At 33.0% G+C, this 72,089-nt stretch overlaps 2 protein-coding genes across 3 annotated transcripts; one reads left to right on the top strand and one right to left on the bottom strand.

Annotated features, from left to right (window-relative positions):
* The first annotated feature begins 27,413 nt into the window (after window positions 1–27,413).
* Window positions 27,414–32,610, top strand: LOC126888643 (uncharacterized protein MCAP_0864-like). The gene is made up of 2 exons (XM_050657002.1): window positions 27,414–28,080; window positions 32,570–32,610. The coding sequence occupies exons 1-2, from the start codon at window positions 27,414–27,416 to the stop codon at window positions 32,608–32,610; spliced, it is 708 nt and encodes a 235-aa protein (XP_050512959.1).
* A 15,838-nt stretch (window positions 32,611–48,448) lies between these two features.
* Window positions 48,449–68,350, bottom strand: LOC126888895 (uncharacterized). 2 transcript variants are annotated; one of them, XM_050657336.1, is made up of 3 exons: window positions 67,866–68,350; window positions 64,570–64,729; window positions 48,449–48,780 (listed from the first exon to the last, which is right to left on the bottom strand). In XM_050657336.1, the coding sequence occupies exons 1-3, from the start codon at window positions 67,882–67,884 to the stop codon at window positions 48,774–48,776; spliced, it is 186 nt and encodes a 61-aa protein (XP_050513293.1). In that variant the 5' UTR covers window positions 67,885–68,350; the 3' UTR covers window positions 48,449–48,773. The 2 variants fall into 2 exon arrangements, with proteins under 2 accessions (XP_050513293.1, XP_050513292.1); XM_050657335.1 differs by having other exon boundaries at window positions 64,570–64,734; window positions 67,866–68,344.
* Window positions 68,351–72,089: the final 3,739 nt, after the last annotated feature.

The raw sequence follows: 72,089 nt of genomic DNA, 5'->3' as shown, positions 1-72,089 counted from the left end.
CACTTTAATTTTCCATTCCAAAAACCAAATTTGTACTCTGTCTAGATACGCTTGAAGGATATGCGAGGCATAAATAGGGTCTGTGTGTGAGGCTAGGATTGCAGTATCGTCGGCAAATGTTCCTAGCATCATTTCTTCTGTAAGTGGTCTCTCCTCTAGTGGTTCCTGAAGAGGTGGAGGTATATCTGCGGTAAACAAGAGATACAAGGTAGGTCCCAGCACGTTATGCTGTGGTATGGCAGTTTTGATAGAATAGAGTTTGGAAATTGCATCTTGGTATTTAATAAAGTAACACCTACCTGACAAATATGACTCAAGAAGAATGTAAAAGCTGTGCGGTAATGTCTTTTTTAGCTTGTATAGGAGGCCTTCATGCCATACCTTGTCAAATGCCTGCCTAACGTCAAGAAATGCCGCTGAACAGTACCTTTTGGCCTCAAAATCAGCATTTATATGTTTTACCACTCTGTGAACTTGTTGGATTGTTGAGTGATGGGATCGAAATCCAAACTGGTGGTCTGGAATTAGATTTTTGATCCAGGGTTCGAGTTTTTTTACCAATAGTTTTTCGAAAACTTTAGACGTGATTGGCAAGAGGCTGATTGGCCTGTACGATGTAGTTTCTTCTTGAGGTTTCCCCGGTTTTAGAATGGTTATTATCTGAGACACTTTCCATTGATCAGGAAAGTAACCTAAGTTTAATATGGCATTGAATATAAACGTTATAAGTTTTATGCATTTGATAGGTAATTCTTTCAATACTTTTCCACTGATCAAATCGTACCCTGGAGATTTTTTATCGTTTAAATTATTAATAGCCAAGATGACTTCGGACGACTTAAATTTCGGAATAGGCAAACTCATTTGATATGGACTTTGAAGAAATGAGAATACGTCTACTTCCACAGGTGAATTCACTTGATTGGGAGTAAATACTTCGGAAAAATACTCTGCAAAACAACTTGCTTTCTCTTGTGCACTACGAGCCCATTCTCTGTCCGATTTTCTAATTGGAGGTGACGGTTTCTGGGGTTGTTTCAGTTTTCTCGTAGCTTTCCATAGCGAATAATCGGTATCTTTAGTGGAATCTAAATTTTCCAAGTAGTACTGAAGTGATTGGTTTTTGAGATCTTCGAAGAGTTTTTTAATTCCCTTGATGCACTATTGAATCTACGCTTATCAGCAGGATCTCTGGTCTGTTGCCATCTTTTCCTCAGTCTTCTCTTTAGCAAAATTTTTTCTTTGACAACTTGTGGGCAGTCATTTATTATGCATTTATTTTGTATTGTTGGTGTTGCTTGCCAGGTAGCTGATTGGATATTTGTAGTTAGTTGTTCCACAGCAAGAAAAATGTCCTCTTTGGTTTTTAGTGGAATGTCTAGAGACACCTTGTTCTCCAGGATAGATCTGAATTTTGGCCAGTGTGTGCGTCTGTTATAAAGTGAGGGGGATATTTCTTTAATAAGTACCTGGGTTCCAACTGTGAATAGTATAGGCGAGTGATCAGAAGATAATTCGTAGCATGATGTAGCTTTTATATTAGACCTAGGGATGTTCTTAACTACAGCAAAATCGACCAAATCGGGGATTTTATTTCTGTCCGAGGGCCAGTATGTTGGTTCGCCGGTTGATGAATAATCCATATTATTTGACTCTATGATATTTAAGAGAACTCTACCTCTCGGAGTGATTAGTCTTGATCCCCACCTGGTATGTTTGGCATTATAGTCCCCTGCTGCTATGAAGCGGCTCCCAAGTGAATTGTAATAATCTTTAAATTGTTCGTTTGTGATAGAGTGTCGTGGGGGGCAATACAGCGCAGATACTGTAAGTGGTCCATCCCAGTCTTCAACCACAATATTGGTCGCTTGAATATGATTTGTTTGGTACTCGCCAGCATTATGATGTTTTATTGTATTTCTAACTATAATAGCAGAGCCTCCATGTGCTGATCCATCTGGATAATTAGTAGTATATACATATAGTATAGTTTGGAATTTTAAGGTAACTTTTTTGTGTAAAGTGAGTTTCGGATACTAGCAGTATATCTATTTTATGAAGGTGTAGAAAGTATTTGATTTCCTGTGTATGTTGTGATAAGCCATTGTCGTTCCATGAAGCTAGTTTTAGAAACGCCTCCATCTTAGGGTTTTTTAGCAATGAGAGCGGTTAAGAGGTTTAACATTGTGCTCATTTGTTCTACCAATTGTTTGATCATATTTTTAAGTTCGAGCATGTCAGTGGATTGTTGAAGACTGGGAGCTGTATTTGATGGTATTTGATTACCAGCGGTTGCTACCTGAGCATAGGTTACATTCGGGACTACTAAGTGTTGGTTTGATTGGACAGGCTGACTTGTTGGTTTGCTTCTCAGTTGTGGAAATGCTCTTTTTTGCAGCTCTTTGTGGACTAAGCACCCACGATAGTTTGCTGGGTGATTTCCTTCACACAGCACGCATTTCACCTGGTTGTTTCTTTCTTTGTAAGAGCACTGATCAGATCTGTGGTTACCCGCGCATTTAACACATCTTGGAGAAAGGTAGCAAAAATTTTTGGTGTGGCCGTAGCGTTGGCATTTTATGCACTGAGGTACTACACGCTTTTTATGTGGAGGTTCAAAAATTACTTTATAGTTCAACAATGAATCGATCTCATATATATCTTTGTTATTCTCGGCTTGTTTTAGTTCAACGTAGAACAGTGGTAATGGCTTTTTAGTACCTGATTGACGAATGTTATTGATATTTATGACTTCGTGCCCTACGCTTTGGATTTCCGCCTTAATTTAGTTGATATCTGTAGATGGATGTACATTTCTTAGTACAACTCTGAATGAGCGATCTTCTTTGAGTTGGTAGGTATGAAATTCAGTATTTTTGTCTTCTAGTGCTTTTGTTATGACAGAGTAGACTTCATTATTTTGAGGCATTATTTTTACTTGGTCAATATAATATATGAAAAAATATTTGTCCGACAAATATGTTGGACATTTTATAAGTCCGACACGTAGAACGTGTCTAATGACAGGAATTATGTTGGTGGTAAACACCAGTCTGCCTTTTGCATGAAAGATTAATGAAAGGGTAACCAATCAATTGAAAGTTCTGTCCGACAAAATACATGGGACGTTTTCGTAGTCTGACGTTCGAAACCTGCAATGTGTTCTAGAATTAAAACTTCCCCTGTTCCAGTGTTCCCGTACATCAAAGTTTGTCCGACTAGACACCGTTAAGCTATTAACAAATTTTCAGCTTGCTATTAATAAACTTTTTTTTGGTACGCGGGATCCAGACCTAATATGTTCGAATAAAAATGTCTAAATTACAGCCGTTTTGCGGTCGTCCACGTCCGAATTATGTTTTTATACATTTCAACAAAAAGTGATTGGAGCACTTTTTCTATCTTGTAGCTTTATATGCAGAATACAAATGACACGTTCAAACTCCTAAAGCTGTACACTTTGTCTGAAAAAACTATAAAATATACGCTGAAAACTGTAATTTATTTTGTAATCATAATAAAAACGGATTGCGTTGAATAATTAAAAATGTTATTATATTCTCAACTATTTTGAAACATTAATTTTTTAGTGAATCAAGTGCTGAGTGGAGTGTACCAGCTAATGTAATAAATGTTTCGACCAGATTATGAAATTTGTTTAAAGAAACTAGATATCATGTTTATTAACTTTATAATGGTATTTTTCTTTGTTTTTATAAATATGTGGTCTTAGCATTGCGTTAGATTACCATCAAGAAGATTATATACCTGGAAGTCCCCACAAGATAGAAAGAATAACATTGTTTGCAACCAAATTGACTTTATTCTTGTCAAAAAAAGATACCGAAACTCTTACAAAAGCGTAAAAAGTCTCCCTAGTGCTGACATTTGTTCCGATCATAATTCAGTAGTGGCGCAGATAGATGTGCGATTAAAAATCTGTAAACCACCACAACAGAAACCTATCAGATGCATATCAGAACATTACACAAAAATGAAAAAACCAGAAAGAAAACAGAAGAGCAGCTAAACAGCAAACTTAAAGCAATTGACAACAAAGAAGACACAACAAATAAGAATAACGTAACTGCAAAAAGCCAAATTTTTCAGGAGAGCGAAAAAAGATTTTTAAATATTTAAAATAGGGATTAAATGAGAAGTAATCGTCCAGGATCATCGGTATGGCGTTTATTCTTACAGTGATGACTTTTACTTTTATCCTGTTGTTGGTTCGAATTTTATTATCTTAATTTATTCCTCCCATTGATAACTCTTTTTACAGATGCGTTATTCTTCATCTAAAATTTTTAAATATTTAAAGTAGTGATTATATAAAGAGTAACCGCCCAGAGCGTAACGGTAGGACGTTTATTCTTACAATGATGGCTTTTAGTTTCATCCCTATTGGTTCGGATTTCATTATCTTAATTTTCCCCCCATACCTCTCTACAGTTATGTCAATCTTGATCTTAAAATTATTATGTACAAAAAAAATATTTTTAAATATTTAGTATGCCGTTAATTCTTACAGCAATGGCTTTATTTTCATCCCTATTGGTCCGAATTTCATTATCTTAATTTAGTCCCCCCATTTTCAACCCTAATTACAGTTGCGTCATTATTAATCTGAAACAAGGTCTAAAACGGTGCTTATTTCAATAACGACGCATCTACCCTGTAGTGGCTCAGCACATAGTTACAGTTATGTCGTTTTGTATCATCTGTATACAGTATTTTAGAAGTTAATTACGCAATAAACAGAAATTGGCAAAATTTGCAGTTACGTCATTCTTGTTTCGGACTGGCGACATATAGAACAGAACTGGGAGGGAATCAGAAACGCTCATTCAACGACAACTTAACCGATCACAGAACAACCACCGCGGAGGCAACGATGGATGGTAGAGGAAATATTAGATTTAATGGATGCTAAAAAAAATGCAAACAGCTTAAAACGATGTACAAAGAAATAACCAGAACCATGAAACAAAACATACAAACTGCAAAAGAAAAGTGGATAACAGAACAATGTGAAGAGGTTGAAGGCTTAAATACAAAACATAATGTCTTCCATCTTCTTAAGAAACCCGAGGAATGCATAGACATTCTACGACATTCTCACAAAAACCAAATAATCTAACCAACGCAGAAGAAAAACTGATTTCGAACCCTGAAGAACAAATAAACATGTGGGAAAACTATATCAAGGAACTCTTATATGCCATCACAGAACGCCTTTATTATAAAGACAACGATGAAGGTTCTCCAATACTGAAGTCCGAACTTGTTCTACCCCATGTAAAAAACGACAAATATTTAGGAAAAGATGAAATACCAGCCGAGCTATTAAAGTTAATCAACGAGGAAAACTGAGACTTTCTCCTTGGACCATTTAATAATATTTACAGTACAAAAGCGATCCCTAAATATGGCTGGAAACTATTTTCCTATCACTACCAAAAAAGTAGAACGCCAAATAATGCCAGGACTTCCGCCTTGTAAGTCTACTAAATAACATTCTAAAGGTATGCTTGTACAAGAATTCATCTGTACTTATTAGATATCTTTTAAAACACCCTTTAATTATCTACGTTAATTTCTTTCAATTATTTAAATGTTATCATAAACAAATATCTTTCGTTACATAAATATTATTGACCTAGATTGTGAGGAGTAGTTATACATACAGTCACGGTCGGTGTTTACTATAAACACCTTTCAGGGTCGCCGCTGACTCGGCGCTTTCAAATATACTTATACAATCAAAACATAGTAAGGGAATCCACATTCCACATTCCACATTCGTCATTATACTTTCTTAGACGTAAGATTATTCATATTCAAATAGTATCATCTCCACTCCGCGAGACGACGTCGCGTAGCTTGCTACCAGCTTATACTCATGCAAGTATAATAAAACAACTTAAGCAGTGATACGACTATTAATCATTCCACCCCTCGGATAAAGGTTAACCACCCTTACCGGGAGAAGATGGTCCTAGTAACCCTGGACCATTATATGGCGATCCAAGACCAGGGAAGAAAGACTGGAAAGACGTCACAGGACTGGTAAACAAGAAATGGAGAAAAACGTCAATGTTCTGGTACCTCGACCACCCTAAAATACAGAGTGGTATGTAGAAAGGATGGAGACAGCAGGCCTGACATGGAGCTAAATGGACAATGGTATGGAGATGGAACATCGTGGGATAATGGACAATGCCAGGGAACGTGGATCGAGAACTTTTGGTGATACGGACACAAACGTTTAAAAGTGGTGAGTCTATATTTTGTTCTTATGGTATTTCCACGATATTTCATAACAAATGAATAGTATAGCAGTAATGTAAGGTATATTTCTAGTATTTTTATCTATTTATTTTTAATTATCTTTATGGGTATTATTGGAATTTTTTTTATCACAAATATTAAAGTTATTCACATGGCATATTACCATTATTATTTGAGGTATATATTATTTATATTTTTCATTACGAGGGTACATTTTTGCAATTTTTTTTATGATTTTAATATTTGATATCGTAAATATACGCTATAAATATAAATATACGATATAAATATATAACAAATATACGCTATATGCATAATACATTTACATTATTATTCTAACTACTTATTTACAAGGGTTAATATAACGTTATTTATTATTGAACTTTTATTTATTATTATTGCAATTTTTTTACATATTTTTTTACCATATATTGACGTATTATTTTATCTCGTTATTTTTTTTTACTATATATCTATACACTACATATATACATACACCGTAAGACTATCGAATTTATATTTTCGCTAAGAAGTGCAGGAACTGAGGATAGAAAAATTATGTATAAATGAGTAGCAACAAAGTTACTTGGGAAGATTTTGTCAAAATAGTTGAGGAAATTGAGCAAGAAGTAGGAAGACAAAGCAGAAGGGTCTTAAAAAAAAAGTACCGAAATCTAAGGACATACAGGAAGAAGTAACGACACAGCTAATTAAATCTTATAACAAGTTCACGCACTTAACTAAGAAAAACTGGGAAGCACTTTCGGACAAACAGAGGGAAGCGTGCAACAAATATTTTGGAAAAATCAGAGACAAAGTTATACGCTCATTTCAAGCAGTAAATGTAAGAACAGTGGTTCCAAATTCAATACATCAACCAATCGACAAGGAAGTTGAAGAGGAACAAAGCGACGAGGAAGTAGAAGAAGGAAAAAGCGACGAGGAAGTAGAAGAAGAAATAATTAACGACGAAATAGAAGAGGAAAAAGGTGACATAAAACAAGATATAACAATATTAAACATGGCTCTGACAATCAATGAATTTTTGAATATCGCAAGCAAGATATTGCACAACGAGTTCGATGGAAGCGCAGGGAAATTACAACCATTTTTGGACGCATTAGAACTACTTGGAAAATTGGCAGAAGGTCATGAAGACACAGCTGTAACGCTAATAAAAACACGACTTACCAATAAGGCTAGGAACCTAATAACCACGGAAGATACGATTCCACGGATAGCTGAAGCACTGAAGAAAGAACTAAGAGGTGATAATCCGAAGAATTTAATAGACAAATTAGCCAGGAAAAGGCAAGGGCATAGAGATGCAGCAGTGTACGCATCTGAAGTGGAAGAGTTAGCAGAACAATTAAAAGTAGCATACCTAGCGGAAGGAATGCCACTGGAGTTAGCGAAGAAATATACGACGGAAACAGTAGTAACAACAATGAAACGAAACGTTAATGCAGAGAAAGCTAAGCTAATACTGGAAGCAGGTAACTTTACATCACCGCAGGAAGTAGTATCTAAATTTTTATCGATCGATACGACTGAAGAAAATGCACAAGGAAGAGTCTTAAATTATAGGACAAACTACGAGAATAGGAGAGGACAGCAGCAATACAGAAGAGGATACCATAACAAATATGACAGAGGAAGAAGAAATAACTTCGGACAACGGAACGAAGGAGAAGCAACGGACAATCAACGAAATTATTCGAACAGAGGATACATACAATTTAACAATCAAACATACACAGGAAACCGGAGAGGAGGATGTAACAGGAACGTAAGGTTACTAGAGATAGAGGACAGTCAAGAAGAACAAGAAAACCAGCAGTTGGGGTTTTGAATGAACAAGAAGTTGGAAGTACACAGTCAGAAATAAAATATAACATTTACAACTTCGACCTAAACCTAACGAACTTTGTACGAATGAAAACGGGAATCCTTGAAAACACAAGCACCTTTATCATAGACACAGGAGCTGATATTTCAATACTAAAATGTTCACAAGATTTTATGAAGGAACAGGTGAAACCAAACACAAAGGCGAAAATAAAAGGAGTCACTAAAGGAGAGTTGCAAACAATGGGAGAAGTTGAGACAACACTAGAAGTAAAAGGAACTCGATTCGAACACATCTTTCAATTGGTAGAACCTAACTTTCCAATTCCAACAGACGGAATCATTGGGAGAGACTTTATTTCTAACTTTCAATGTATACTGGACTACGCAAACTTTAAAATGCACATTAAAGAGGACAACGATTGTTACATTAGTACGAAAATTCTGGATAATATAGATAATGACACCATAATAATACCACCCCGATGTGAAATTTACAGAATAGTCAAAATTTTTCAAACGCTAAAGAACGACAGGATAGTGGAGCAACAAGAAATACAACCAGGAATATTCATAGCAAGAGCAATTATTTCAAGTAATAATCCATACATCAAAATTTTGAACACAACATACGAAACAGTAAATGTAGAGGCAAGCACAATCAGGACGTTGGACATTAAACTATTCAACATATATAGACTAGTCAACGACAGCAAGGATAGAAAAAAAGAATTACGAGAATCACTGAAATTAGACATACCAGAATACATAAGAGATAACTTAGTATCGTTATGCGAAGAATATTCAGACATATTCGCCCTAAGGCATGATATGTTAACCTGTAACAATTTCTACGAACAGAAACTAAGAGTTAAAGACCAAACTCCGGTATATATCAAGAATTATAGGACACCTCATGCGCAAACAGAAGAATTAAATCGACAAGTACAAAAACTAAGAGACCAAGGAATCATAGAACCATCTACATCCGAGTACAACAGCCCAGTAGTACTGGTACCGAAAAAAGCTATAGATGGAGGAAAAGCATGGAGATTATGCATAGATTTTAGACAATTGAACAAGAAGATAGTTACAGACAAATTCCCATTACCAAGAATAGATTCGATATTAGATCAACTAGGAAGAGCAAAATGGTTTTCAGTTATAGACTTAATGTCAGGTTTTCATCAAATACCATTAGAAAAGTCATCGAGAAAATACAAATCGTTTAGCACGGAAAACGGAGCATTTCAATTTTCCAGATTACCTTTTGGATTAAATATAAGCCCGAATAGCTTTTCAAGAATGATGTCAATAGCATTTTCAGGATTAACACCAGACAAAGCATTTCTTTACATGGATGACATAGTAGTGATAGGAATATCTGAAAAATATCACCTAGACAACCTGAAAAAGACATTTGAGACATGTCGAAAATTCAATTTGAAACTTAACCCAGGAAAATGTCAATTTTTTAGAAGGGAAGTAACATATTTAGGACATGATCTTTCTCAAGAGGGAGTATCACCCGACAAAGCGAAGTATGCAGCAATTGAACAATACCCGACACCTAAGACAGCGGAAGAAACAAAGAGATTTGTAGCATTTTGCAACTATTATAGACGTTTTATTAAAAATTTTGCGGAAATATGCAGACCACTCAACAGATTATCGAGGAAAGGAGTAGAATTTTTTTCGTCTGAGGAGTCTGAAAAAGCATTCAATAAGCTTAAATCATCTTTAATGAAGCCACCGATCTTAAAATACCCTGATTTCAACAAACAGTTTATCCTAACAACAGACGCATCCAATGAAAGTTGTTCAGCAATCCTAAGTCAAGATTACAACGGAATAGACCTACCTATAGCATATGCATCAAGAAGTTTTAATAAAGGAGAATGTAATAAACCTATAATCGTTAAGGAATTATTAGCGATCCATTGGGGAATTAATTATTTTAAATGTTATCTATATGGAGCACCAACATTCAAAGTAACAACAGACCATAAACATTTGACACACCTATTTGCAATGAAAGAACCAACCACAAAACTCACGAGGATCAGATTAGACCTAGAAGAACTACGCAGACAGCATTTCAAGAATAACATTGCATCAACTAAAGAAACTATACATAGACAACACCCATATACTAGTATGACAGCCCTGGCATTAAGGCTATCTGCTCCCGGTGAGGGTGGTTATCCCTTATCCGAGGGGTGGAATAATTGATACGCTTTTACTTGTTGAGTTGTTTTATTTACACTCGCATGAGCATAAGCTGGTAGCACCGCACCCAAAGAACGTCTCGTGAAGAAAAAGAGACACTATCTTTAATGTGGAAATATTACGTCTGATCACAAAATAGAATGACGAATGTCTAATATAATAATAAGAATTCCCTTGTTATAGTTTTGCTGTTTATATATTTAGAAATGCCTATTCAACATCGACCATGAAAAGTGTTTATAATTGACTCTGCCATTATTAGTGAATCGTGATCTAGGATAACAAAATTTATATAATCGAATGAAGGTTGTAATATTGTTATGATGACATAAATAACTGAAAGTAATTATCGTAGATAATTACAGGGTGTTTTTAAGATATATCTACTGAGTACAGATGAATTCTTGTACACCTTCCCTTTTTAGGAATTTTCCGACTACGGGGAGGGAAATTTGCAAGTCGTGCTACCAACCCATACTGTGTTGTAATCAATACAAAAAATTTATTTTATATACAAACTTCCTAAGCCTACGCAAATACATAAATAATATAAAATGTTCGTTTAACAACATTGTTTCGTAACACTTGTCACTCACTGCGTTTTCGGATTGTAAGCATATAATCTATTCTTATGTATTTCCTTGATTTTATTGTTTTCTATTCTGATTTTACAATTAACGTTATTTACTTCTGTCATCGTGAAAGGACCTACATAAAGACTATCAAACTTACCATTCTCTTCCCTTTTTACAAGGACTAGGTCTCCTATTTTAAAGTGTTGTGGTGTTGCTTTGAGCTTATTCTTTTCTTGCCGCTCTTTTTTGTGTTTTAATAAGAAGGTTCTGGCTCTCTCGTGTGCGCTTTGTAGTTTGTATCGTAACTCATTGTAGTAGGCATCTATATTGTAACATGGTTGAATCTCATGTGTAAGGTCTTCCGGTAGGTTAACCTTCCTGCCATATAACAGTTCGAACGGTGTGTATCCATGATACGCGTTAGGGGTTGTATTCTAGCAGTATGTGAACATTCTGCAACACACATCCCAATTTTCTCTGTCTTCGCCTATGAATGCTCTTACGTACTCGTTCAACGTTCTGTGCAGTTTTTCGCAACTTCCAATGGACTGTGGGTGGTATGCCGTTGAAAAGTTGTGTTCTATTTTTAATAGCTTTGTTAATTCCTGCATTACTTCGTTCTTATACTCTGTGCCTTGGTCTGTTCTTATTTGCTTCATGAGTCCGTATGTTGGTATGAAATGATCAAAGATTCCTCTTGCTATTGTCTCTGCTTCTTTATTGCACACTGGTATGCTGACCGCGTATTTTGTCAGTTCACACAACATTGTGATACAGTATTTATTACCTTCCTTACTTCTCGTGAATGGACCTATTGTATCTATGTATACTATGTCCCATGGTTTGGAAGATGTGTCCGATATCACGAACTCTTCGACATGTGTTCTTTTCGGTTTGTTAATTTGACATTTGTGGCATTGTTTTACGTATTTTCTTACGTCTTTTTCCAAATTTTTCCATTGGAATCTTGCCTTTAGCTTCTTAATTAGTCTGTTATTCCCTACGTGTCCTCCGAACATCGGGTGATTATGGTATTCTCCTATTAATCTGTGTTTTTCTTTGTCATCTTTTATTGTTTCTGGTACTTCACATATGTATATTTCTATATTCTTCAATTTTTTATTTCCTTCTTTAATAAATTCATCAATTGTGTACATTTTAAAAATAATATCATTTACGTATATTTTTACTTTACGTACTGCATTCTCTACCGCCAGCTTATCAAGCTGTACCAACGCTTGGTTTAAATCGAAACGATTCAATCCTGTGGCTATGCTTTTGCTGCATTTTATTTTGTTTTTGGCCCTAATGCTCAGTCTTGGTGAGATTAGTTCTGCTCCAAAGGACAAAATTGGTAGTATATGCGCCTCTAAATTATTTAGTACCTTCCTTACTGTCTGTTTGGTGGCTTCTGCCTGTAGTGCGAGTTCACTTTCAGCCTTTGTTTGTCTTGCTTCTTTCTCCTTTTATTTTGCTTGAGCTCTTGTTATAGCTAGTATATGGGCGTTGTCTATGTATAGGTTTTTTAGTTGATGCAATGTTATTCTTGAAAGGCTGTCTGCGTAGTTACTTTTCCCTGTTATATACTCTATTTCGAAGTCATATTCTTCTAGGTCTAATCTGATCCTCGTGAGTTTTGAGGTTGGTTCTTTCATTGCAAATAGGTGTGTCAAAGGTTTATGGTCTGTTTTTACTTTGAATGTTGGTGCTCCATATAGATAACATTTAAAATAATTAATTCCCCAATGAATCGCTAGTAATTCGTTAACGATTATAGGTTTATTACATTCTCCTTTACTAAAACTACTTGATGCATATGCTATAGGTAGGTCAATTCCGTTGTAATCTTGACTTAGGATTGCTGAACAACTCTCATTGGATGCGTCTGTTGTTAAGATGAACTGTTTGTTGAAATCAGGATATTTTAAAATTGGTGGTTTCGTCAGAGATGCTTTAAGCTTTTCGAATGCTTTTTCACACTCCTCGGTCCACGAAAATTCTACTCCTTTCCTCGATAATTTGTTGAGTGGTCTGCATATTTCCGCAAAATTTTTAATAAAACGTCTGTAATAGTTGCAAAATGCTACAAATCTCTTTGTTTCTTCCGCTGTCTTAGGTGTCGGATATTGTTCAATTGCTGCATACTTCGCTTTGTCTGGTGATACTCCCTCTTGAGAAAGATCATGTCCTAAATATGTTACTTCCCTTCTAAAGAATTGACATTTTCCTGGGTTAAATTTCAAATTGAATTTTCGACATGTCTCGAATGTCTTTTTCAGGTTGTCTAAGTGATGTTTTTCGGATATTCCAATTACTACGATATCGTCCATGTAAAGAAATGCTTTGTCTGGTGTTAATCCTGAAAATGCTATTGACATCATTCTTGAAAAGCTATTTGGGCTTACATTTAATCCAAAAGGTAATCTGGTAAATTGAAATGCTCCATTTTCTGTGCTGAACGATGTGTATTTTTTCGATGATTTTTCTAATGGTATCTGGTGAAAGCCTGACATTAAGTCTATAACTGAAAACCATTTTGCTCTTCCTAGTTGATCTAATATCGAATCTATTCTTGGTAATGGAAATTTGTCTGTAACTATCTTCTTGTTCAGTTGTCTAAAATCTATGCATAATCTCCATGCTTTTCCTCCATCTATAGCTTTTTTCGGTACCAGTACTACTGGGCTGTTGTACTCGGATGTAGATGGTTCTATGATTCCTTGGTCTCTTAGGTTTTGTACTTGTCGATTTAATTCCTCTGTTTGCGCATGAGGTGTCCTATAATTCTTGATATATACCGGAGTTTGGTCTTTAACTCTTAGTTTTTGTTCGTAGAAACTGTTACAGGTTAACATATCATGCCTTAGGGCGAATATGTCTGAATATTCCTCGCATAACGATACTAAGTTGTCTCGTATGTATTCTGGTATGTCTAATTTCAGTGATTCTCGTAATTCTTTTTTTCTGTCCTTGCTGTCGTTGACTAGCCTATATATATTGAATAGTTTAACATCCAACGTCCTGATTGTGCTTGCGTCTACATTTACTGTTTCGTACGTTGTGTTCAAAATTTTGATGTATGGATTATTTCTTGAAATAATTGCTCTTGCTATGAATATTCCTGGTTGTATTTCTTGCTGTTCCACTATCCTGTATTTCTTTAACGTTTGAAAAATTTTTACGATTCTGTAAATTTCACATCTAAGCGGTATTATTATGGTGTCATTGTCTATATTATCCAGAATTTTCGTACTAATGTAACAATCGTTGTCCTCTTTAATGTGCATTTTAAGGTTTGCGTAATCTAGTATACATTGAAAGTTAGAAATAAAGTCTCTCACAATGATTTCGTCTGTTGGAATTGGAAAGTTAGGTTCTACCAATTGAAAGATGTGTTCGAATCGAGTTCCTTTTACTTCGAGTGTTGTCTCAACTTCTCCCATTGTTTGCAACTCTCCTTTAGTGACTCCTTTTATTTTCGCCTTTGTGTTTGGTTTCACCTGTTCCTTCATAAAATCTTGTGAACATTTTAGTATTGAAATGTCAGCTCCTGTGTCTATGATAAAAGTGCTTGTGTTTTCAAGAATTTCTGTTTTCATTCGTACAAAGTTCGTTAGGTTTAGGTCGAAGTTGTAAATGTTATATTTTATTTCTGCCTGTGTGCTTCCAACTTCTTGTTCATTCAAAACCCCAACTGCTGGTTTTCTTGCTCTTCTTGACTGTCCTCTATTTCTAGTAACCTTACGTTCCTGTTACGTCCGCCTCTCTGGTTTCCTCTGTATGTTTGATTGTTAAATTGTCTGTATCCTCTGTTCGAATAATTTCGTTGATTGTCCGTTGCTTCTCCTTCGTTCCGTTGTCCGAAGTTATTTCTTCTTCCTCTGTCATATTTGTTATAGTATCCTCTTCTGTATTGCTGCTGTCCTCTCCTATTCTCGTAGTTTGTCCTATAATTTAAGACTCTTCCTTGTGCATTTTCTTCAGTCGTATCGATCGACAAAAATTTAGATACTACTTCCTGCGGTGATGTAAAGTTACCTGCTTCCAGTATTAGCTTAGCTTTCTCTGCATTAGCGTTTCGTTTCATTGTTGTTACTACTGCTTCCGTCGTATATTTCTTTGCTAAGTCAAGAGGCATTCCTTCCGCTATGTATGCTACTTTTAATTGTTCTACTAACTCTTCCACTTCAGATGCGTACACTGCTGCATCTCTATGCCCTTGCCTTTTTTTGGCTAATTTGGCTATTAAATTCTTCGGATTATCACCTTTTAATTCTTTCTTTAGTGCTTCAGCTACCCGTGGAATCGTATCTTCTGTGGTTATTAGGTTCCTAGCCTTATTGGTGAGTCGCGTTTTTATTAGCGTTACAGCTGTGTCTTCATGACCTTCTGCCAATTTTCCAAGTAGTTCTAATGCGTCTAAAAATGGTTGTAATTTCCCTGCGCTTTCATCGAACTCGTTGGGCAATATCTTGCTTGCGATATTCAAAAATTCATTGATTGTCAAAGCCATGTTTAATATTGTTATATCTTGTTTTATGTCACCTTTTTCCTCTTTTGTTCCGTCGTTAATTATTTCTTCTTCTCCTTTATGTCCTTAGATTTCGGAACTTTTTTCTTTAAGACTCTTCTGCTTTGCCTGTCTATTTCTTGTGCAATTTCCTCGACTATTTTGACAAAATCTTCCCAAGTAACTTTGTTGCTACTCATTTATACATAATTTTTTTTCTTTTTTCCAGCTTCTGCACTTCCTAGCGAAAATATAAATTCGATAGTCTTACGGTGTATATAGATATGTAGTATATAGATATATCGTAAAAAATATGGAGATAAAATAATACGTCAATATATGGTAAAAATATGTAAAAATTGCAGTGGTAATAAAAAATTCAAAAATAAATAACGTTATATTAACCCTTGTAAATAAGTAGTTAGAATAATAATTTAAATGTATTATGCATATAGCGTATATTTGTTATATATCTTATATTTATTTTGATAGGTATATTTACGATAGCAAATATTAAAATCATAAAAAATTGCAAAAATGTACTAAAAATCAGTAGTCAAATAATAAATGAATAAAAGTCAGCAAGGATAAAGTATACGTTGATAAATATGTAAAAATCATATAAAATTGTATCATTGCGTCCTATAATACCTTAATATGAGGGTAAAAAAAAATCTTTGTATATTGATAAATATTGGAAATAGAATAGAATAATTAAGTAAAAATAGGTAAACTTGAAACATATATTAATGTAATTAAGGTAGCACATAGTGTTTATACTTTATACTTTATATTAATCAGGAAATACCATAAAAATAGCTAATATGGACTTACCACTTTTACACGTCTTTGTTCGTATCACAAGTCCTCGCTGCACGTTCCATAGCATTGTCCATTTTCCATTGTCCCACGATGTTCCATCTCCATACTATTCCCTTTTTAGTTCCGCGTCGTCCTGATGTCTCCATCCATTTTACATACCACACTGTTGTCTAAGGTGGTCTAGGTGCCTGAACATTGACGTGTTTTCTCATTTCTCGTTCTAGACTGCTAGTTCTGAGTTCTCGCCTGGTCTTGGATCGCCATATGACAGCCCTGGCATTAAGGCTATCTGCTCCCGGTGAGGGTGGTTATCCCTTATCCGAGGGGTGGAATAATTGATACGCTTTTACTTGTTGAGTTGTTTTATTTACACTCGCATGAGCATAAGCTGGTAGCACCGCACCCAAAGAACGTCTCGTGAAGAAAAAGAGACACTATCTTTAATGTGGAAATATTACGTCTGATCACAAAATAGAATGACGAATGTCTAATATAATAATAAGAATTCCCTTGTTATAGTTTTGCTGTTTATATATTTAGAAATGCCTATTCAGCATCGACCATGAAAAGTGTTTATAATTGACTCTGCAATTATTAGTGAATCGTGATCTAGGATAACAATATTTATATAATCGAATGAAGGTTGTAATATTGTTATGATGACATAAATAACTGAAAGTAATTATCGTAGATAATTACAGGGTGTTTTTAAGATATATCTACTGAGTACAGATGAATTCTGTACACTAGCTATAACAAGAGCTCAAGCAAGAGAAAAGGAGAAAGAAGCAAGACAAACAAAGGCTGAAAGTGAACTCGCACTACAGCCAGAAGTCACCAAACAGACAGTAAGGAAGGTACTAAATAATTTAGAGGCGCATAGACTACCAATTTTGTCCTTTGGAGCAGAACTAATCTCACCAAGACTGAGCATTAGGGCCAAAAACAAAATAAAATGCAGCAAAAGCATAGCCACAGGATTGGATCATTTCGATTTAAACCAAGCGTTGGCACAGCTTGATAAGCTGGCGGTAGAGAATGCAGTACGTAAAGTAAAGATATACGTAAATGATATTATTTTTAAAGTGTGCACAATTGATGAATTTATTAAAGAAGGAAATAAAAAATTGAAGAATATAGAAATATACATATGTGAATTACCAGAAACAATAAAAGATGACAAAGAAAAACACAGATTAATAGAAGAATACCATAATCACCCGATGTTCGGAGGACACGTAGGGAATAATAGACTAATAAAGAAGCTAAAGGCAAGATTCCGATGGAAGAATTTGGAAAAAGACGTAAGAAAATACGTTAAACAATGCCACAAATGTCAAATTAACAAACCGAAAGAACACATGTCGAAGAGTTCGTGATATCGGACACATCTTCCAAACCAAGGGACATAGTATACATAGATACAATAGGTCCATTCACTAGAAGTAATGAAGGTAATAGATACTGTATCACAATGTTGTGTGAACTGACAAAATACGCGGTCAGCATACCAGTGTGCAATAAAGAAGCAGAGACAATAGCACAAGGAATCTTTGATCATTTCATACCAACATACGGACTCATGAAGCAAATAAGAACAGACCAAGGCACAGAGTATAAGAACGAAGTAATGCAGGAATTAACAAAGCTATTAAAAATAGAGCACAACTTTTCAACGGCATACCACCCACAGTCCATTGGAAGTTGGGAAAAACTACACAGAACGTTGAACGAGTATGTAAGAGCATTCATAGACGAAGACAGAGAAAATTGGGATGTGTGTTGCAGAATGTTCACATACTGCTACAATACAACCCCTAACGCGTGTCATGGATACACACCGTTCGAACTGTTATATGGCAGGAAGGTTAACCTACCGGAAGACCTTACACAGGAGATTCAACCATGTTACAATATAGATGCCACTACAATGAGTTACGATACAAACTACAAAGCGCACACGAGAGAGCTAGAACCTTCTTATTAAAAAACAAAAAAGAGCGGCAAGAAAAGAATAAGCACTAAGTAACACCTCAACACTTTAAATAGGAGACCTGGTCCTGGTAAAAAGGGAAGAGAATGGTAAGTTTGATAGTCTTTATGTAGGCCCCTTCACAATAACAGAAGTAAATAACGTTAATTGTAAAATCAGAATAGAAAACAATAAAATCAAGGAAATACATAAGAGTAGATTATATGCTTACAATCCGAAAACACAGTGAGTGACAAGTGTAATGAAACAATGTTGTTAAACGAACATTTTTATTTTTATTTATGTATTTACGTAGTTTTAGGAAAGTTTTTATATAAAATAAAAATTTTTTTGTATTGATTACAACACAGTATTGGTTGGTAGCACTACTTGCAAAATTTTCTTCCCCGTAGTCAGAAAATTCTTAGGAGGGAAAGGTGTACAAGAATTCATCTGTACTTATTAGATATCTTTTAAAACACCTTTTAATTATCTACGTTAATTTCTTTCAATTATTTAAATGTTATCATAAACAAATATCTTTCGTTACATAAATATTATTGACCTAGATTGTGAGGAGTAGTTATACATACAGTCACGGTCGGTGTTTACTATAAACACCTTTCAGGGTCGCCGCTGACTCGGCGCTTTCAAATATACTTATACAATCAAAACATAGTAAGGGAATCCACATTCCACATTCCACATTCGTCATTATACTTTCTTAGACGTAAGATTATTCATATTCAAATAGTATCATCTCCACTCCGCGAGACGACGTCGCGTAGCTTGCTACCAGCTTATGCTCATGCAAGTATAATAAAACAACTTAAGCAGTGATACGACTATTAATCATTCCACCCCTCGGATAAGGGTTAACCACCCTTACCGGGAGTAGATGGTCCTAGTAACCCTGGACCATTATATGCTTGTGAACCATACAGAACAGAATAAATAAATAAGATGTGACGAGGCCACCGTTCAAGAACAATTTGATTTCAGGAAAGGCATGGGAACACGAGACGCAATATTCTATCTACAAACTCTGGCACAAAGGTGCAAAGATCAATAATCAGACCATTTTGTCTGTTTTAAAGATTTTGAAAAAGCGTTCGACCGTGTGAGCACATGACCTTGATACAAAGATAGAACGACATCAGAGTTGTCAAAAGAGACTGTCAAATTATAGAAGCTAAGTAACACGCCAAGGCCAATTGAAATAAAAGGAGGCGTCAGACAGAGTGGTGTGCTATCCGAAAACAAAACTTATGAAAATATCTTCTTCTTCAAGTGCCGTCACCGAATAGGAGGTTGGATATCATCATCACTATCTTTACTCTATCCACCGCTGCTCTAAACAGTTCTATAGATTTGCATCTAAACCAGTCCCTTAAATTCTTTAACCATGACACTCTCCTTCTTCCTATACTCCTTCGGCCTCTTATCTTTCCCTGTATTATCAGTCATTTCAGTCATTTCATATCGCGGTCCCCTCATTACGTGTCCCAGATATTGCAACTTTCTTATTTTTAGTATGTTTATTATTTCGCATTCTTTACCCATTTCTCGCAATACTTCCGTGTTCATTTTCTTCTGTGTCCATGCTATTCTAAGCATCCTTCTGTAACACCACATTTAAAATGACTGTAGCTTATTTATGTGTTCTTGCTTTAATATCCAGCTTTTAAGTCCATATTGTAGTATCGAGAACACGTAGCATCTCAAAGCTCTTACTCTCAGTTATAAGCTAAGGTCTTTGTTGCAGAGAACTGTTTTCATTTTTACAAACGCATTTCTTGCTATTTCTATCCTGGTCCTTATTTATGTTGTTTGATCATTTATCTCTGATATCCAGGTTCCTGGGTATTTGTATTTATCAATCCTTTCTATCGGTACATTTCCCAAATGTATGCTTGTTTGTATGTTTGTTTTCTTAGTTAATATCATGTATTTGATCTTTTTTATATTAATTTTTAGTCCATATTCTTTACAGAAATTGTTTGTTTTGTTTAGTAGTAGTTGTAGTTGGAGTTGTTCAGCAGGGCTTGCCATAATCACGGTGTCATCTGCATATCTTATGTTGTTAATAGATCTTCCGTTAACTATTATTCCTTCACTTTGAGATAGCAATGCTTCTTCAAAATTATCTTCACTATATGCATTAAAGAGTAATGGAGACAGAATGCATCCCTGCCGAACTCCTCTCCTGATTTCAATTTCTGGACTGGGTTCGTAATCTATTACAATTTTTGCTCTTTGATTCCAGTAAAATTTGTTATTATTCGTGAGTCCTTTTTATCTATGTTTTTTGTCTTGAGAATTTGGACTAATTTTTCATGTCTTACTTTGTCAAAAGCTTTCTCAAAATCAACGTAACAAACATGCACATCCACATTCATGTCCATGCATTTTTGAGCTAACACATTAAAAGCAAATAACGCCTCTCTGGTTCCCAGTCAGTTTCTGAACCCAAACTGACTATAATCTATTCCTTCTTCTAGTTTTTTGTTTATACGAACATGTATTATTTTCAAGAACAATTTGAGAATGTGACTTATTAATGATATTGTTCTGTATTCACTGCAATCTTTAGCGTTTGTATTTTTAGGGATAGCACAAAAGGTTGAGAGTAACCATTGCTTTGGTATGTTTTGTGTTTTGTACACTGTGTTAAACAAGTCTACGATAATGTCTAAGGTTTCACCATTTATGCATTTTAAGCTTTCTACTGGGATTTGGTCTGGATCTACTGCTTTACCATTTTTGCTGTTTCTTAATGCCGATTTAATTTTTTCTTTTAATATCTTCAAAACCGTATCATCTTCTACTTCGACTTCCATCAGCTCTGCTCTATTGTCTTTGAACAATTCATTTATCTATTCTGTCCATCTGTTTAATTTTTCGTTAGTACTCAACACAAGTTTCCCATCTGTATCTTTTAGTATTCCCGATTTTCTTTTTCTGTTGTTCTGAGTTAATTCCTTAATTTTTTATGTGTGTTAAAATTATCATGTCTTTTCTGGTGTTCTTCTATTTCTGCGCATTGTTCTCTTAACCATTGTTTTTTAGCCTGCTTAATTTTGGATTTTATTTGTTTATCCACATTTTTGTACATCTGATTATCTTTGTTTTTATGCTGGCGTCTTTCTTCCATTAAATCTAAGATTTCCTCCGTCGTCCATTGTTTCTTTTTGTATCTGGTTGGTGTAAGAATTTCTTTTGGACATTTATCTATTTCTGTCTTTATTAATAACCATTTTGTCTCTGTTTCAGTGTTTTGCTGGACTTGTTCTTTAACATTCATTAAACTGTTATTAATTTCATCTGTCAGGTGTTGTTTTATGAGTGGGTTTCTTAGTTTACTTGTATCGATTTTTACATCTGTTGTTCTGCGTTTAATTATTTTCATTTTAAGCCTAATTTTGGTCATAACTGGGTTGTGATCTGATCCTATGTCGGCACCTGGATAGGTTTTTGAAGATATAATTGCATTCTTGTATCTTTGTCTGATCAATACATAATATATTTGGTTTCTTACAATTCTCCCTTCTTGATCTGCTGATGACTTCCAGGTATATAGTCTTCTCTTTGGCATTTTAAACAATGTATTAGTTATGACAAAATGATTGTTTTGGCAAAATTCGATAAGCCTGTCACCTCTTTCATTTCTGTTGCCCAGACCATATCCTCCTGTACATTCGTCTCCAACCTTTGCGTTAAAATATCCCATTATAATTATTGTAACAGCCTGCGTTTTAATGGATTTTAAAATATTGTCTAGGTCTTCGTAGAAAGTTTCAATATGGCTCTCTGGTTTGTCCGCAGTCATGAAAATATCAAAGAACAAAAATTTACTCCTTCCATTATATGTGAGCCACCAACAGTTTGAATACGTAAACCAATACAAATGCAACAATCAACTTGATTATAAACAAGAAGTAGGAGCGAAGATAGAGGTAGCTCGACAAGGTTTTATCAAAGTTAAAAGCTAATTTTGTAACAGTAGCATTAATATCAGCCTTAGATGTCGTTTTCTACTTTGCTATGTATGGTCAATACTTTTGTATGGAACGGAGGCCTGGACGCTCAACATAACGCTGATGAATAAAGTAGAAGTCTTTTGAATTCTGGCTTTACAAAAAAATCTTGAAAATACATACCTTGAACAACCCACACCATCAACGAAACTGTTCTGAGGAGAAAAGGTAGAGATAGGGAGCTGTTAAAGATGATCAAAGTTAGAAAAGTGGAATCTGGAACACATAATGAGAAACAAAAAGTACTGCCTCGCGGACTTATGATCCAGGGAAGGTTGAAGGAAGACGGGTCTAGGTAGGCTCCAAATTTCATGGTTTAGAATTGATTCAATATCTTTGTTTAGAGGCACATTGGACAGAGACATATTTATCAGTGTAGTCGCTAATCTCGACTAAAGGAGACAGCATCACAAGAAGAAGCACTTTAGTTCCTTCTTGTCTCATTCTTTGAACAACAAAAGCGTTATTGCTTCATTACAGCTGCTGAGTATGTTTCTTGTGTTTAATATTTTGTTCACTAAGATGTTCAGAACTTTTCTTGTAACTCCCACCGTTCAGGGCCGCAACTACCATTGGGGCAACCGAGGCAGTGCCCCGGGGCCCCCGACCAAGGGGGCCCCGTGCGTAGATTTTAACGAGGAAAATAAAAATATGTATTTTAAAAGCCGATTTCAAGGAAATATTTTCAAATGACCAGTTTTGAAAAGACCGCAACATAGTTTTAATTTTTCACTGGGGAAATTAGTCTTTTAGACTAAAATGCAATTGGAACAGAACAGGGCCCCTGAGGCCTGAGCTAAGCTGGTGCCCCTGAGACCGTAACATAAAAATTTAAATTATTACTCAAGAAATTAGTTATTTCGGCGTAATAAAAACCTAAACTGCCATTGGAAGAGGGGGCCCGGGCTAAGCTGGGGCCCCCGAGACTTTTCGTAAACATATAAATAATTGTGACTGAGGAAATTAGTTATTTTGACGAAATAAAAACTAAAATGCAACCGTAATAGGGATCCCAGGTCCCAGCTACTTTGTCTTAATCAATTTACCCCAGACCACATCTTGGTACGTGAAAGGAACCACATATTAAAAATAAAGGTAAATATACCTACATAAGATAAAATAAGCACAATAGGATCAGTCTCACTGGTACACTGACCAGCTTCACTGAGTATGCTTGGCTCACACTGCAGTAGCTTAAGGCAGCTTAAGGTGCTTTTAAAGCAAAGTGAACACGAACGAAGGAACGAATTCGTAGGTGTTCGCTTGGTTATTCGTTCGGTACAAAGTAAGACCATTTACATTGTAACGAACGAACGCATTCGTTGATAATCCGTCTGCAATGTCAGATACAGATGAAGCTGTAATCATTAGCGCTGCTAATTTTATAGTTATTGCAGGACATGCTGAAAAAAAAAGAAAGAATAGAGTGTGGTGTTCACATAGGAGGGAAAATGCGCTTTTAAGGGGTTAAATGTCAAACATTTTTCCGGATCCCCATTGAGCTTTGGGTAAATTCCCCAGACCTCCCAGATCACATTTGCTCCGGGGCCCCCAACATCGTAGTTACGGCCCTGCCACCGTTCTTAACAATTTCGACTGTATACCATTTTCCCCGAGTGATTTATTATTCCTTAATTCTCCTGTTAGTCCTAATCTCGGTGGCAGCTCAGAGTTAAATTTTTTATTTTAATTTTTAATTTTTGAATAATTTCTTGTGTTGGTGCGCTGATAGTTGTCATTTTTTATTATAGATCTAAGTAAGATCTGTTCTGTTATAGCTGTTATTGTATTTATGTCATTTGTTTCTTCTGCATGAAAGGTTTTGATAGAATTTTGTTTCTATTTTTTCCAATTTTATACGTAAGCACTTCCTATTTTTGTTTTGTTAAAATATTTTCTTTTCCATTATTGTTATGTTATTATGTTAAAAAGCTATTATCATACAATGTACTTAAAAAAACTATATATTATTCTCAGTATAAAACGGTACATCCCTGGTAGGATTTAATTTTTCTTCAATTCGATCTGCATGACGAAGGCTCTAAACATTTTCCGTTAATGGACGACCATTTTAAGACATATTCTGAGAACACAGTGTGCAGTGGTACATGCACGTGCATCGTTTCGTCACGTAAAAAATACGTTTACTCGTAATAATTTCTTGTAGTCATGCTTTACATATTCGTGTATTACATATACACAAAACAGTCTTTTAATTAGAAAACATATTAAAGTAGTGGTAAAACAGAACCATGCGTTGCTATATAATGAGCCGCATTATGTGTTTTAAATAGCTACGACCAGTTTTTATTAGGTAATCCAGTCCTATTAAACATATATTTATTATAAAAATATTTTTCAGATGTAAAGATTACTGAGGGATTTAATATGGATCTATTAGCTACAAAACTAACTAAATATGTGGGGTAATATAATCAATAAAAAACTTATTATGAGGTACACACAGAAACATAATGGTACATGGTACTTAGCTTCGTATAATTTAATTCCAACAGACTAACCATTTAATTTAACTATAGTTTTAGTCCAGAGAAATAAGATTTTTCTCGTGACACATCCCCCTCCAGGCCGAAACCAAATTTTTTGAGTAGTATGGACATCTATATTAATAACCTTTATGTTTCCTGCAGCCGATTTTGATATATATACATCGTTATAAACCAATGAAAAACGGTAAATCTTCGCTTTTTTCGACTATAACCAAAAAGTTAAGCATTTTAAACAAAGAGAGTAAGAAACTCATAAATCGTCTAACAAATTTCAAAATGGCGTTCGCTGAATATGTCTATCCTTATTGGTTTCTTAGAAAATTGCAAAATAAATCATAAATTTTGAGTTTTTACAAATATTCATAACTTATGTAAAAATTACCTTAAAACCTTATTATTACACGAATTGCTTAGACTTCTGGTGCTTAAATTATATTTTAAATTTCAAAGCAATTGGTCAAATACTTTAAAAGTTATTTAATTTGTTTATCCCAAATTAATTTTTTGCAACACTATAAGTCAGAAAATTATAAGGTTACAGTATGACTTCTGACAGTTTATGGAAGAAGAACATTTATACTATTGACTTAATTAAAAAAAATGACAAAAAGTAATTTTAAACAGTGTAAAAATATTTTGCAAATACACGTCGATTTTTGGTTACTTAAAAACAATTAGAATAACTTTTTAACCGTTACCCGTAGAAAAATTATTTTTTCACATTTGGGAAGACTGAATTTTTATTTACATTTAGAAAGAAAAACGAAAGTTCTAGGACGATTAGGGACGAGGTTAGCCCCCCCCTTTTTTTAATTTACATGTTTTTGCAAAATAATTTTGCAGTATTTAGAACTATTTTTTGTCATTTTTTTTAATTAAATTAATAGTATAAAAATATCCTTCTTTCATAAACTATCCAAAGTATTAGTGTAACTTTATCAGTTTCTGACCTATAGCGTTGCAAAAAAAATTAATTTGGAAACAAATTAAATACCTTTTAAACTATTTGACCTATTACTTTAAAATTTAGGGTATACTTTAAGCACCAGAAGTCTCAGCATTCCGTGTAATAAGAACGTTCTAAGTTAATTTTTACATAAGTTATGAATATTTATAAAAACTCAAAATTTATGATTTATTTTGCAATTTTCTATGCAACCAATAAGGATAGACATATTCAGCGAACGCCATATTGAAGTTTTTTATACGATTTGTGAGATTCTCACTCTCAAATTTGTTTAAAATACTTAACTTTTTGGTTATAGACAAAAAAGCGAAAATTTACCGTTTTTGATTTTCATTTGTTTATAACTATGTATATCATCAAAATCGGCTGCAGGAAACATATAGGTTATTAATATAGAAGTCCATACTACTTAAAAAATTTGGTTTCGGCCTGCAGGGGGTTGTTTCACCAACAGGATATTTTTTTCCTTATTTCTCTGAACTATTTTCTGGAGATACCAGTCGGTTTATCTTTTCAATAACTGTTTGTTATTATATAACACAATTAGCATCTTACTCGATATTTCTTCGTTTTGTTATTTGTAGCAAATCTATATTTACACGTTTTTATTTCAAAGTCATTACAAAATCTAAAACAAAATCTCTTACTATGTATCCATTTTATGTAGAGCTCAATATTGAGATATATTATTGCCCTTCCATTTGTAAAATGTTATAATTACTCATATTCTTCTTTATGGTGTCGAAGGCTGGACTCTTAATATTGACTTAATGAGAAAGCTGGCAGCTTTTGAGATGTGGCTTTTTAGGAGAATTGGACTAATCATAACATGAACGAAATGAACGACAAAGAATTTTGACCAATATTAAAAGGCGAAAGACGGTATATTTTGGGACATACTTAAAAATGATTTGTTGCAGATGATTATGAAGGGTAAATCGAAGGAAAAGGGGGTCGTGGTAGACGACAAACATCCTGGCTGAAAAACATTCGCGACTGGACGGGGTTGAACACACGGACGCTTTTAAGAAAAGCAAAAGGTATCGACGAGTTTGAAATGATCATAACCAACCTTTATTAGTGGAGTAAGCACTAGAGAAGAAGAAGAAGATTCGTCTCTATTTATCCCTCTCTTCCATATGTCAATCATATAAGTCAACAGATTGAAAGCCACGCTTAGGTTGTGCTCCAAATTAAATCTTCAAAATCAGACGAAAACAGAACAATTAAATTATTTATTGATTTGATAGTGAAAATAAGGGTGATAAAGTGATATCTGAAACTATTTTAAGCAGCATTAAAGTAAGATTGAACCAATATTTAATTATTTTATATACAACATCATTATAAATGTAAGCCATCAGTATATCCGATAAAAAACCTAGGTCCGCTGAGTTGAACAGCCAAAGTTTTTTTACGCGGTAATACTGATAATAAAACCAGTAACCTACTAATTACGTGGTCAATTACAATAGATATATTTTATTATTTTTCAAATAGACACAGAAATATATTACAGGATTGGATTTAAATATTTAAGAATACCTGTAGGTGATATCGATTTATTGTTATTGTTGTTATATACTGTTATACTAAAATATTATAGCTACAAACAATATTAAGGCTAGTAGAAGTTAACAAATAAAAAAATAATGAACTCAGATACATCGGATGAAATCAAAAAAAGAGGCAGAGAAGGAGACGATGGAACATTCAACGAAAGTAAAAAAACGGCTAGAACTACAATTGATAGCCATAACCAAGAAAAGAAGCTAGATCAAATAATTAGAATGATGCAAGATCTAACTGAAGAAACAAAAAATCTAGCAGCAGAAGTCAAAGATATAAAAGAAGACCAAAGGGAGTACTGGAAAGAATTAAGAGAACTCAGAGACGAAATAGAAAAGGTCAAACAGGCAAATCAAAAGTCGCAAATCGAGAAGGATGAAATGAAGAAAGAACTGAATGACACGAAGCTACGACTAGAAAAATTAGAAAAAGAAAGGAAAGCCAACAACGTCGTAATACAAGGTTTGCAAATTGATACAAACGACAGGGACATACTCAGGCAGACCATAGGTAATTTCATGGAAGCAGAAATGAATATTAAGGTTAAAATTGATGAAGTAATAAAATTAGGAGAAAAAACATGTTTAGTTAAGCTACCAAACCATCATGAGAAAGAAACGGTTATGAAAAACAAAGCGAAACTACAACATGCAAAAGACAGGAGAGTGTTCATCAACAACGATATGACCAAAGAAGATTTACAAGTACAGAAAAAAATAAGACAAGTTGGCCATGAAGAAGCAAATAAGGGTAAAAATGTAAAAGTAAAATTTAATAAGCTAATAATAAATGGGAGAACAATGAAATGGAATAAAAACAGTAACCAGCTAGAGGAAAGTCCGGAAGGGAATCCAAAAAACTAGCACCTGAAAAAAACCCACAAAACACTTCACAAACGATGACGGATATGGCAAAGAAAAAGGCAGTGAATAAAAATACAAGAAATAGACCGAACACAACTGACAAGACTGAAATTGACACAAGAGAAACCATAGCCATTGGAGCATGGAATGTAAGAACCTTATATGAAAACGGCAGATTAGAGCAAGTAGGCCAAGAAATGGATAATTACAAGTTGAAATTTATTGGTTTAAGCGAAACACACTGGAACGGCAGCGGATCAACTCGAGTAGGAGACCAAAAATTAATGATTTATTCTGGGAATACATCTGAAAATGCGAAACACGAAAAGGGTGTAGCAATACTTTTATCTCAAGAAGGAAAAAATGCTTTAATGGAATGGGAACCATCATCTGAGAGAATTATTTGGGCTAGACTCAAAGCAAAGTACTATAACCTAATAGTGATCAACGTTTACGCTCCTACAAATGAAAATAATGATGCAGAAAAGGAAGAGTTTTATGAAAAATTGCAAGCAACATACAATAATATAAACAAAAAGTATAAAAGAGATATAAAAATGATAATTGGAGATTTCAATGCCAAGATTGGCAATGATAATATAGGATATGAACATGTGATGGGAAAAGAAGGTCTAGGAAGGAAAAATAACAACGGAAATCGATTAATTGAATTCTGTGAACAGAATGAGCTCATTATAGGTGGCAGTATTTTTAAACATAAGCAGATCCACAAAGAAACTTGGAAATCACCGGGTGGTAGATATAAGAACCAAATCGACCATATACTAATTGAATCAAAATGGAGAAGCTGGCTACAAGATGTCAGGGCCTTAAGGGGTGCAGATGTGGATTCGGACCACATGCTTATCAGGGCCCAATTAAAGATGAAACTAGCCAGAGAAAATAATCGCAAGACTACCAGAAGAAAAAGATTCAATGTAGAAACCCTAAAGCAAGAAGAAACAAGGAAAATATTCACCGACAGACTTAAAGTAAACCGAAATATACACCACTGTAATGGAGACTCTGTGGAAGAAATATGGAAAAATTTCAAAGAGGTCATGATGAAGACAGCAGACGAAACAATCGGGTTGAAAAAAAGTGAAAATAAAAAATGGATAACTAAAGACACGTTACAGCTTATAGAAGAAAGAAAGAAAATCAAGAAAGATATATTGCAAAAAGAAGGAACAAGGGAAGAAGAGATCCTTGAAAGAAAATACAAAGCAAAAAACATAGAAGTGAAAAAGGCATGCAGAAACGATAGAAGGAATTACATAAACGAAATGCTAAAATCAGCAGAGAAAGCAGCACAAGATAATGATCTACGAACACAATACACGATTATACGAAACCTAACAGGCAATCGAGCAAGAAGTGTAAGAGAAATAAAAGATAAAAAGGGAAAATTAATTAAATCTGAGAAAGAAATAACTCAAAGATGGAGAGAATACTTTGAAGAAACATACGCCAAACATGACCGAACCCAAGAATTGGATGAGCAAATTGAAATACAAGAATTAGAGGTTAACACTGGGGTAATTACAAGAGAGGAAATTGCCAACGCACTTAAATTATTAAAGAATGGCAAATCCGCAGGAACAGATAATTTACCTATCGACCTGATAAAAGCAGACACCGAACAAGCCATAGATATGCTACATAAACTTTTAAATAAAATATGGGCCAACGAAGAACTGCCACAAGAATGGAAAGAGGGACTGATAATAAAAATACCAAAGAAGGGAGATCTGAGTAACTGTAAAAATTGGCGTGCAATAACTCTATTAAGCGCCTCATCCAAGGTGCTAACAAAAATTCTGCTCGAAAGAATAAAAGAAGAATTGGACAAGAAACTGAGAAGTAACCAAGCAGGCTTTCGTGCTAAACGCTCTACTATAGATCACATATGCACCTTAAGAATTATCCTAGAACAAGCTAATGAATGGCAGAAAGACATAAATTTAAGTTTTATCGACTTTGAAAAGGCTTTCGACCGAGTCAATAGGGAACAAATGTGGAAAATTTTAAGACAGTATGGTCTACCAACAAAAATTATTAACCTGATCAAACTGTTTTATGATGGGTATAAAGCTAGACTAGAACACGAGGGAGCAATCACAGAAGAAATAGCTATTGAAAGCGGTGTTAAACAAGGTTGTATCTTATCTCCTACTTTGTTCCTTATCTTGGTAGACTGGATTATGAGGAAAGTAACGGATGATCGGACAGGCATTAGATGGAACCTCTTTAATCAGCTTGAAGATCTTGAATTTGCTGACGACGTCTGCCTGTTAACAGAACACAGAACTCACATGCAAACAAAAGTCGATAAGCTAACACAGTACTCTGATATGATTGGTCTCCGGATAAATACAGAGAAGACAAAAATCTTAAAAAATGATAACCCGCAAATTAACAAAATAAAAATAAAAGACAAAGAAATTGAAGAAGTAGAGAAAGTCACGTATTTGGGATCAATCATGGAAAGAAAAGGAGGATGCATGAAAGACATACAAGCAAGAATAACTAAGGCACAATTCGCCTTCAATGCGTTAAATAAAATCTGGCAAACAAGTGAAATAACAGAGTCAACAAAAATCAATATATTCAATACATGTGTAAAAAGCATATTACTCTACGGAGCAGAAACTTGGAAGCACGACGAAAGCACAACAAAGAGGCTACAGACTTTTGTAAATAGGTCTTTAAGAAAGATCTTAAAAATTTACTGGCCTAATATAATAACAAATGAAGAACTATGGAAACGAACGAAACAAACCAGTATAATAGCAACAATCAGACAGAAGAAATGGAAATGGATCGGCCATACGTTAAGAAAAGATCCTAGTAACATCACAAGACAAGCACTCGAATATCAACCTGAGGGTACAAGGAAGAGGGGACGACCAGATAATACTTGGAAGAAAACAGTAACCAGAGAACACAACAGAATCGGCTTAAGTTGGGGGGAAGTGAAAAACAAAGCAGGAAACAGAGGAGAATGGAAGGAACTGGTACGCAGATTAACCAGAGAATAAACACTAGAAGATGCGCTGAGCTGGCCACCAGCCGTCTTACACTATCGGCCAAGAAACGCAGATGCGCCCAATACTCCACTAGGAGTGATGGTCCAAGAAGAGAGAGGAGAATTGGACTAATCATAACATGAACGAAATGAACGACAAAGAATTTTGACCAATATTAAAAGGCGAAAGACGGTATATTTTGGGACATACTTAAAAATGATTTGTTGCAGATGATTATGAAGGGTAAATCGAAGGAAAAGGGGGTCGTGGTAGACGACAAACATCCTGGCTGAAAAACATTCGCGACTGGACGGGGTTGAACACACGGACGCTTTTAAGAAAAGCAAAAGGTATCGACGAGTTTGAAATGATCATAACCAACCTTTATTAGTGGAGTAAGCACTAGAGAAGAAGAAGAAGATTCGTCTCTATTTATCCCTCTCTTCCATATGTCATTTTTACATTGGAATTGCAGTCGATTTTTGATTTTTTGATTATATGGATTTCAGAATCCAACCCCTTGCTTTATAATAATATAATAATAATAATAATGGAGTTTATTTGTAGCAAATAAATTGTACATATAAAATAAACTCAGTTCCTCACTGAAGTTGTATGTACAACTTGTGCGTGAGGGTTAAATTTTGATTATAATACAACACTAAATAATTTTAAAATTTACAAAAAGGAATAAAAAATAGTCTTTTTGCTCATCTGTCTTTAAATTTGGGATGCTCTTCTCACTAATTCAGTTACTCTTACATTTTGTTTATCGGATCTACGAAAATCTCATAAAATTTAAAAAAAAAGGATTGCGAATAATTTGTGATGGGCTCCTCTGGCGGGACTTCGTCTTCGATGAGAATTACCATGACTTTTGATTCTGTTTTATCTATTTTTACAATAAATTTTACGATTTAAACATTTAGAAGTGACGTTTCAAATAAATCATTTTTGACATTTATGTTACATCTCCATATCTTTTGTTACGTCCAGCTCATCTCCGTTTTTAAAATGTGTTCGGCAGCGTTTGTTTTTTTTGCTTGGGCCTTAGACATTTAGTTTTTTTTTGTATCGCAAGTATATTTTTGGCATTTGTATTTTAATGGTTCTTTGGGTTAAAACTAGAAAATTTGTAGGAGGAAAATTAGTATACAAAAAAAAACCAGAAGATAAGTCAATATAAATCCCATCAAAGATGAAAACGATATAGAAGTTAACTAGATAACGCTAAAACGAAATATACAAGAAGCAGTGGACGAAACGCTAAAAACTGATATAGTAAACAAGAAACAGAAACCTTAAATTAAAAAATTACTTGTCTCACAAAATAATAATATGTTATAGGAAAATGTCAAGAGAAGCAACCAGCATTAGTAGATCATTAAAAACATGGCTATAAAGCCATAATGGAATACAAGCTAAAATAAAGGCAGAGCACTGGGAAGAATTTACAAAACGATTAGAGACGAATGTGTGACCAACAAATATAAAAATTTGAAGAAAAGTCTTCTGCATAAATGGTATATTTATTTTATACAGGGTGTTTTATTAATAATTGTCCATATAGTAACTGGAGAAACCTTAGCACAAAATACGAAGATTTAACCTAAAACACCTTAATAAAATGTGGTTCCTTACTGAGTTACAGGGTGATTTATCTAAAAATTTAAAAACTATTTTTGCTCAGCATTTTGAAACTATTCGACATATCGTTTTCATACTTGGCAGGAAGTATAGATACTGTACAAGCTACTAAATTATGATAAACAAACGTTTCTAGCTACTATCAGAGGCGTACGACAGGGGATAGTGAATGGTTGACCCTTCTCAAATTCTACGCCACTGGAGGAATTACTATTTTAGTGCCATTTTTACACTCTCCAATACCTTATACGTAAATAATGTACTCTTTATTGGTAACGATAAAGTTATTAGTTTTCGCGATATTTGAAGTTAAATATGAAACGGCACAGTTATTTTGATTAACTTATGATATGATTCATATGATTAAAATTTAAAAATTATTTGTACCCATAGTCCAGAAAGCCACTGCGCATCCGCTAGGGAAAATATTCTAATTAGGATTTTTTGCACAATCTTACTCAAAAAGGACTCCTTTTAACAAATTTGCATGTTGCCAGGACCAAAAGGTGGTAAAAAATTTTTTAAACGTTTTTTTTGGTTTTTTCTTAAAATTATTTTTTTTGCATGGAAAAAAGTTTTTTTAGATTTTTTGGATCATTCCAAACAGAAAATGCCTTTAGTGACTTTTCTCTAATACTGACAGTTTTTGACATATTAGCGATTAAAAATTGAAAAATTGCGAAATCGGCCATTTTTAACCCTCAAAAACTATGTGAAAAACTGAAAATTTGAATGTTGCCAAGGTAGATAGATATTCTTTAAACATCGATTGATGAATTCCCGAAGAGTTTCTTGCAGTACAATATTCAAAACTCCTTTGTTTTTTAATTGCCAATCAAGCATGCGCGACACTATTTTCCACCGACAGTATGGTGCAAATGAAAGGAATAAATTCGTTATTTCGTAAACCGGCGACTTTAAGGAAAAATCCCGAAATAGGTCGATTTTTATTTTTAAGTTATGATATTGTGGCATATATGGTATACTAGTGACGTCATCCATCTGGACGTGATGACGCAATCGATGATTTTTTTAAATGAGAATAGGGGTCGTGTGCTAGCTCATTTGAAAGGTTCTTCAATTCTCTATTCAGTAATATAAACATTTACATAATTATGTATACAGGGTGTAAAAATTTTTTTTATTAAATTAAATTATTTGAAAAAAAAAGAAGTGGAAGGACACCCTGTATAAATAATGATGTAAATGTTTACATTACTGAATAGAGAATTGAAGAACCTTTCAAATGAGTTACCACATGACACCTATTCTCATTTAAAAAAATCATCGATTACGTCATCACGCCCAGACGGATGACGTCACTAGCATACCATATACGTCACAATATCATAACTTAAAAATAAAAATCGACCTATTTCGGGATTTTTCCCTAAAGTCACCGGTTTACGAAATAACGAATTTATTCCTTTCATTTGCACCATACTGTCGGTGGAAAATAGTGTCGCGCACGCTTGATTAGCAATTAAAAAACAAAGGAGTTTTGAATATTGTATTGCAAAAAACTCTTCGGGATTTCATCAATCGATGTTTAAAGAATATCTACCTACCTTGGCAACATTCAAATTTTCAGTTTTTCACATAGTTTTTGAGGGTTAAAAATGGCCGATTTCGCAATTTTTCAATTTTTAATCGCTTATATATATGTCAAAAACTATCATTTTTAGAGAAAAGTCACTTAAGACCTTTTCTGTTTGGAATGATCCAAAAAACCTAAAAAAACTTTTTTCCATGCAAGAAAAATAATTTTAGGAAAAAAACAAACAAAAACGTTTAAAAAATTTTTGACCACCTTTTGGTCCTGGCAACATGCAAATTTGTTAAAAGGAGTCCTTTTTGAGTAAGATTGTGCAAAAAATCCGAATTAGAATATTTTCCCTAGCGGATGCGCAGTGGCTTTCTGGACTACCAGTACTTTTAAACTATTTGGCGTATCCTTATGATACTTGGCAGAAAGTGTAGGCACTGTACACCCTACTAAATTAAGATAAATAAACGTTTCTAGCTACTACCAGAGGCGTACGACAGGGGATAGTGGCTGGTTCACCCTTCCCAAATTTTATGCAACCGACGAAATTGCTAGTTTAGTGTAATTAGTGTTTTAGGTTAAATCTTCGTATTTTGTGCTAAGGTTTCTCCAGTTACTATATGGACAATTATTAATGAAACACACTGTATATATAATGGATTTCTACGGCTGTCGCCGCCTCTCCATACACAGCTTCCAATTTTTTCTATCGTAACACATATCTTCATCTAATTGCCTCGAATCCATTTCCTCCTGAATATTGTCCCTCCAGCTTCTCCGTGGTCGTCCTCTTTTTCTTCTCTCCGGTGGGATCCACTGTAATATTTTTCTCGGCCAGCGAGTCTCATTCATTCTTTTAACGTGACCGAACCATGTCAGCTGTCTCTTTTCAATATCGTCTATTATAGTTTTTTCCACCTTCATTATGTTCTCTAATTTTTTCATGTCTTACATGTTCTAATCTCGAAACCTGACAACTTCTCCTCAAAAAGTCCATTTCTGTACTAAGTAGCTTCTTTTAATTTCTTGCACTTATGTCCCAAAGTTCTGCACCGTAGATTGTAGCGCTCTTCATTATACTTTCATATATTCTTCTCGTTGTTTCCTTCCTGATATATTTGTCCAATAAAATTGAATTGAGGGATCTAGTGATGCTTCTTCAACAATATGTCCTTGTTCCAATGGTAGGTTTTCAACGTCTTCGTTTCCCACTATGAAGTATTCTGACTTGTCCATATTTATTACTAATCCTGCCTGTTGGTAATGTTCATTTAGCTTCCGTATCATATAGCTTAGGTCATCTTGATTTTGGGCTATAACAACTTGGTCGTCCTCAAAGTATAATGTAAATAGAAAGTCATCTCCCACTTTCAGTCCCATCGGTTTTACTGCTTTTGTCCACCTCTGTAAGGATTGGTCAAAGTATATTTTAAAGAGAGTGGGAGATAGACAACATCCTTGTCGGAGGCCTTTTGAAGTATTAAATACCTCAGTGAAATTTTTGCCGTTTTTGATTCTGGTGTTAGTGGTCTCATATAACATTCCAGTTGCTTGTATGAGTTTTCCATCGATACCGATGTCTTTCATTGACTGCCATAGTTCTATTATGCGGACACTATCATAGGCTTTTTCTAGGTCGAAAAGAGCAAAGTGGGTTTCCTGATTTCTCTGTATTCTTTTTTCTAGTGCTATTTTTAAAGTGAAAAGATTGTCTACCGTTGAACGTCCCGCACGAAAACCTGCTTGTTCTTCAGCTTGCTTCCCTTGAATTTCTTGTTCTATTTTATTTCTTAATATCCTGGAGTATAATCTTCCAATGGTGCTGATGACTGCGATTCCCCTATAGTTTTTGGGGTTATTTTTAGGTCCCTTCTTATGTATGGGAGTAACATGTGATGTTAGCCATTCGTCTGGTACTTTTTCTCCATTTAGACATCTTTCGAAAAGGTTTTTAAGCATAGCCAATAGTTTGGTTGGTCCATATTTTATTAATTCAGGATTGATTCCTCCAGTCCGGGATTTCATAGTTTTAATAGCGTCTTCCACTTTGCTTTTATCTAGTTCTATTTCGTGTTCTCTCTGTATATCATTCTCTTTTTCTTGTATTCTTGTTATGTGTTGTGGTCGTTTTTCTATTAATAATTCCTTAAAATGTTGTTCCCACTCGGCATCAGATATACTCTTAATTGTGTGCCCACCTTTTTGTAATGTTCTGACATTCTTTATTATCTTCCATGCTTCTGAACTCCTAGTTCCTCCTAACTGTTGATCTATGTATTTACATTTTTTTTATCCAGGTGGCGTTTTTTCTTTTAATCACTTCTCTTTTTATTTCTCTATTTAGGTCCCTGTATTGTTGTTGAATCTCAATGTTGTCATGATTTTGTAGACGTTGTAGGTGAAGTTGTTTTTTTTTTTTCTTTTCTATTCTCTTCTCGATATCTTTATCCCACCATTCTGGTTTCCTTCCGTTTTCTAAGTTTCCTAGTGCTTCTTGTGCTGCTTGTTTTATGCATGTTTATTTTAAAAACCCCTAAAAGAGGGCTACAAATACAACAGAATGCCTTAAGGTAGATCCTTAGGGATTTCATCCATCATTTGGATTTAACATTTAATATTCCAATATAAAAAATTTAGTCGATATTTTAACGGTTTTAACCGATGTTTTGGTGGCTTAGCAATACTTAGCATGTAAAGCTTGTAAGAATACTGATGATGCTCTCTTTAGAGTAGAAACGTTCTGTTGTATTTGAAGCCCTTTTTTAGATTTTTTTTAAATAAATATACCTTTTATGCAGAAGATTTTTCGTAAAACTATAAAAAACCCAAATAAAAAACTTGTTGAAGGCATCCTATAAAAACCTGAATTTCGTATTTACAAATATGCTTTGACAGATATATCAAAAGTAACAATAGATAATATATGAGGCGTCTAAAATCCAAGGGGTATAAGTGCAATTTTGGTCAAGTTGGAGATGATTACAGTAATAGATAGTCAATACCCATTTTAATGTTGTGGACAAAGGATACAAGTGAATTTAAAAACCAATAGTGAGATCTATGGATATTTCACTTATATCCTGAAAATAGTTTGTTTATCATTTGGCAGCCAATTGATATGAGTACGTACGCTTATATCGTTTGGCCTCCAAACAAGTGTTAGTTATATCGTTTGGCAACCAACTCGTTAATACTTGTTAGTAATTTTCAACGCCTCGCCGCTCGTGCGCGGACGCTACGTTGCTACACCGGCTGTCGGATGACAACTAAGGCGTAGCCCGCTATGCTCTAGTGGAGATGGGGGGGGGTTCGTTGAGATTTCTCTTTCAACCTTAATATAGATGTTAACTGGGCGCCAGGCAGATTTACCCCACGGCTCACGCCTAAAGTAGACTGCAACTCCAAACCTACCAAATTGTTGCAGTACCAATCATGTGTTGTATGGAACAAATGAAATTAGACGATACCTCACGTAAAAATTATCTATTATTAATAAATGAATAAAAAAACATAAATTAAGTCTGTAAATAAATATGAAATAATTACTAATATAATGAACTGAACAAATATAACAATATTGAACAACCACAACGATAACCTACCAAGTAACTAGTTGCGACGAAGCAAATAGGGCTTCTAGCCCTCAAAATTAACCGAAAATTATAAGCGTCGCGTGAGCTCAGGCGGAACCGCTGTAAAACACAAACCAATAATATTATATTATAACAAACCGAAAACGCACTAGGTACTACTCACAAATAAACTAAAATTAATAAAGCCTGATGAACATAAACGCATAAAAAAATATGTTAATAAAAATCCTTATCTTAAATATGTGGTGAGGTATCCAGCGATATATCCAATAAGAAGAGTAACCAGTAACGAATTAACTACGTGATCAAACATTTGCAAACACAACGAAACTAAAAATTGCAAGAAGAAATTGAAAGTAAATGGAGACCCTAAAAAGAGAAAAATAGTATTAGAATATCTCCTTGTATTTACACTATCATAATATTTTATAAAACTAAACTTAAAACTAATAAGTTAACCTAAACTGTCAAAATGACGTCTACTACTACAGCAACTAATAAATTAACAAAATTAAAAACTAAAAACTGACTGAAAATGACGTCAGATAAATAATTCTATTTTAGTAGCAATCTCAAATAAGAAAAAAGATGAAAACTGTAAATTAATGTAGATTTCTTCAAAATGACGTCAGAGCAATTTTATGACGTCAGAGTATTTATGGGTTTATTGGTTATTGGTTTATTGGTCGATATTTATTGGTTTTTTCAGGATTCGAAAAAAATGAACACAATGTGCGTGGTAATATTTCCAAATCTATCTTTGTCATACAATGCACTCAGTCGAATAGAATATTGTCAGCATACTGTCAGTCAGACAGTGACAATCAGTGACAATTTTAAATATTTAACATGGTATCGGGAATATTTTGAGTTGTTGATTAAATAATATTGATATATAGTGTATTTGATAAATAATTGATTTAAGACGTGAACTTCATAAAGTTATTTTTTGTATATTATTTGTGGAAGATCCAAGCAGAGAATACATCAGGATAATATATTCTGTGATCCAAGTATTTTGTTGTTGAAGATGTTCAAAATTGTAAATAGTAACAATATTATATTATTAAAAAATCACTTAAACACTTTTCCTCTTTTCTCGATTGAGTATTAGTTTTTGTTGTACATATAAATTATTACAATCACTGAATACATAATTAGCGAAAAAACTATCACATTTATTAACTGAATTAATAATTTGTAATTATAAAAATAACAGTTATCCAAGAACATTCAAAAGCCATCTCTTTAAATTAATGATGATATTTTCAAGTAGAATGACATTCTAGTAAAGTTTGCATATCTCCTGGCATAGGTTGATCCAATAACTAATTTAATAAATATAATATTTGAACAAGGTACATGTCCTGACAATTTTAAAAAAGCTGTAATTATACCTATATTTAAAAAAGGGATAAAAAATTAGTGCAAAATTTTCGTCCAATATCACTTATTACCAGCCTTGCAAAAATCTTTGAAAAGGCATTAGCCGAACGAGTTAATCAATATCTTAAAAAGTTTAAAATGCTTTCTACAAACCAATTTGGTTTTAAAAACGCTGGACGGAAGGGCCGCCCGAGAACTTTATCGTACCGATCTATTATCGTTCTCGTACTAGATACTGGTATTCTATAAAAATAACAAAGTTACTCGTTATTTTGATATTTTAGAAACACCTACTGTATTTAAAAGTATTTTATGGTTCTACGCATCATTAATTCCTGCATTTGAGAAAATGTTCGATGCCATATTTCGGGGACACACTATAGATGTGTAGATTATTGCATAAATCAATAGAATATTATAGTCATACTTTCTTTTCAAATTAGTTCATTTTTCTGAGAAATCAATAGTTTACAATATTTGCATTTCATTCTATTTCGATTACGCCAGTCAATGCGTGAGATTAAGAACAAGATATTATCTCCAAATTCTATCCTACTGCATGGATTTTAATGAAATTTTGGGAGTAGCCCAATCTCCTAATTCAAAGTCTATCCTATATACTGTATATACTATGGCGCTTTTATCATGGGGGAAGTTCCCACCACTTCTCAGGGGTGAAATATTTTTATTTTCGAATTACATGGAGAAAAAGCAAGATTTTTAAGAAAATTTAAAAATTCATTCTATAATTTGATCACATTTTTTTACAAAAACCATTCATTTTAAACCCGTTCAACTTTTTGAAAGTAGAAATAACACTATATATATTAAAAGGTATTGTAGAAGGAAAACAATGCATTTAAATTATGGTGGATGGGGAGTTAAATGTATATACTTTTCATTTTTCCTTAAAGTACATTAGTCATATATTTTTTTGCACCATATCTCGCTTAGTTTGTAAGTAACTGACATTTAACGGTGCTCGTTTTAAAGGCCTTTTCAAACACTACAAAAGGTGTTGGTAGCATTATACACCTAAAACCTACCGTTCCTCTGTTATTTCAAGTTGAATACACCAATTTGAGCATGCACCAAAAAACAAACTATTTTCACCTACCATATCTCTTTTTGTATTATAAATAGAACATTTACGAAGGAACGAACCTCTTTATTATTTATAATCTAAAAAATGTTTTATATAGTGTTTTTAGTTCGATGCATAGTTTTTAAGGTATTCACAAAAAATCCGTCCGAAAAGGTGTCATTTTTCAATGAAAATAGCCAATTTTCAACTACGCATAACTCAAAAAGTATTGAGTTCTCAAAAAAAAGTATAGACTAGTTTTTGCTTAGAAATAGGTTCTTTAGCCACTTCCGTGCTTATTTTGACCAACAAATTTTCCACCCCCTTGAAGAAGTGGGAACCGCCCCAAGATAAAAGCGCCATAGTATATAGGGTAGATTTGTTTCTTAAAATTCTTATTCTTAAATTCTTAGAATTCTTAAATTCGGAGCCAAATACCCTCATTGACTGCCCTACAATAATGCTCTGCTATGAACGCGTGAGACAGGACACACATAAGATTATAGCAAAATTTCTATTTACCGTAACTTTTCGAGTTTTTGAGCTACGGCAATGAATTTTATGTCATTGGAAAGGTAATTTTGTATTCTTTCAAAATATGTTAAAAAATATAGGACATTTTAAAAAAAGATAAGATTTTTTATTCATTTCCGGTTCAACCGGAAGCCATATTTTTGGTAAAATTTATTGTGATAATAGATAATAAAGTACCATATATGTCTGCAAAATTTAAAATTTTAGTTTCTATTAAGAAGGAAGTTATGGGCACTCAAATATTTTTTAATAAAAAATTCATAACTCCCCTCCTATGGGGAGTTAAGATATATGACTAATGTCATTAAATTTACTGATAGTATATCAAAAATATATCAAAAAATTAAAAAATTCCTTGGAGCCATTTTTGAGAAAATCTAGTTCAAATTTATGTCAAAATTTGACCCCTTAAATATAGGCAACCCGTAACTTTTTCTGAAAAACGATAACATCCTTCTTATAGCCCCATCTTTAGGCTATATAACGACTTTTTCAAATTAAACTTATCTTAAACAAGATTTTAGATAGATAGGGAAATGTGTCGGGTGGGCGGTCGGCCATGTTGGCCGCCATTTTGAATTTGGAAATGTCAAATTCCGTATTTTTATTTATCTATCGATGAGCTTACTTTGAGTTGAATTTCATTCATTTCGGTCAAAATTTGCAAAAATGGGCCCTAAATAACCCCCCTTATTTCGGCCCCCCTTTGAGAGGTTTTTTTAAAAGCTTAGTTTCTCGACAAAATTCTCTTAAACTTACTCATACCGAATTTCATCAAAATCGGTCCAGTAGTTTTTGCTGGGCGGTGGCGACATACGTACGTACATACGTACGTACGTACGTACGTACATACTTCCGACATGTTTTTTTTTCTTTGCTTTTTAGACTCAGGGGGAATCAAAACGTCGAAAAAAAGTGAAATCTGAAAAAATTTTTTTTGCACGATCCTATAACTTTATCTATTATACTATACTACGTATATAGTACGATAAAGTAAAAAAGAAGAAGATTTTTTGACCTTAAATATCGTATTTTTACGTCCCTCAGAAGCTATATACCAATTTTCAGACAAATCGGAGATCCAAAATTTTTTGCCTGAGTGATTTGATATGGAATGTACCATAAACAATTTAAACTTGAAAAAAACTAAAAATGGCGATTTTCAAGGCTTAATAACTCTGTTAAAAGTTATTATTCTTTTTCTCATGATCATCTTTCAGTGCGTCACAGTTTTTCGATTTCTCTCTAACGCATTAAATTGAATGTGACAGAAAAAAAGGCACGTCTGGGAATACTTCGGTAATTATTCTAGTTCGGTGATAGATGGCGCCATAGTCAAAAAAGAATTATTTATTAAATAAAATAATAATATTATCAATATAATCTGTACAATTTATAAGACTATACAAATGAAAGAAAATACCATTTTATAAATGCAATAGACACAATTGATTTGGTTTTATTCCAAATTGAAAATAAAATTTGACAACTGTCAGATTTAACTAAAATGTCACGTTAGAATAAATGTCATAAATGTGTATTATCACGGACTTACCTTTTTTTCTATAATTTGTGACGCACTGAAAAATGTTCATGAAAAGGAGAATACTATGAAAATCAGAAAGTGACTAAATCAAAGTTTAAAGCACCCCCTACAAGATGCTGGAGAAATTTTTGTCATTATTTAATTAGTAAGCTGTTATTTTTAATCATTAACAATAAGCCGTAAGATCGCATTGACGCAACTGTAAATGTGAGTGCGAGTAAGATACACTACCGGAATGGCATCTCTCTTGCACTCACTATCCGCTGGGAGCGTTAACTTTGACACATGGTCACGTGGTACACTGTGGCTGTTTGTGGGACGATCTTATGTGTATTCCTTATGGGTGAATTCCAAAAACAAGAGATTATTTAAAATATTACTATTAATTTTGTACAATTGTATCAATACATCATAAGAAATTTTATATAAATACTATATATAGTAGAAATTGTCTGATATAATACATAAATATAATTTCGATATACAAACTTACGAAGAGATTTTTAGGTTAACAGCCGTAATGTGAGGTTACGACTGTCAAGGACTTCGTAAATGTAAACAAAAGTTGCAAAGCCAGAATTTGCTCAATCTCAAAGCCTTTTTAATTCCTATAAAGTTGAAATGTTGCTTCCTCTGCAGCTTTTCTGCTTAAGTATAGTGTTTTTAACATAATACCACCATAATTCGGTCTTAAATTTCTATGAAATATAGTTTTTTAGTGATATTCACCAAGCAAAGTTTACAAACTGGTGAACTATTCTATTTTGTATAATAAAAATGGTAATGTGCTTTGTCCCGGATTGTACAAAATATTGTGAAAGAGGGATATGTAGATTCTTTGTTGTTCCAAAAGATCTGGTTGCAAAGAAGAATTTCATTACTAAGGTAAGAAAATATAGTGAAGAGGAAGAATTGAATTTATCATTTTATATGATTCACACACGGAAAGAATCTGTCTATTCTTTGTTGGTTTGCTCTTGCCACTTTGTGAATTCTGACCAACAATTTTTGTGCACAACAAAGCCAAAGGTTTTTTGACAGACAATCAACTTTTACATCCAAATTAAATGAGTAAAGTAAGTCATTTTACTTGAATATCTGTGTTGAAATATCTGTTACAATGCTGTAGAGGGCAAATCTACTTTATAGAATTTATTTTCAAGGACCCATTCTGCATATAGAGGTCCTCTCATTTCGCTGAGTTGATTTTCATTTTAGTATGATAATATATTTGTTGGTCCATTTATATTTTCTTTGTCCGCCTAGTTCATAAATTCTCAATTTTATGATGTAGATAGTGATGCCCGATTGAAATTCCAAAATTTATTTCCATTATCTCAAATATACTAAATTTACAATTAAGATGCAGTAAAAATAAACAAACCAAGACACGTTAAATGCTGCTAATAAGAGCACTCCTGAATCATAATTTACAATGTATATACACTGTAAATCCCAAATCATTATTTCCAAAGTTTATACATTGTAAATTATAATTCACAAGTGCTCCTTGTAGCATTTAACGTGTCTTGGTTTGTTTATTTTTACTGCATCTTGATTGTAAATTTAGTATAGTATTTATTGAGAAAATACTATTTTAGCTTGCCATTTTTATTATAAATTATTTCCAGTAAAACAGTCATTCTCTTTAGATATTTTATTCCAAAACATATTTATTAAGTGCTTAATTTTTTGTAATTTTGTCTTAATAGAAATACCTACTTCTTTATCTGTTAATATTGACCTTCAGGTAATTTCTTTTGCTCATATAAATACGATGTTATGTGCTGGTCTCACTCAGGTTCATTTGTATAGGCTCTGCCAAGTGAAACCTAAACAAACCTAGTTGGTAAGTAGGTTTTCTGATTTTATTGCTTAATTCTCTGTTCACATTTTTGTTAATTGACTAACTCATTTGCATAATACAGTAGAACCCCGAGTATCTGTGTACGGATTATCCGGGCTGCGGATTATCCGTGCTATGATTTTTTATTACAAAAATTGTATTTTTGAGTTTTTATCAAAATATTGTCACTGTAAATCACTCAACAGAACCTCTATACGCCGAGAAAATGACTCATAATGAAAGATTTATTTTTTCTGTTATCTTTTTATGGTAGTTACATATATACTCGTACATACATATGTATCTATTCTACATAAGTAATGCATGTTCGGATTATCCGTGCTTTTCAATTATCCGTGCCGAGGTCTGGTCCCGAGGAGCACGGATAATCGGGGTTCTACTGTATATTTGTTTGATTATTTCATTCATAGGAGATTCTGACCAATAGAAAACTACAGAAATTTGAATTAAATTGATAATTTTTGATAATTGCCCGTTGTTAAGTATATTACGTCAGAGATGCCCTTCGTTGCTACGGACATTAATGACAATTAATGGTTTAAAAATTATAGATAGATAGATAAAAGTTATAACTTTCAATCGTCAAATATTCATAAAAACTTTGTGTTTAATTGTACTAATTTGTACTTACATAAATAAATTACAATAAAATTTTGGTTTTGAACAGTTTTATTCATGAAATAATCGCAACAAATTGCACTCGAACTCTAAAATTAATATAGAATTTTTGCCCTTGTGACACAATTTCACTCGCCTTTGGCTTGTGAAATTAAAACTGTCAAAGTGTCACTCGGGAAAAATTCAATAATTTTAGAGCTTTTGTGCAATTACTACTGATAATTTCATTTATCCAATTAGGTAAAGAAAATATTTGTGGGGTATTTATTTTCTGTTAATGCTAATTTATTGATATATCAGCAGTTATGTTAAATAATAATTTCTCAAGTTTCATTTATTGGTTTAAAAATTTGTTCATTTTATAGAAATATTTGGAATTCAATTAATTTAACAGAAAAGTTTATTTTCTGATTAAGGGGTGTTTCAATTAAAATATTTGTTATAACTTTTAGTTCAAAAGTAACCTGTAAATTTTTCTGTACTGCCTACAGGGTATATTAAGGTTTTGTTGGCTTGGGTGGTAGGGGCCCTTCATAAATTTATGCTGTGTGTTCTCTACATCTGAATTTCTCTTTTAGGCACCCAGGAGAAGGGCATGGCCCTATTTCAAATATGAGTATTATAGAAAATTAACAGTTCCCCAGGCAACCATCCAATGAGAATCGTAGAAAAAGTAACAGTTCCCTACGCAACTATCCAATGAAAATCTTAAGGCCATAATGAATTGTATCACCCGAATGTCATTCTCTAGGGGTGAGCAAGTCTCTCAGGCTGGGTTAATTCACCATTGCCTACTTGCAAGAGCAATTGTCAACATTTCTACAGTTCCACAGGTGACCATATTGTCTCTTTTTGGACATACCATCTGACACCCTCTGAAGAAGATCTTGGGGTGTAAATAACCCAGGACAGCACCGGAAGAAGCCGTCAGACCACAAGCTAAATTTCTTATTAAAATCTATAGCTTGCCTATAAACAGAGACAAACTATTTTTATATAAAATAACTTTATTAGTTCTAAAATGTAGATCTTGAATTGTGACCATAATAAAATGAGAAAATAAAGTGTTTATACCGAATTTCATTCCTTTTTACTTTACTGATGCAGAGGAGCAGAATACAAGAACCCATAAAGGTCTCTCAGGCTCGCTGTGTTATGTTGAATTTGTTTCTTGGTCCAATGTTGGCACTTGGAAATGAATTCAATATCTCATCATCAATATGATCACGACAATGTATTGAAATTTTGTAGAAATCAAATTCAAAATGTGAAAAATGAAACATTAGTCAGTACTTTCCAGGAGGCCTTTACCAGGACCCATTACCTCTTGTTGCAAATCCACCTACTTCTCCAGTGAGAAGTGAAGAAAAAAGTCAACCCGGCACTGCCAATGAAGCTACTCAGTTTCTACTCCTTTGGTTGCAACTATGGAAGCTGAAAATGACTTTTTGTAGAATGTCAAAGTACTTCAAGAAGCAGTAAATATTGCAAAGTAGTTGTCTTCTTGTTTTTCATTTAGATGTATTGAAAGTAGTGATGAAAAAAATTGTGCTTTATATAGTTTGTCCGCTCTAACTTTTCCCATGCGGCACAACTTTTCTGTTTTGACTTAATTTTCAAACAAATTAAGTTGAAACCTAAAGTGAAACGAACGTCGATGTGTATATACATTTTGTATATTATTTATACTATATACTACACACATCAGCATACGGTTCACTTTAGGTTTTGACTTAATTTGTTTGAAAATAAGTCGTGACGCATGGGAAAAGTTAGAGTGGACGAACTATACTGGTTTATTTATTTATTTATCAACGGGCAATCACCCAATTAAAATACATTGTAAACATTAATCACAGGAGATTTATAACCTAACCTAAAGTAAATTTAAAAATTTTAATCATACAAACTAGGAACATTAAGTAAATAACAAACATTAACAAAAAATGTACAAAACACAAGGTTTATCATACAAATATGTATTTATGTGTTTATAATGAGTTTAGACTGATGTCAATTAATTGTTATCAAGATTGAGCTGTGGTCAATGTACCTAAAATTGATCCGTTTCTATTTACATTGATGAAATTGAAACTAAATCTTGTGAATGAAGATTTAGGCATTATATTTAAAATTTCAATGAGGATTTCATCCTACTGAACCTGGTTTAAACATGCTACATGAAATATTATTTCAAAATATTATGAAAGGATATTCACAGCAGGAATAAAAATAACTTATTGCATGCCAACATGATTCAAAAATTTTATAAATTGTAGAATAATTTTAGACTGCACAAAAATCTATTGTAACTAACCAAAAAATTGGAAAAACAGATAGAGTAACATATAGCTCATATAATCATATAAATACTTTAAAATGTCTAATTGGAGTGGCTCCCAATGGAGTAGTTACTTATGCAAGTAATGTTCACTATTTGACAAGAAGATAGTAAAAAATTTAGTATGTATATTACAGCAGATGGTGTCAGGTGATTTAATAATTGCTGATAAATGATTTTTGGTTTCCCATTTGGTTCCTTCAGGTGTAAGTTCAAAAAATAGACCACCTCTTTTAACAACTGCTCAATTTACACCAAACCAATAATTGCTAAAGGAAGAATACATGTCAGAAAAATCATAGCATATGATTTGACTTTAAAAAACACATGCAATGATGACAGCAACATTCTCATGTTAGTGGTCCCACAGTAAATCACTAGAAAAAACTCCATTATACTATCCCGAAAGTATGGGTCATTCTATGAATATACAACTCTCTTGGATTATCTCGATTACGAATATTTTACTGTACAAAATATGAACAACGAAAGTAAATTGAAAATTACATTGTTGTTTATGGGAATAATTACTAGAGCCATTTACTTTCGTACTTATGTCGCACAGTAAAATATTCGTTGTTGAGATAATCCAAGAGAGTCATATATTCGTTGAATGGCCCATATTTGATCTTACATTTAGTTTACTCTCAAAATTAACACCAAAGTCTGATTTTATATGTATGTTATTTTAAAATATAAATTAGGTATCCTTGATATGTTATTGACTTACTAATCATGGTACATATTTTCTTTCTATTGATTTACTCTTTTAATATGGGTAACCACATCCACTTAGGAATTTGCAACCCAATTGGGTTCAGTAACATAATTAGAGTCACTTCTTTGATTTTTCTTTTTATCATTCATTATGGAAGTAAATATTGTAGAATCAAAATGAGTGAATGAATTAATTCAATGAGCTATATAGTTAATTAGTTTCAAGTAACATTTTAAAATCAAAAGTATTTTATGCATGTAATCGGGAAAATAAAAATAATAAATTTCTATTTTTGCTATCTTCAATAATATGTATATGTTTAGATACATAAAATAAACAAAAAATGTAATTGTAAAGTGCTTTATTTCCACATAAAAATGGTATATACTTATTTATTCAAATAAAATGTTTTTAATAATTTTATATTGTGTTCCCAGCATTCTTCAATACCGACATCATATATGATCGATTCTGAAGGCATCCAGATCACTAGGTGGCACACCTTCCTTTTTATTAATTATAAGTTGCCTTGAATTTGGTTGTAATAATTGTGCTTTGTGTTCAGTACTCATTTTTTTTCTTTCATTAAAATATATGATATAGTCCCTATAAAACATATCATTAACCAATGATTTGGACTCTTCTTTGTTCTTTTCCAAATTTTATGGCCTTTATATTCTGAAAAAATAAAAAGAAATATACTTTTATTTTACCTACTTTTAAATCACTTTATTGTCTTTTATTTATTTATTTCACTCTGAAGCAACAGTTTGAAGCCTCATCGAAAGATCAGTTGTTCAAACTTTGCTCAGATTTCATTTCTTTATTGTGGAATGTTGAAGATGATGTGTCAACACATATTGCAAAGTTAAAACGAATTTTCAATTAGCTAAATAATGGGCTTGAAATGAAGCAACTAAGTAAAGTACCAGATGTAATGATTATATATCCAAAATTCTACATTATTTTACCTGGTCAGTATGAAAGCTAGCTTATAATTAACAATGCAGTGCATGTAAACAATGATTTAAGTTGTTAAAGATGTTCAAAATGTATCTACTCGTTCCACAATAACGGTATATTATTAAAATATTTTTATCATTTTTTCTTTTCTCGATTATTAGTTTTTATTGTATAGTATATAAATTAATCTAATCACTGAATACATAGATAGTGAAAAAAATTAATTACATTAATGAATAATTTACGTGATTTTACAAATAAATAACTTCTATTCAAAAATTGAACGGAAATATGATCTAGTTCTCATTCATTGCTGATGACGACATTGCTGTCAACTTATGTTTACATCTACTGCATTGCTTATGTGATTTTACTATATGCTTATACAGGGTGTTTCATTGGGAAAGTAACATACGTTAACTGTAGAAAGGGGACACTTAGGCGGTCTCAAAAATACCATACTTAATGGGTCTTACTCCATTAATAACAAAGATACTGGGTGTTTTATCTATTTTGCCATTTTCTTAATTGGTTCATAACTTTTTAACCACACTGTATATTTATTTGATATTTGGCACGCAAATATAATTTAAGGTGTACAATAAATTAATTTATTTACAAATGTAAAAAATCCAGGCCCGGATTAAAAAATATTAGAAAAATGTTACGACCTAAAATCGACTTAAATTAGATTAAATTAGTAGATTAAATTTTTTTTAAATAAATTTTTTAGTTGAAAAGAGGATGAAAAACTAAATTCAGTGGTATACTTTGAATTTTTGGCAAAATGATTTTTCTGGTCAAATTTTGAATTTGAATTCTGAAATTATGTGAATTGCGAGAGCTCAAGTACAAAAAAAAATTTAATACAACTTACAACTTGTTAACCGCACTGTATATTTATTTTATATTTAACACGCGAATATTCTTTTAGGTGTTGAATCAATTATTTTATTTACAATTATAAAAAATCCAGGTCCGGATTAAAAAATATTGCAAAAATGTTCCGACCCAAAAAAACACCCTGTATATTAAATTTTTTTAAAATGGATTTTGCATTTGATAAGAGGATGAAAAACTAAATTTAGTGGTATACTTTAAATTTTCGGCAAAATGATTTTTCTGATAAAATTTTGAATTTGAATTCTGAAATTATGTCAATTGGGAAGCTCTAAGTGGAAAAAATTAAAATGCGACTTAATTTTAATTAATACCATTATTTAATCTAAATTGGTAAAATGTTAAAACATTTCAGTGTTTTTTTATTATCTGTGACAAATAGTTTATGGCGAATATTCATCTTTAAATAATGAATAAATAATAAAGAGTCAATAAAGAATACATCACTTTAATCAACAAAGTATCTAAAAATTATAACAAAACAGAGAAAATGTGCAGCATAACTATTTAAAACTAAAGTACTTATTCAAAATTACCACCATCAAAAATTATTGTTATGTGTCAAAATGTTAATATTTTACCAATTTAGATTAAATAATGGTATTAATTAAAATTAAATCATATTTTATTTTTTTTTTACTTTGAGCTTCGCAATTCACATAATTTCAAAATTCAAATTAAAAATTTTACCAGAAAAATTATTTTGCCGAAAATTCAAAGTATACCATTAAATTTAGTTTTTCAGCCTCTTTTCAAATGCAAAATCCATTTTAAAAAAATTTAATATACAGGGTGTTTTTTTTGGGTCGGAACATTTATACAATATTTTTTAATCCGGACCTGGATTTTTTTATTTGTAAATAAATTAATTGACTGGACACCACAAAGAATATTCGCGTGTTAAATATAAAATGAATATACAGTGCGGTTGACAAGTTCTAAGCTGTATTTCAATTTTCTTCTACTTGGAGCTCTCGAAATTCACATAATTTCAGAATTTAAATTCAAAATTTGACCAGAAAAATCATTTTGCCAAAAATTCAAAGTATACCACTAAATTTAGTTTTTTATCCTCTTTTCAAATGCAAAATCTATTCTAAAAAAATTTAATGTACAGGGTGTTGTTTTTGGGTTGGAATATTTTTCCAATGTTTTTTAATCCGGACTTGGATTTTTACAATTGTAAATAATTTAATTTATTGTACACCTTAAACGATATTTGCGTGCCAAATATAAAATAAATATACAGTGTGGTTAAAAAGTTATGAACCAATTAAGAAAATGGCAAAATAGATAAAACACTCAGTATCTTTGTTATTAATGGAGTAAGACCCATTAAGTATGGTATTTTTGAGACCGCCTAAGTGTCCTTTTTCTGTAGTTAACGTATGTTACTTTCCCAATGAAACACCCTGTATAGTAAATATATACAGGGTGTCCCGAAAAGATTGGTCATAAATTATACCACAGATTCTGGGGCCAAAAATAGATTGTATGAACCTACTTTTCTATATACAATAGTGCACACAAAAAAAGTTACAAGTTACAAAATAAAAATCGATTTTTTTTTCATATATCGAAAACTCTTAGAGATTTTTTATGGAAAACGGACATGTGGCATTCTTAAGGCAGCAACATCTTAAAAAAAATTAAAGTGAAATTTGTGCACCCCATAAAAATTTTATAGGGGTTTTGTTCCCTTCAACCCCCCAAACTTCTGTGTACGTTCCAATTAAATTATTATTGTGTCACCACTAGTTAAACACAATCTTTTCAAAACTTTTTTGCCTTTTAGTACTTTTTCAATAAGTCAGTGTTTATCAAGATATTTTGAATATGTGTCGAATCCACCACATATTTGCATAATATGGTTAACTACGAGTATAGACCTGTTATAATCTGAAAATTTATTTATAATTTACTTTTTTAGGTATATTTTAAAAAAGAAGCCCAATCTCGATAAAACGTGAATTATCAAAAAAAGACTAAGGCAAAAAGTTTTAAAAACACTGTTTAACTTATGGTACCACAATAATAATTTAATTGCAACATACACAAACATTTGGGGGGTTTAAAGGAACAAAATCCCCAAAAAATTTTATGGTAAATACATTAAAAAAGAAGCCGCATCTCGATAAAAACTTGCTTATCAAAAAAATACTAGGAGACAAAAAAGTTTTTAAAACGTTGTGTTTAACTAATGGTACCACAATAGTAAATTAATTGGAACATACAAAAAAGCTTGGGGGGTTTAAGGGAACAAAACCCCCATTAAATTTTTATGTGGTGGACAAATTTCACTATCATTTTGTTTTAAGATGTTCCTGCCATAAGAATGATACATTGATACGGGCCCCTGTGGGGCTAGGCTACGCCAATGTGTATAGGCGTGAAGAGATGTAACAATAGAACATAGGCGTTTGCAGTGTATTGGCTTATCTGCGTATGACAGCGTCTCCCAACCGGTGGGTCTCGACCCACTAGGGAGGATTTCAGGTGGGTCGCGACGTGGCTCTTACAGTAGCTGTGAAGCGTACAGTGACCGTATTCCTTATTTTTTTCTTTCATGGGTGAGGGATGGGTCATAGTCGACACAGTCCAAATGTAAGGAATGGTTCCAAGCCAGAGAATTAAGAATTACTGCCAGTGAAAATGTTCATTCCATCAAAATTAGAAAAATTAAAACAACTGAGTCACTAGTCAGTGACATGTTAAACCCAAAAAAGATTAACACTGATGCCACTGAGTACGGCAAAAGAAATGAAGAAAAGGCACTTCAATTATATAGTAAAACGTATAATGTTGAAGTTAAGAAAATAGGACTACTAGTTTCCCATTTGCAACCATGGCTTTGTGGAAGTTTAGACGGCGTGGTAGTTGAAAATGGCTGTCTAACCAAAATAGTGGAAATCAAGTGTCCAAAGTCTTGTATAAATAAATGCATAGTAGATTTCCACACAAATACAACGAATGTAGATTTTTTAATTTTTAAAAATAATGACGTGATACTAAATCCTTCTCATAAATATTTCACTCAATGCCAAATACAGATGTATTTAACAGGAGTAGGCGAATGTGATTTATTCTGTTATACTCCTGTGGAAGATGGTAGTTTAAGAGTACCTGTATTGAGAGATGAAATTTTTTTAAGAAACGTCATACCTTTGTGTGAGAAATTTTACTTTGAATCATTTTTGCCAGCTTTAAAGGATACATTTGATTCTAGAAATTCAGACAAGAAGATATCTAAGTACCTAGATATCTAGAAGATATGAAGGTACCTTAAATTAAGATAAAAGTAGAGAAATTCAACGGTTCTTTTCAGAACCACAAACTTTGACTATGTGAGAAACGCTACTATCTTTATACTAAAATATAATGCAGATTTTCGTGTTGCAGTCACTTATTTTAATCAAGCGACTGGTTAATTTAAAAAAAGTATTATACTTAGAAAAAAAATATTTTATTTATTCATTAATTTACAGATGTATATCATTTTTACAAAAGTATTACGTCAACCTTTACAAAGCATAAGTTGCGTTAAAAACAAACTAAAATCAGAATTAAACTAAATTATATTTAAACATTTTTACTTTTCATAGATATATTGTATATCAAATTGGTATCAAGGTCACGAAGAGCGGTAGGAACAAGATGTTTTAACAAAGAAATATTTAAAAATAAAATTAGTAACCTACAAGAGGAAGCTATAAACTTAACAAATTACCATAAAAACTTGATGCAGGTACATAAAATCATCAACACGCAAAAGTTATGCCACATATACCGTACCCTATTGGTGGAACAACGAAATACAGCTTAAAAGAACAAACTGCTTCAGGGTCAGGAGAATAGCACAAAGGAACAGGAGCCAATAGCCAAGAAAACTTGGAAGAATATAAGAGCGCTCAAAAAGAATTAAGTAAAGAAATAAGGCGGACTAAACACACATAGATATGCAGATGACACCATAGTTTTTGCCGATAATCTAAATAATTTACAGATATTAACAAATCGTACGTTAACTGTTAGATGGAGCATTCCTGAATCATGTTTTACAATGTATAAAATTTGTAAATCATCATTAATTTGTGATTTACAATCTATATACATTGTAAATCACGATTCAGGAGTGCTCCTTGTAACAGTTAACGTTCCTCGGCTTGTTTACTTCTACTGCATCTTGATTGTGAATGTAAGTTAGCTCTTAACATAAAGAAGACCAAATTTATGACAATTAGTAAAAATTCAATACTAAACGCTCAACTTACAATCAACCAACAGAATATCGAAAGAGTTGAGGAATATACATATCTGGGTACGAATTTAAATAGCCAATGGGATAAAAAACAAACAGCGAATAATAAAAGCGAAAGCAGCGTTAGAATGAGACCAGTGAGAACAGTCGAGACATATCACTAAAAACAAAATACAGTCTGTTGAAATGCTACAGTGTGTCCACGTATGTGGTGCCCAAGAGGAAAAACTTTTTTATTTTCAATTTTAGCGAAAAATGTCATTCTTGATAAAAAGTTTTGCTTGTTCGAAAACCCCATAAAACGAAATAAAATTCAAGTTTTACAAATTTTGTTTAATTTTATAGTCAATTTTATGTAAATCTATATAAAATTTTACACTAAGTTCGAAATCGTAACAATAATCCAGTGTTGCCAAGCCACAATGTAGCTTAGTAACTGTCAACTCAGATAAATAATTTGCGAATAATTGTCATTTCTTTTTCGACAATGTTAAGCGTTCAAAAAAGAATTTATCTTGTGATCAATTTTATTTTTAAATTATTGGAATAATAATTATTTAATTATTAAATAATGGAATGTTGGTTTCATAATCCAAAGAACCGAAAGGGTTGTTCTCCCAAGTTATTATTGTTACAATTTCGAACTTAGTGCAAACATGTATAGGGAATTACATAAAATTGGCTACAAAATTAAGCACAATTTGAAACATTTGAATTTTATTTCGTTTTATGGGGTTTTAGAACAAGCAAAACTTTTTATCAAGAATGAAATTTTTCGCTAAAATTGAAAATAAAAAAGTTTTTCCTCTTGGGCACCCCAACCGTGGACACACTGTATATATTCACAGTCCTGCTCTACGGAATGGAAGCGTGGACACTAACTGTTGCATCTATGAATCGGCTTGAAGCTTTCGAAATGTGGTGTCATAGGCGCATCTTACGTATATCCTAGATTGACCGAATTACTAATGTGGAAGTCCTGCGTAGAATGGGAAGAGTGTGAAATTCGCATAACCATCAAATCAAAAAAATTAGAAAATCTAGGACATATAATGAGAAATCAAGATATAGCTACAAAAATATAGCTTTTAAATGTTTGTATTTTATGAAGGTTACGGTTTTGAATAAGTGGTGGTCTGATCCAGACTGCACCTCGATTCACAATGACGTCAATTATTTTTGATTGTGATTGTTGTCTGGTTATACAGTAGTCAATGATAGATTTTAACCCCCTTGTTCTTTGTTCCCACGTGAATTTGTGGATGTCTTTATGTCTAAAATATCCATTTTGTATTTTTAATGAATGTTGTACCAACCAATTGTGCTAAATATCTAGGCATACATTTTGATATAAGCTTATGATTTACTAAACACCTGATAAACGTAGTCTAGAGGCTATTATGAAAACCATGCCTAATATAGGCGGGCCAAGTAATCATGAAAGAAGAATGAACCTGCAAATAGTACATTCCTCTTTTGTATGGCACCCCCGTATGGATTGAAGTCAGATTGAAGGTTTGCCAGGTATAAAGATCACCAGGACTCAAAGAGAAAATTCAAACGGAAGAAATAAAAAGAAGAAAGTTAGGCAGCATTCGGCAAACTGAACTATATACATACTCAGAAATCAGCAAATTCATCTACATCTTAGACTTAAAGTTTTTGATGCATGCATTATTCCGATATTAACATATGGGGCACAAACATGGACAATCACAAAAAAGAATTTGAACACACTCAGAGTCACTCGACACGCGATGGGAAGAGCAATGCTTGGCATATCACTTAAGGACAGGAAAACAAACACATGGATAAGACAGAAAACCAAAGTCACCGATGTGGTACAAAAATCACTAAAATTGAAATGGGAATATGCTGAACATGTAGCTAGGAGCGATCTTAACAAATGGCACAGAACAATTCTAACCTGGAGACCATACGAACACAAAAGACTCAGAGGCAGACCTCCTATGAGATGGACAGATAATCTGAAACGAACTGCCGGGAAAAATTGGCTATAAGTAGCGTACAACAAAAAACAATGGAAAGGAAGACTTGAAGAGGCTTATGTTCAGATGTGGACGTGAATGGCTAGACGAAGAAGAAGAAGAAGGGCTCAAAGAAAGCTTCTTCTTAAAGTAGTAAGTGTATACCGGACTACATCTACGGTTGCCCTACAGTTGATTGTGGGTACCCTCCTAATTCACCTCCTAACGAAAGAAAGAGCCATCCTATATAATAGTGGCAACGGCCACCTCACACAGGTAAGAGATGAAATTAGAAACCAAATGCTTAATGAATGACAATCTGAATAGGAGTAATAAAGGGAAAACGCACAATGGACAAAAATGTTAATAGTACCCAATGTAAAAGCATGGTATAAATGTAGGTTCAGAAGAATAAAATTATTATTTTGACAATTCCTGACTGGACACGGTTCTTTCAGATCTTACACATACAAAATAAAAAAAAAAACTATCGACGATATCTGCAGGGAATGTGGTGTAACTGATGACGAGGAACATTGCATTTTCAAATGTAATGTCTTCCTACAAGAACACCAAAGATTGAGAATTAAGCTGGGAGAGGTCACGCCAAATAATATACTGAACTTAGCTATTCAGAGCAGAAAGAACTTAGATTATGTGCTAGAAATAATAACGAAAATCATAAAAAAAGGAGATGGTGGAAAGAGAGAGACAGGATGAAGGAACAGGTTGAAAGGCTAGTAGAACAAATTTTTAATTTGTTCTATTGATACATTAGACACATATTTTAGTCTAACGTATTAGCTTTATCTATGTATATGTCCTATTTATCAACTTGTTTTGTTTTTTATACTCGTCATTATACTTTTAAACCATGGCCCTAGACATTATACAACGATAGGCCCTTTACTTTGTTACCGTTTGACCACGGTAGTGCGCTTTGAAGTTAGGTACTTTCGCCAAGAAACGTCCCTGGCGCGCTGCTGGAAGAGGGGCTGAGTTAGTTGGTAGGCGTTCAAACTAACCTCATCAATATTGGAACGTTATAGCTCGAACGAATACAACATCCGGGTCATCTTCCCAGAACTCTTTAGAAGATTCTCACCTCAAAAAAAAAGTTATTTTAAAAAAATTAAGTAAGTTAAGTTAAAATAGGTTTTTTTAAATATCTATTTGAAATATTTTAAGGTCATAAGCCAATATTCTATTACTAATTTTAATGACTGATGACATATCATTAAAAAATATTAAATAAAAAACATTACATAAAACAGGCCCAATATGAGACCCCTGAGGTTACAGATACTCGCTGCGATAAACAATTTCCATATTTTGCATACCGACATCTACTACAGACATAACTTTCTATCGATTCAAGTATTTTACCTCCAAATCCATAGCAAATACTATAATTCTAGGGTGCTCGGTAAAAGAAGTATAAGTCAATTTAGTCAACTTTTCAGGAGAAGCAAAAAATGATAATTAATTGGCATATCTACTACCAATTTTATGTGCGGCCAAATAATTTTATTTCTTTTATATTACCATATTGACTTGTTCTATTGATACCAAGGTAAAGACATAGTCCTATATAGTCTTTTTCGTCTATTTTGACCATTTTTGACTTATGTTCTAGAGGAACCTAGAATTATTCACATTGACACTTTGCTGATAGTTGAACATAGGGATCTGATACACCAAATAATGCTTTTCAAAACCATCCAATTCTACAACTATACCTACGTTTAATGGTGTACATAATTATCGTATAGTGAATCAAGAAAGGGTAATAATATTGTTCTAAAGCTATTTCTTTGTGGCATTTATGTAATTTATTATTCTAATTGGGAAATAAGTCAATAATTTAACTTAAAAATGAATTTATTGACGTTTCGACTCCCACCTCGGACGTCGTTATCAAAATAAAAAATATTACCAAATTAAACAAAAATGTTGTTGCTTAGTAAAAAAATTCTTCTAATAATTTATTTAATCTGACTCATATTCACACATATATTATAAATTTTAAAGTAGAATAATTTAAAATGATATTGCCAATATTTATGAGTTGCGTTCCTGGGACGACTTTATTGAAAGGCAGTTAGTTCATTTGATTACATGAAATCAACTTGAACTCAAGAATATCAGTCATATGGGACGACTTTATTGACAGACAGTTAGTTCATTTAATTACATGAAATCAACTTTAACTCAAGAATATCAGTCATAAAAATAGCATGTGATTTGTCTTTAAATTTTTTACACACTATCAATTTCTTTGAGAACATATACTTGTTTGACCTACTTAGAAGTGTGTGCAAGTCTTACACTTTTTCAATTACAACCACATGCAATGCAATGGTGACAATAAAATTCTATAAAAGGGTAATAATATAGTTATTTTCAATTAAAAGCAAATTAACCAATTACATATTACCTACACAATCAAATTACAGACACTTTAAACACTTGAAATACCGCCAAATTTAGAGCAGAGGACATTATTCGCGGTGAGTTTGCAGTACAGACCCTTATGAAGAACAGTAATGTCTGTTCTACACCTTACCTATAAGCAGTACTCTTAGATTTTAAACGGCCGTTTAATTTAAGTTTAAAATAGATTTAATGTTAGAATGTAAAGTTAGTTCAAGAACAATAAAAAATTGATACTGGTACCCACGAAAAATAAATTATTGTGGAACTAATAATAGAAACTAAGAGAATTGTAAATATGTATATATGTAAGTAATTACGAACATCTCTACGTTATACATCTTAAGAATAACGTTAATTCGCCAAAATCAAGTTAAATATATGTAATTTAAATTGCTTACATGTGCTGCAGTGAATTAAAATGTTTTTACAGCATAAATCGTATTATCAGAGTAATTTACCCGAATAAGCAAAGAAAATTAGAAAATGGATATTTAGTTAAATATTACTCACAGGCTTATTATAAGTAATAGTCAAATATTAGATATATCGTTAATATCTTATAAATACCTTTCATAGTATCTATGAATTAGTTAAAAATAATAAAACCGGCAACACTGGGCTCCAAGGTGCCATAAGATTTACATTGGCCTATGTTTCTCTCTGATACTGCAAAGTCACTGTAAACCGCGCTATTCGCGGCGTGCTAGTACTTGGAAGGGATACGCGAAACAATCGTGCGCGAATAGCGGAGAAATATTGCAACTTTCTTAAATAATTCTTATTGTCAATTGAAATTGTCAAATTGACGTACATTTCATAACTACTGTCAATGAAGGACAAAAATTATATATTGCTCCCCAATATTGATATGATATGCAGTTATTATATAAAGGTAAATGTAATTAATTGTATTTTGCTTGCAGTACTAAATTTTAATAACTAATTTTATTTACTACATACCATTGTTTACGTTTGAATGGCATAACCTAAATCTTATTTTTTTTTCCTTATTTTTTTTGGACTATGGCCTTGACAATTATCCAGTTACCAGGACCAATATGATTGGCCAATATAATTAAAAGTGCGAAAAAAGTTGCCGAGCTATGAAACCAGGTGTCGCTTTTCCGAACTTGCACGGTCCCAATAGAAGAGAAGATGGCAGGACGAGAGAAATCAAGATAGAAAACTACACTTTTGAAACAGTTCAACAATTTAAATATTTAGGAGTAATTGTGAATGGCAAAAATACGAGAAGTGAAGAAGTAACGAAGTGAATACTTACAGGCAACAAAACATCTCTGGAGATATCATTGGCTCATGAAGGATAAGAACTTATCTAGAAATACAAAACTGAAAATATACAGAATTGCAATCAGACCAGTAGTTACATACGCAGCTGAGACAATGTTTCTCACAGAAAAAGATAAAGAAAAATTAAGGCCCGATAAGAATGGGAAACGAAGAAATGAGAAGAATGAACTATGAAGTAAGAGACATAATGAAGGGAGAAGATATAGTTAGATTTATCAAAATGTAGAGCCTGAGATGGCTGGGACACATAGAGAGAAGGAAGAATGACCTACTGATTAAAAAGATCATCAGATGGAAGCCAGAAATAGAAAAACCAAGAGGAAGAACCAGAGCGAGACGGGAGGGCCAGATCATGAGAGATATCAAAACTCTGAAAGTGAGAAACTGGAGGGAACTATGCACACATCGAAAATGAGTGGAAGAAAATAACGAAAGTAAGTCATACAAGAATTTTTGACAACACACAAGAAGAATGTGGAGTGATTCACCGCACTATACGTTTGAAAATTATTGATAGCACAGTTTTCAAATGGGGAATAAGCGAATCAAAAAGCGGCAAACATTGTAAAGAGCAATGAAAGTTATATTTACAAAATAAATTAGGCAATTTTTTCAATTTTTTTTTATTTAAAAAAATGCAAAAATTAAATTGCAAATATTTACATTAACTCTCTGCAATAATTGGTGCTTGTAAATTAACAAGTACACAACACATATGAAGAATATCATCCACATGATCGAATAAATGTTCTGGAATTTTGTCCAAAATATTGTAGATTCGTAGCCTTTGCATGATACGCTCAACGTGTATTCGGACACTTGCTATTTTATAGGTTTCCTCACATTCGTCTTTAGTAAATTCCGATTTTTTTTCCAAAAATGGAGGCATTACTAGCAAAACATTTTTTCCTTGATTAACAACTACCGTTTTAATTTCGGGAAATCCTTTGTCTGCCAAAATTTCATCATTTTCTTCCAATAAATCTAAAATACCTGAATCGATGGTTATTTGAGAATCAGATTTTCTCCCTCCATACAACTTTGATTTGAAACAAATAAAGCCATTGGGTGTAATACCGATTAAAACTTTTAGAGTAAAACCTTTTTTATATTGTGAGAAGCACCACACTCTATGATCTACTTTTGATGGTATTTCAATGCGAAACTCTGTGCAGTCTATAATTACTCTTGTATTTGCAAAATTTGCTTTGAAACATTCTGGCATGGTACCAAGGACTGCCAGTTTATCTGGCCAGAATACAAAGTCACGTGTCGCATCACAAAGCTGCTCTAAGGTAGAAATAAAAATATCGCTAATTGTTGTCCTATGTACACAAAACAAAACTCCAAGTGCTGAGTAGGTAAGACCGCACTTCATCTTCATTAAAAAAATTAAAAGCCTATTTTCTAAACTAACTTTACGACACTTCACTTTTGGTAATCTTTTGAGAAATATATTGAAGTTTTCAAAGGTTGTTCCTGCCAGATCTATTAATTGATCATCACTTTTAATTGATGAAAATCCTTGAAAGAAGCAGTCACCAGTGTTTGTATCATCTGTATTCATTGATACATCAACTAAAACTTTACTTTTTGTACCACATTTTTTGTTTACTTTTTTAACATTACTTTTTTCACTATGAATTATTACTTTATTTGGTCCACAAATGTCAGTTTGAATTTCAGCATCCGATGAAGAAGACAATTGGTAAATGTAACGATTACAAACAAATGTATTATCATGTGGATATGATTCATTCTCATCCCAGATATAAACTTGACAGGCTGCATCAGCAGTTTTATCTTCCAATGTAATGAGTTTATTGTAATCACTCTCAGTACTATTTGTATTTATAAGTTCAACTGAAGTCTGAACTTGAACTCGATCTTGATTAAGAGGAAACATTTCTGTGGAAATGTTTGAAGAGTTTATTTCAATAACTTGATCTTGATCTTCTTCGTGTAGCTCTTGTGACTCATTTTCAATATTTGTTTGTGTAGAAATTTCTGTAGAAATATTTGAAGAGTTTATTTCAATATTTTTTTTACCAGTCCGTTCATTCAATCGAGTAAACCTACAATTAAAATAATTATGTTTAATAAGTTTATTTCAATAAATTTTGTTGCACTGCGTTCAATTAAACCTACAATTAAAATATTAAAGATAATAACAAACAACCTTAACTTTTTTCATGAGTGTTAAAATTTAGTATTATTAATAAGGTTTTTCACATTTATTAAATTAATGTCTAATAGTTCTGTTAGTATGACATAATACGACAATTTTAAGTAAAATAATTTCAATATAAATGTCACTATTTAAGGGGGGGGGGGGATGTTTTGAAATATTTAATTTTTTATTATATCAAATAAAAGTGCACACTTTCAAGAATACTCTCTGAAAATTTCAGATTGATCGAAGTACAATTACCAGAAATACAGCGTGTTGAATATCCCTACCATCGACACTTTGCCACGGCTTCGTGCCAGGAGTGTAGTGAGGAACGTTAAAAAGCTATTCGCCTTCTCCTTTATAGATTACACTTAGGGCCGGTATTTCAACAGCTACTTAAGCTTTTGCTTAGCTAAGCCTGTGTCAAAAGTTAAGGAGAAGCTTAAGCTGGGTGCTGTATTTCCATCTTTTCCTTAACTAAACTGGTCAAGTTAATTGATTTTGTACCTCTGAATACGTCAAAATGCCAGAACTAACTGTTCTGAGGTAAACATCACTGCTGTTGATATTTAATTTATCTTATCATCTGTATCTGTCTCATTTTTACTTCACTTAATTTTGGGTACATGATAAATGTGTGGTCAGTAAATTGTCTATATTTTCTCTGGTTATATGTTTTATTGTTATTTTGCATAAGCAATAGAAGATCCGTCTTTGTAATTTTGTTTATTGGATATATTCCAGAAAATGACAGATTGGAATGTAAGTTTACTTTTGTAAAATAAATATAGCAAGCATTGTAGAAATAAATAATTTTCTTGTGCCTACACCTTCCAAATGGAGTAGGACTTTTATTTTAATAATCGTTCATAATTAATCCAATAATAACGCAAAAGTTGGTTTTCAAAATAGCTCTATAATTATTAATCTATAGAAATAACCTCAAAAAAAAATTTTAAGCAAAGGCTTAAGCCAACTCCCGCGCGAGCTTAAAATTATTTGGTTTAAGCCTATGCTTAAGCCTCAAATTGAAGTGAAAATACAGGTATCTAAGCTTAAGCTCAGGCTTAAAGTAAGCTTTGGCTTAAGTGCGGTTGGAAATACCGGCCCTTAGATGAAGATGCAGTTGTCAAAACTTTAAAAGCATTTTTCTCAAAACTGCTTTTTCAAATGCGATGCGACATTGTAACTGAAAAACTACTTGACTGATCTAGGTACCTGAAATTTGGTATAGATTTTCTTTAGACATATCATGAGGTAACAACGTCGAGATATTTTTCGTTTTGTGCTTACTTTTTGTTCAACAATAAAAAATCTGTTAATTTTCACAAAATTTTTACCAAAAATAAAAAAAAGTCGACATTGGTACCTCGTGAAACTCATAAGCTAATTAAATATTTTTGAATTTTTTGTTTTGTATGATCCAGTGACGAGTTCTGATGTCCACTGCAAAATCTATGAGTTTCAGAGCCTGTCAAAATTTGTCACCAATGGCATATTTTTCAATATTTTAGATATAATTTTTTTAAATACTCTTTGAATTGTACTTAATAATATGTTTATTCAATTTAAAAATAAAATAATTCTACCATAGCTTCCAAAAAATTCACAAAAATGTGCTTGATATGTTGATTTCAAACCATACCCCAGTGTTGGCATGTTACCTTGGTTTAAACCAAGTGTTTTTTTTTAAGAAAAAAACTAAGCTGATTTAAACCAACTGACTTTTTTAAGAAAAAAACCAAACTTGTGTTTTTATTTAAAGTTTTTTTACATCTGCCGCAAATGAAGAAACTAAAGATAAATAAACTCTATTTTCATATTTTCAGAGTTAGTTATTTAAATATTATTACGTTTAAAGATGTTTTTCTTATATGTACCTATTAATTTTTTGTGTGTAAATAAAAATAAAATTTGTCTTATCTAATAATTTTTTCATTGTTTACTACTATTATGTTAAAATAATTTATTCATTCTTAATGTATTTAGACCTATAATACTTTACCTTTACCTTTTACTTATTAAATAAACCTGGTTTTTTGGGGTTTTTGAAAAAAAAATGGTACCCCCCTCTTTAAAGTACACATTTGCCTATTTTATATTCAATAAATCCATAATTCAATATACAGTATGTCCCTGTAAGTTGGAACCATATGGAAAACTTTTTTATTATTAATTTTACGAAAAAAAGTTATTCTTTATAAAAAGTTCTGCTTGGTCTAAAACCTAAGATCTAACCATACCTTGTATAATATTCATAAAATTTGATATCTGATGGTTGAATCTTCTGTTTTAGACCATGCAGAACTTTTTATAAGGAATTACTTTTTTTCGTAAAATTAATAATAAAAATTTTTTTTCCATATACATGGTTCCAACTTACAGGGACATACTGTATAAAGTAATAAACAAAAATAAAGTTATTTAATTTTCATTACCTGTTTAAAGTAGCATCCGGATTAATTATCTTTGGTTTGTAAATTTTTGGAAATATTGTCGGTACATAACTGGGATGAGAAGGATCTTTTGATATCTTATTTCCAATAAAATGTGCACCACATATTTTATCACTATCTTTTGGAGTCCAGTTTGATCCATCTAGACTAAAATAAATCCAATGTTAGAGTTTAAATAATTGAAAGACTGATAAATTTTGTACACACTTGAATGAATAAACGAAGTGAAAAAAAATCGTATATTGAAGTGTGTAAAGGTATTTTATTTCATAATAAGTGAGCAGCCAAAGAAGTAGTGGGGAAAAGCAAAGAACCTAGCCAAAAACGATGGTATGACAATGGCTGAAAAAAAAATTTGAGCTGGCCAATTGGTTCAAACCAAGGTCATAAAAAAAACACACACACACACACACACACACACACACACACACACACACACACACACACACACACACACACACACACACACACACACACACACACACACACACACACACACACACACACACACACACACACACACACACACACACACACACACACACACACACACACACACACACACACACACACACACACACACACACACACACACACACACACACACACACACACACACACACACACACACACACACACACACACACACACACACACACACACACACACACACACACACACACACACACACACACACACACACACACACACACACACACACACACACACACACACACACACACACACACACACACACACACACACACACACACACACACACACACACACACACACACACACACACACACACACACACACACACACACACACACACACACACACACACACACACACACACACACACACACACACACACACACACACACACACACACACACACACACACACACACACACACACACACACACACACACACACACACACACACACACACACACACACACACACACACACACACACACACACACACACACACACACACACACACACACACACACACACACACACACACACACACACACACACACACACACACACACACACACACACACACACACACACACACACACACACACACACACACACACACACACACACACACACACACACACACACACACACACACACACACACACACACACACACACACACACACACACACACACACACACACACACACACACACACACACACACACACACACACACACACACACACACACACACACACACACACACACACACACACACACACACACACACACACACACACACACACACACACACACACACACACACACACACACACACACACACACACACACACACACACACACACACACACACACACACACACACACACACACACACACACACACACACACACACACACACACACACACACACACACACACACACACACACACACACACACACACACACACACACACACACACACACACACACACACACACACACACACACACACACACACACACACACACACACACACACACACACACACACACACACACACACACACACACACACACACACACACACACACACACAACAGTACAGAAGAAACCAAAGAATATATTACAAGAGGACGACAATTAAAAAGACATCTACAATTTAAAAAGAGGAAACAAAATATAGAAAAAATTGAAAGACTAGAAGAACATGAACAAAACATGAAATAAAACTATTCTATAAGGAAGTAAATCTTGAAAAAAAAAGGTTTCCAACCAAGAACAAGACAAAAATGGTGACCTAATAGCAGACAAAAAAGCAGTGCTAAAATGAAGGAGAGAACATTTCAAAGAACTGTTGGATAGACAACTAAGATAACAACTAGAAGAGCTAAGATTAGTCGGAGAGGCTGAAGTAGACCAATATGCACTAAGACCAAAATACAAGATGTAATAAAAAAATGAAAAATATCAAGGTCCCAGGATGCGATACAATAACAGTAGAAATATTAAAATATGGAGGACATAGAATATAGAGTGAAATATCAAAGTTAATACTAGAGATATGGACAACTCTACACAAATAAATAGACTAAAAATTAGAACTCCTCTTGAGTTGCCATTTAGAATGTACATGTTTTAAAAATGAAAAAAGATATGGACCACAGAAATAATGCCGGAACAATGGAAAGTTGCAGTGATATGCCCTATAAATAAGAAGGGAGATAAGTTAGATTGCAATAATCACTAGGGAACATCACTACTAAACGTTTGATACAAAATATTGGAAGAAAGACTAAATAGTATAATGGACCAAACAACAGGGGATTATCAAGAAGGATTCAGAAAAGGCAGGTCAACTATACATCAAATATTTACAGTAAGGCAAATGCTGGAAGAATTCTACAAGAGGAATACTGAACTACATAATCACTTTTAAACAAGCATATGACTCAGTAATTAGAAAGGAATTATATAGCTAAATGCAAGAGGTAAATGTGTCAAAAAAAACTAATCAGATTAGTAAAACTATGCCTAGCCAACACCAAGGCAAAAGTAAGGATCCGAAATCAACTTTCCGATGAATTTAACATTAATGAAGGTCTAACACAAGGGGATGTGCTGTCAACAATACTTTTTAACCTTGCGTTGGAACAAGTAATCAGGAAAACTCCTATAGATAGGAGAGGTACAATATTTACAAAGTTCAATCAAGTCGTTACTTAGGCAGATGATATAGACATAATCAGTTGTTCACATAATCGCATTAAAAGACATAGAAAAAATTTATACATGTTTTAAAGAAGCGGCACAGACTATAGGCTAGAAGTTAATGTCTCAAAGACAAAGTACATGATAACAAAAATACAAAAAGTACTTAGAAAATAATAAACGGGAAGAGACCGAGAAGTAGGCCTAGAAAGAGATGGATTGATGGTATTCACTAGGATTTGAAAGACCTAGAAATATGAGAATGGGAAAAAATGCAAAAGAAAGGAAAACATGGGCAACTGTAGTAGTCAAGCAAGCAATACACATAACGCCGAAAAGACCTCCTTAAAAAAGAATAAAGAAAGTAATATATTATGTTAGATAAATAACGTTTATAGAACTTTTGAAGTGTTATGCGTGTAGCTGGCCTTTGCCTTGCAAAACTTTAGAGCCTAGTAGCCTAGAAACCCTAACGGGCGACCATGGCCCTCCATGGGCTGGTAGTGCTAGTGCTCACCGATGATGATTTAATTTAATAATTATAGATAAAAGTATAAAAGTGAGGTTAACATACTTTTGTCTTCGAATAGCATTAATCCATTTTTTTCTTTGATCCTGCCTATATTTGGATGTAGGAAAGCGAAAGAATTTCATTCCACTGTTTCTCCATGTAAAATGACAGTCAAAAACGACACAAGAACCGTGATGTGGCATTTTAAAAAAATTAACGGAATATTTTGATAAGCCAGAAGCCAGCAGTACACGGCAGGTGACGGTGTTGCCAGAGAAATTTTTATAAATTCACTCATGCACTGGAATATTGACACAAAATGTACTAAACCAACACATTTTGTACAAAAACTTAAAAAAACGTCATTTAATGTTATTTGAAGCAAATTTCTTATATCACAAAATTTTAGATTTTTACTTTAGATACTTTAGTATCACAAGTTTGGTTGTTATTTGTTTCAAATTGGTACAATTGTACGAACTCTGGCAACGCTAATTTGTGGGACGGAGCTTCCAATTTTCGCCACCATGAGAAGGACGATCGACATGCGATATCCCCACCATGTCAACGCTCCCAGCGGATAGACGGGCACCTGATACATGCAGGCGCTCATTATTATTACTTAAAAATAACAGCTTAGTAATAAAATAATTACAAAAATTTCTCCAGGATCTTGTAGGGGGTGCTTTAAACTTTGATTTAGTCACTTTCTGATTTTCATAGTAATAACTTTTAATAGAGTTATTAAGCCTTGAAAATCGCCATTTTTCGTTTTTTTCAATTTTAAATTGTTTATATCTCGAAAACGATCAACTTTAGAGAAAAATTATAAGAGATCTTTTTTATCCAGAATGGTCAAAAAAATCTAAACAAAATTTGTCCGGGCCAAAAATATTGATTTTTGCAATTTGATTAAAAAAAATTTTTTTTTAATTTGGACCACTTTTCCCTTGGGCGACTTCTTGAACCTTATTCTGGGATGTCTCACGAACGTGATTATGCAAAAAATGTCATGGGAATATTTTCTCCGACGAACCCGCCGTTTTCGGCTTGTCTAATAAGCCACAAATTTACTAAAAAAATGTTTTTATTAACGTTTCGACGGTTAAATCGGATCCTATTTGGACGTTAATAAAATCATTTTTTTAGTAAAATTGTGGCTTATTTCCCATTAAAAATAGTTAGTTACAAAAATGCCACAAGAAAATAGCTTCAAAACAACATTGTTTAACATATTTTAAAAATTTAAGTATTTCTTACCTTATATACCTAGAATAATATCACCTAAAAGTAACACTAGAACAAAATCAAATCAAAACTAAAAATATGAAATCAATTAAAATTAACACACAAATTATATTATTAATCTATCAAAAATATAGAATTACAATTAATAATTAGGGTACGCTTAAAACTGATTTAGCAACAACTTGTCAAAGCGAAAAGAGGCGTAATTCTGACGTCACTCCATAGCTCACTTACACGGCGGCGAACGGCACACTCCTAATTTGAGGCTTAGAAATCGAAAAAGCGACCATGGGAGGTGAATGGCAAATTTTTATAATTCTTTATATTTTCGAGGTAGCTGAATCCGAATATGAAGTTTATTTTTATCTAGAATTGGTCGAACATGTTCAAAAATCAAATTTCATGTAAAAATTCAAAAAATCAATTTTGATGATTTTTCAACTTTACCTCACTGTATCTTTGGTCGCTGTAAATATTTCCTTTTGAAAATTTTACTGTGTCATTTTTTAAGTATTTAGATACCAACGAGCTTTGTCTAAAGTGTTTAAACGAATTCAAAAAGGAGTTATTAATTTTTAAACATTTTGTCGTCAGATTTCGTTAGTTTCATGTTTAATTAAAAAAGTTGAGCGACGAAGTTTTTAGCTTATAATTTTAACCAATACAGTATTAAAATATAAGTGATGAAGAAGTTTTCTGAAAAATTTCCAGTCAAAATATGTAATAGGAAAAAAGTTATATGACTTTAAAAATCGCACACCTAGTGTTAGGCAAGCGGCAGCAACCCCTAAAATGATGTTATACCGACCACGAAAATCAACTTTAAGGTGAATGACAAATTTTGATGGTTCTTTATGTTTTCGAGGTCGCTGAATCTAAATATGATGTTTATTTCTATTTAAAATTGGTGGAACATGCTCAAAAATCAAATTTTATGCAAAAATGCAAAGAATCAATTAAGATGGTTTTTCAATTTTAACTAGATTTATCTTTGATTGCTTTCGAAAATGTTACTGTATTATCTTTGAAGTAATTAGACAACAATGAGATTTGTACAATATGTTTAAACTATCCCTTTTAAGCGCCATATTGGCTAACCTTACAACGATGCGATCGACACAAACGCCAGAGGTACGTTTGGCATATTCACCAATGTTATATCTTGATTGGACATAAGCGCCATTTTCTAGTTTTTAATTTATTTCAGACAGTATTTTCAGCCACATTAATGTTCATAAAATATTAAAATTTGAAAAAAAAATCACCAATTTTTTTAGTCACTGTGCAGATAAGCAGAATTGGTAAAAATAAAAATAATCAGTTTTTTGGCTTTCTTGAAAAATCAATTTATTGTCGTTTATGCCGTTTTGGCTTGACAGCGTCGATCTAACGGTGCTCGTTTTAAAGGCCTTTTCAATCACTACAAAAGGCGTTGATAGCATTACACACCTAAAACCTACCGTTCCTCTGTTATTTCAACTTGAATACACCAATTTGAGCATGCACCAAAAAAGCAAACTCTTTTTCACCTACCATATATCTTTTTGTATTATTAACAGAACATTTACGAAGGAACGAATCTCTTTATTATTTATAATCTAAAAAAATGTTTTATACAGTGTTTTTAGTTCGATGTATAGTTTTTAAGGTATTCACAAAAAACCGTCCGAAAAGGTGTAATTTTTCAATGAAAATGGCCAATTTTCAACTACGCATAACTCAAAAAGTATCGAGTTCTCAAAAAAAAAGTATAGACCAGTTTTTGCTTAGAAATAGGTTTTCTAGCCACTTTCGTTATTTTGACCAACAAATTTTTCACCCCCTTGAAGGGGTGGGAACCGCCCCAAGATAAAAAGCGCCATAGTATATAGGGTAGATTTTGTTTCTTGAGCAATTCCCTACCTTCTGTGAAAATATCAAGTACATCGATGTAGTAGGATGGAATTCGGAGCCAAGTACCCTCATTCACTGCCCTATAATAATGCTCTGCTATCATCGCGTGAGAGAGAACACACACAAGATTATAGCAAAATTTCTATTTACTGTAACTTTTCGAGTTTTTGAGCTACAGCAACGAGTTTTATGTCATTGGAAAGGTAATTTTGGATTCTTTCAAAATATGTAAAAATATACAGGGCGTATCTAAAAAAATTAAGATTTTTTTTTTCATTTCCGTTTCAACCGGAAGCCATATTTTGGGTAAAATTTATTGTTATAATAGATAATAAAGTATCATGTATATCTGCAAAATTTCAGATTTTAGTTTCTATTACAAAGGAAGTTACGGGCAGCCGAATATTTTTTTATAAAAAATTCATAACTCCCCTCTTATGGGGAATTAAGAAATCTGGCTGATGTCATTCCATTTACCTAGAGGATATCAAAACTACATCAAAAAATAAACAAATTCCTTGGAGCCATTTTTGAGAAAATCTAGTTCAAAATTATGTCAAATTTTGACCCCTTAAATATAGGCAACCCATAACTTTTTCTGAAAAATAATAATCTTCCTCTTAGAGCCCCATCTTTAGGCTATATAACGACTTTTTCAAATTAAACTTATCTTAAACAAGTTTTTAGATAGGTAGAGAAATGTGTCGGGTGGGCAGTCGGCCATTTTGGCCGCCATTTTGAATTTGGAAATGTCAAATTTCGTATTTAGATTAACCTATCAATGAGCTAACTTTGAGTTAAATTTCATTCGTTTCGGTCAAAATTTGCAAAAATGGACCCTAAATAACCCCCCTATTTCGGCCCCCCTTTGAGAGATTTTTTTTAAAAGCTTAGTTTCTCGACAAAATTCTCTTAAACTTACTCATACCGAATTTCATTGAAATCGGTCCGGTAGTTTTTGCTGGGCGGTGGCGACATACGTACGTACATACTTCCGACATGTTTTTTTTATTTGCTTTTTAGACTCAGGGGGACTCAAAACGTAAAAAAAAAGTGAAATGTGAAAAAAAATTTTTTGCACGATCCTATAACTTTATCTATTATACTATACTACGTATATAGTACGATAAAGTAATATTATACTAT

Source organism: Diabrotica virgifera, chromosome 7, assembly GCF_917563875.1.
Source record: "Diabrotica virgifera virgifera chromosome 7, PGI_DIABVI_V3a".
NCBI classification, from domain to species: Eukaryota; Metazoa; Arthropoda; class Insecta; order Coleoptera; family Chrysomelidae; genus Diabrotica; species Diabrotica virgifera.
This window is presented reverse-complemented; position numbering and strand designations above follow the sequence as displayed.

What these genes read in the sequence shown, in the direction of transcription:
- LOC126888643 (XM_050657002.1), top strand. Translation starts at nt 27,414, where the DNA reads ATGAACTCAGATACATCGGATGAAATCAAAAAAAGAGGCAGAGAAGGA. An exon ending in CCATGAAGAAGCAAATAAGG is followed by an intron (nt 28,081 to 32,569) that starts GTAAAAATGTAA and finishes AATATGTTATAG; the next exon opens with GAAAATGTCAAGAGAAGCAA.
- LOC126888895 (XM_050657335.1), bottom strand. Translation starts at nt 68,005, where the DNA reads ATGCCACATCACGGTTCTTGTGTCGTTTTTGACTGTCATTTTACATGG. An exon ending in AATGCTATTCGAAGACAAAA is followed by an intron (nt 64,735 to 67,865) that starts GTATGTTAACCT and finishes GATTTATTTTAG; the next exon opens with TCTAGATGGATCAAACTGGA.